At 44.5% G+C, this 72,089-nt stretch overlaps 3 protein-coding genes and 1 pseudogene across 3 annotated transcripts; 2 read left to right on the top strand and 2 right to left on the bottom strand.

The window, feature by feature from the left end:
* Nucleotides 1–29,401: 29,401 nt before the first annotated feature.
* Nucleotides 29,402–31,611, bottom strand: LOC123186245 (F-box/FBD/LRR-repeat protein At1g16930-like). The gene has a single exon (XM_044598031.1). The coding sequence runs from the start codon at nt 31,473–31,475 to the stop codon at nt 30,156–30,158; it is 1,320 nt and encodes a 439-aa protein (XP_044453966.1). The 5' UTR covers nt 31,476–31,611; the 3' UTR covers nt 29,402–30,155.
* Nucleotides 31,612–38,309: 6,698 nt separating this feature from the next.
* On the top strand, nt 38,310–41,141 carry LOC123190618 (adenosylhomocysteinase-like). Its single transcript, XM_044603290.1, has 3 exons — nt 38,310–39,103; nt 40,098–40,634; nt 40,729–41,141. Exons 1-3 carry the CDS (start codon nt 38,393–38,395, stop codon nt 40,936–40,938), a joined length of 1,458 nt encoding a protein of 485 aa, XP_044459225.1. The 5' UTR covers nt 38,310–38,392; the 3' UTR covers nt 40,939–41,141.
* Nucleotides 41,142–43,274: 2,133 nt separating this feature from the next.
* On the bottom strand, nt 43,275–46,763 carry LOC123190619 (serine carboxypeptidase-like). The gene is made up of 9 exons (XM_044603291.1): nt 46,341–46,763; nt 46,062–46,233; nt 45,829–45,948; nt 45,359–45,502; nt 45,118–45,268; nt 44,848–44,936; nt 44,512–44,770; nt 43,840–43,973; nt 43,275–43,638 (listed from the first exon to the last, which is right to left on the bottom strand). Exons 1-9 carry the CDS (start codon nt 46,700–46,702, stop codon nt 43,510–43,512), a joined length of 1,560 nt encoding a protein of 519 aa, XP_044459226.1. The 5' UTR covers nt 46,703–46,763; the 3' UTR covers nt 43,275–43,509.
* A 10,652-nt stretch (nt 46,764–57,415) lies between these two features.
* On the top strand, nt 57,416–62,025 carry LOC123190620 (receptor-like protein 15; annotated as a pseudogene).
* The last annotated feature ends 10,064 nt before the right edge of the window (nt 62,026–72,089 follow it).

The following is a 72,089-nucleotide window of genomic DNA, read 5'->3' on the forward strand; positions in this document are numbered from 1 at the left end:
ATGACTTATGGCGTTGAGAATTCCCTTGTCCGTGCAGTTATTGCAGAAGAATGAAATTGCATCTTCCTCGCGGCAGTCCTTTATCCTGTCCTTGACCAGGAGGAATCTGGCCCAGTAATGGTGTACTGTTTCTTTGGGCTCTTCCCTAATTTGGGATAGATCGCGTATGTTTGGGTGGGTGGGTGGAATTGAATCCGAATCCTCACCCAATCTAAGGCTCAGCGGCACAGGAGTTTCCGAACTCAAAAGTTTGGATTCTTGGATGTTTTCCGATAAATCTGGCCCACTGCCTGATTCTGGGTTCAGGCTTTGAGTGACGTCCTCCCCTCCGCGGGTATCCGGCTTGGAGGGATCATGAATCCGGACGTAGCTAGTCCATAAGATAGATGAAGTTTTGCAGCATTGCTCTTCCACCACTGCAACATGATGGGTGACCTGGGGAGAGTTAATTTCTCTTAGATCGGGTTTAGGCCCAATCTAATCATAGTCTGTTGCGACTCCTAGGGCGGCGATATGATCCAAGAGCTTGTTCAGGGAAGAGAACTCCATTGGATCTAACTGTTCGGCGAGTTCCGAGTTGATGTGAAGATTGCTTTTGATGACCCGAGAAGTCATCGTCGGCGCAGCGGCCGAACAGGCGGTCATAAGAAAACCACCAAGCCAGAGAGTTTGGCAGATAGCCAGGGCTCCCTCAGCGATAGTGCCGTCTTTAAAGACGAGGTGAGACATCCTTCCTTGTGGCGACGGCACAACGGAACTCTCAATGAAAGCACCAATGTCGGTGTCAAAACTGGCGGATCTCGGGTAGGGGGTCCCGAACTGTGCGTCTAGGCCGGATGGTAACAGGAGGCAAGGGACACGAAGTTTTACCCAGGTTCGGGCCCTCTTGATGGAGGTAAAACCCTACGTCATGCTTGATTAATATTGAAGATATGGGTGTTACAATAGTAGATCTACCACGAGATCAGAGAGGCTAAACCCTAAAAGCTAGCCTACGGTATGATTGTATGTTGTGATTGTTGTCCTACGGACTAAAACCCTCCGGTTTATATAGACACCGGAGAGGGTTAGGGTTACACAAGTTCGGTTACAAAGGAGGAGATATCCATATACGTATTGCCTAGCTTGCCTTCCACACCAAGTAGAGTCCCATCCGGACACAAGACGAAGTCTTCAATCTTGTATCTTCATAGTCTAACAATCCGGCCAATGGAGATAGTCCGGCTGTCCGGAGACCCCCTAATCCAGGACTCCCACAGTGGTGGTTTTATTTTATAGAAATAGATGAACTCTCATGCTTCACTTAGATTATTTTGATAGTCTTAAATAGCATGGTAATTTGCTTAAAATCCTAATATGCTAGGTATTCAAGAATAATAAAATTCTCTTATGAGTGTGTTGAATACTAAGAGAAGTTTGATGCTTGATGATTGTTTTGAGATATGGAGATGGTGATATTAGAGTCATGCTAGTTGAGTAGTTGTAAATTTGAGAAATACTTGTGTTGAAGTTTGTGATTCCCGTAGCATGCACGTATGGTTAACCGTTATGTGATGAAGTCGGAGCATGATTTATCTATTGATTGTCTTCCTTATGAGTGGCGGTCGGGGACGAGCGATGGTCTTTTCCTACCAATCTATCCCCCTAGGAGCATGCGCGTAGTACTTTGTTTTGATAACTAATAGATTTTTGCAATAAGTATATGAGTTCTTTACGACTAATGTTGAGTCCATGGATCATACGCACTCTCACCCTTCCACCTTTGCTAGCCTCTCTAGTACCGTGCACCTTTCGCCGGTATCATACACCTACCATATACCTTCCTCAAAACAGCCACCATACCTACCTATTATGGCATTTCCATAGCCATTCCGAGATATATTGCCATGCAACTTTCCACCATTCCGTTCATCATGACACATTCATCATTGTCATATTGCTTAGCATGATCATGTAGTTGACATAGTATTTGTGGCAAAGCCACTGTTTCATGATTCTTTCATACTTGTCACTCTTGATTCATTGCATATCCCGGTACACCACCGGAGGCATTCATATAGAGTCATACTTTGTTCTAGTATCTAGTTGTATCATCGAGTTGTAAATAAATAGAAGTGTGATGATCATCATTCAATAGAGCATTGTCCCAAAAAAAGAGAATGGCCCTTAAAAAAAGAAAGTCCAAATAATAATAATAATAATAATAATAAAGGCCAAATAAAAAAGGGGGGGACAATGTTACTATCCTTTTACCACACTTGTGATCTTCATGATAGAGAGTCTCTCGTTATGTCACTTTCATATACTAGTGGGAATTTTACATTATAGAACTTGGCTTGTATATTCCAATGATGGGCTTCCTCAAAACGCCCTAGGTCTTCGTGAGCAAGCGAGTTGGATGCACACCCACTAGTTTCTTTTGTTGAGCTTTCATATACTTATAGCTCTAGTGCATCCGTTGCATGGCAATCCCTACTCACTCACATTGATATCTATTGATGGGCATCTCCATAGCCCGTTGATACGCCTAGTCGATGCGAGACTATCTTCTCCCTTTTTTCCTCTCCACAACCACCATTCTATTCCACCTATAGTGCTATGTCCATGGCTCACGCTCATGTATTGCGTGAAGATTGAAAAAGTTTGAGAACATTAAAAGTATGAAACAATTGCTTGGCTTGTCATCGGGGTTGTGCATGATTTAAATATTTTGTGTGGTGAAGATGAGCATAGCCAGACTATATGATTTTGTAGGGATAGCTCTATTTGGCCATGTTATTTTGAGAAGACATGATTGCTTAGTCAGTATGCTTGAAGTATTATTGTTTTTATGTCAATATTAAACTTTTGTCTTGAATCTTATGGATCTGAATATTCATATCACAAGTAAGAAGAATTACATTGAAATTATGCCAACTAGCATTCCACATCAAAAATTATCTTTTTATCATTTACCTACTCGAGGACGAGCAGGAATTAAGCTTGGGGATGCTTGATACGCCTCCAACATATCTATAATTTTTGATTGCTCCATGCTATATTATCTACTGTTTTGGGCAATATTGGGCTTTATTATCCACTTTTATATTATTTTTGGGACTAACCTATTAACCGGAGGCCCAGCCCAGATTTGCTGTTTTATGCCTATTTCAGTGTTTCGAAGAAAAGGAATATCAAACGGAGTCGAAATGGAACGAAATCAACTGGAGAAGTTATTTTTGGAACGAAAGCCACCGGATAGACTTGGACTCCACGTCAGGAGATACGGGAGGTGCTCACGAGGGTGGGGGCGCCCCCCCTAGGGCGCGCCCCCTACCTCGTGGGGCCCTCGTGGCTCCCCTGACGTACTTCTTCCGCCTATATAACTCCACGTACCCAAAAACTTCCAGAAGCACAATAGATCGGGAGTTCCACCGCCAGAAGCCGCCGTAGCCACCGAAAACCAATCTAGACCCATTCCGGCACCCTGGCGGAGGGGGCAATCCCTCTCCGGTGGCCATCTTCATCATCCCGGTGCTCTCCATGATGAGGAGGGAGTAGTTCTCCCTCGGGGCTGAGGGTATGTACTAGTAGCTATGTGTTTGATCTCTCTCTCTCTCTCTCTCTCTCTCTCTCTCTCTCTCTCGTGTTCTTGAGGTGATACGATCTTGATGTATCGCGAGCTTTGCTATTATAGTTGGATCCTATGTTTCTCCTCCCCCTCTTCTCTGTTGTAATGAATTGAGTTTCCCCTTTGAAGTTATCTTATCAGATTGAGTCTTTAAAGATTTGAGAACACTTGATGTATGTCTTGCCGTGGATATCTGTGGTGACAATGGGATATCATGTGATTCACTTGATGTATGTTTTGGTGATCAACTTGCGGGTTCCGCCCATGAACCTATGCATAGGGGTTGGCACACGTTTTCGTCGTGATTCTCCGGTAGGAACTTTGGGGCACTCTTTGAGGTCCTTTATGTTGGTTGAATAGATGAATTTGAGATTGTGTGATGCATATCGTATAATCATACCCACGGATACTTGAGGTGACATTGGAGTATCTAGGTGACATTAGGGTTTTGGTTGATTTGTGTCTTAAGGTGTTATTCTAGTACGAACTCTAGGGCTGTTTGTGACATCTATAGGAATAGCCCAACGGATTGATTGGAAAGAATAACTTTGAGGTGGTTTCGTACCCTACCATAATCTCTTCGTTCGTTCTCCGCTATTACTGACTTTGGAGTGACTCTTTGTTGCATGTTGAGGGATAGTTTTATGATCCAATTACGTTAGTATTGTTGAGGGAACTTACACTAGCGAAAGTATGAACCCTAGGCCTTGTTTCAACGCATTGCAATACCGTTTACGCTCACTTTTATCATTAGTTACCTTGCTGTTTTTATAATTTCAGATTACAAATACCTTTATCTACTATCCATATACCACTTGTATCACCATCTCTTCGCCGAACTAGTGCACCTATACAATTTACCATTGTATTGGGTGTGTTGGGGACACAAGAGACTCTTTGTTATTTGGTTGCAGGGTTGCTTGAGAGAGACCATCTTCATCCTACGCCTCCTACGGATTGATAAACCTTAGGTCATCCACTTGAGGGAAATTTGCTACTGTCCTACAAACCTCTGCACTTGGAGGCCCAACAACGTCTACAAGAAGAAGGTTGTGTAGTAGACATCAGACACCACTAGAGGGATGACAACATACATCTCATCAAAATATCGAATGAATACCAAATTCACATGACTACTAATAGCAAGACTTCTCCCATGTCCTCAGGAACAAACATAACTACTCACAAAGCATATTCATGTTCATAATCAGAGGGGTATTAATATGCATAATGGATCTGAACATATGATCGTCCACCAAGTAAACCAACTAGCATCAACTACAAGGAGTAATCAACACTACTAGCAACCCACGGGTACCAATCTGAGGTATGGATACAAAGATTGGATACAAGAGATGAACTAGGGTTTGAGATGAGATGGTGCTGGTGAAGATGTTGATGGAGATTGACCCCCTCCTGATGAGAGGATCGTTGGTGATGATTTCCACCTCCCGAAGGGAGGTTTCCCCGGCAGAACAGCTCTGCCGGAGCCCTATATTGGTTTCGCCAAGGTTTCGCCTCGTGGCGGCGGAGTCTCGTCTCAAAGCTTGCTTATGATTTTTTTCCTCGACGAAAGACTCCATATAGCAGAAGATGGGCATCGGAGGGCCACCAGGGGGCCCATGAGGCAGGGGGCGCACCCAGGGTGGTAGGGCACCCCCCACCCTCATGGCTGGTGGGTGGCCCCCCTCTGGTACTTCTTGCGCTCGATATTTTTTATATATTCTAGAAATAACTCCCGTGAAGTTTCAGGACTTTTGGAGCTGTGAAGAATAGGTCTCTAATATTTGTTCCTTTTCCATCCCAGAATCCCAGCTGCCGGCATTGTCCCTCTTCATGTAAACCTTGTAAAATAAGAGAGAATAGGCATAAGTATTGTGACATGATGTGTAATAACAGCCCATAATGCAATAAATATCGATATAAAAGCATGATGCAAAATGGACGTATCAATGCATTACAAAACGAGTAAAGAGACTTGTCGGTAACGAGATTGAACTAGGTATTGAGATACCGATGATAGAATCTTGGGCAAGTAACATACCGATGACAAAGGGAACAACGTATGTTGTTATGTGGTTTGACCGATAAAGATCTTCGTAGAATATGTACAAGCCAATATGAGCATCCAGGTTTCGCTACTGGTTATTGACCAAAAATGAGTCTCGGTCATGTCTACATAGTTCTCCAACCCGTAGGGTCCGCACGCTTAACGTTCGGTGACGATCGGTATTATGAGTTTATGTGTTTTGATGTACCGAAAGTTGTTCGGAGTCCCGGATGAGATCAGGACATGACGAGGAGTCTCGAAATGTTCGAGACGTAAAGATCGATATATTGGAAGGCTATATTCGGACATCGGAATGGTTCTGAGTGGTTCGGGTATTTATCGGAGTACCGGAGAGTTACGGGAATTCGCTGGGGAGTATATGGGCCTTATGAAGGAAATATGCCCTAGAGGCAATAATAAAGTTATTATTTATTTCCTTATATCATGATAAATGTTTATTATTCATGCTAGAATTGTATTAACCGGAAACATAATACATGTGTGAATACATAGACAAACAGAGTGTCACTAGTATGCCTCTACTTGACTAGCTCGTTGATCAAAGATGGTTATGTTTCCTAACCATAGACATGAGTTGTCATTTGATTAATGGGATCACATCATTAGGAGAATGATGTGATTGAATTGACCCATTCCGTTAGCTTAGCACTTGATCGTTTAGTTTGTTGCTATTGCTTTCTTCATAACTTATACATGTTCCTATGACTATGATATTATGCAACTCCCGTTTACCGGAGGAACACTTTGTGTGCTACCAAACATCACAACGTAACTGGGTGATTATAAAGGTGCTCTACAGATGTCTCCGAAGGTACTTGTTGGGTTGGCGTACTTCGAGATTAGGATTTGTCACTCCGATTGTCGGAGAGGTATCTCTAGGCCCTCTCGGTAATGCACATCACTTAAGCCTTGCAAGCATTGCAACTAATGAGTTAGTTGCAGGATGATGTATTACAGAACGAGTAAAGAGACTTGCCGGTGACGAGATTGAACTAGGTATTGAGATACCGACGATCAAATCTCGGGCAAGTAACATACCGATGACAAAGGGAACAACATATGTTGTTATGCGGTCTGACCGATAAAGATCCTCGTAGAATATGTAGGAGCCAATATGAGCATCCAGGTTCCGCTATTGGTTATTGACCGAAGACGTGTCTCGGTCATGTCTACATAGTTCTCGAACCCGTAGGGTCCGCATGCTTAATGCTACGATGACATTTATATTATGAGTTTTATGTTTTGATGTACCGAAGGTTGTTCGGAGTCCCGGATGTGATCACGGACATGACGAGGAGTCTCAAAATGGTCGATACATGAAGATTGATATATTGGAAGACTATGTTTGGATATCGAAAGTGTTCCGGGTGAAATCGGGATTTTACCGGAGTACCGGGAGGTTACCGGACCCCCCCCCCAGGGGGCTTAATGGGCCTACATGGGCCTTAGTGAAAAAGGAGGGAAGCAAGGGAAGTGTGGGGCACACCCCACCCCCCGCAAGGCCCAAACCGAATTGGTTTAGGGCAAAGGGGGTCGGCCCCCCTCTTTCCTTCTTCCCCCCTCCCAAGTCCTAATCCAACTAGGAAAAGGGGGGGAGTCCTACTCCCGGTGGGAGTAGGACTCCTCCGGCGCGCGTCTCCCCTTGGCCAGCCGCACCCCCCCTTGCTCCTTTATATACAGGGGCAGGGGGGCACCTCTAGACACACAAGTTGATCAAGTTGATCGTCTCTTAGCCGTGTGCGGTGCCCCCCTCCACCATAGTCCACCTCGATAATACTGTAGCAGTGCTTAGGCGAAGCCCTGCGTCGTAGAATATCAACACCGTCACCACGTCGTCGTGCTGACGAAACTCTCCCTCAACACACGGCTGGATCGGAGTTAGAGGGACGTCATCGGGCTGAACGTGTGCTGAACTCGGAGGTGTCGTGCGTTCGGTACTTGATCGGTCGGATCGTGAAGACGTACGACTACATCAACCGCGTTGTGCTAACGCTTCCGCTTTCGGTCTATGAGGATACGTGGACAACACTCTCCCCTCTCATTGCTATGCATCACCATGATCTTGCGTGTGCGTAGGAAAATTTTGAAATTACAACGTTCCCCGACAGTGGCATCCGAGCCAGGTTTTATGCGTTGATGTTATATGCACGAGTAGAACACAAGTGAGTTGTGGACGATATAAGCCATACTTCTTACCAGCATGTCATACTTTGGTTCAGCGGTATTGTTGGATGAAGCGGCCCAGATCGACATTACACGTACGCTTACGCGAGACTGGTTCTAGCGACGTGCTTTGCACACAGGTGGCTGGCGGGTGTCAGTTTCTCCAACTTTAGTTGAACCGAGTGTGGCTACGCCCGGTCCTTGCGAAGGTTAAAACAACACCAACTTGACAAACTATCGTTGTGGTTTTGATGCGTAGGTAAGAACAGTTCTTGCTAAGCCCGTAGCAGCCACGTAAAACTTGCAACAACAAAGTAGAGGACGTCTAACTTGTTTTTGCAGGGCATGTTGTGATGTGATATGGTCAAGACGTGATGCTACATTGTATGAGATGTTCATGTTTTGTAACCAAGTTATCGGCAACTGGCAGGAGCCATATGGTTGTCGCTTTATTGTATGCAATACAATCACCCTGTAATGCTTTACTTTATCACTAAGCGGTAGCGATAGTCATGGAAGCATAAGATTGGCGAGACGACAACGATGCTACGATGGAGATCAAGGTGTCGCGCCGGTGAAGATGGTGATCATGACGGTGCTTCGGAGATGGAGATCACAAGCACAAGATGATGATGGCCATATCATATCACTTATATTGATTGCATGTGATGTTTATCTTTTATGCATCTTATCTTGCTTTGATTGACGGTAGCATTATAAGATGATCCCTCACTAAAATTATCAAAGTATAAGTGTTCTCCCTGAGTATGCACCATTGCGGAAGTTCTTCGTGCTGAGACACCACGTAATGATCGGGTGTGATAGGCTCTACGTTCAAATAAAACGTGTGCAAAACAGTTGCACACGCGGAATACTCAGGTTAAACTTGATGAGCCTAGAATATAACAGATATGGCCTCGGAACATGGAGACCGAAAGGTCGAGCGTGAATCATATAGTAGATATGATCAACATAGTGATGTTCACCATTGAAACTACTCCATCTCACGTGATGATCGGACATGGTTTAGTTGATTTGGATCACGTGATCACTTAGAGGATTAGAGGGATGTCTATCTAAGTGGGAGTTCTTAAGTAATATGATTAATTGAACTTAAATTTATCATGAACTTAGTACCTGATAGTATCTTGCTTGTCTATGTTGATTGTAGATAGATGGCCCGTGATGTTGTTCCGTTGAATTTTAATGCGTTCCTTGAGAAAGCATAGTTGAAAGATGATGGTAGCAATTACACGGAATGGGTCCGTAACTTGAGGATTATCCTCATTGCTGCACAGAAGAGTTACGTCCTGGAAGCACCGCTAGGTGTACCTCCTGCGCCAGCAACTGCAGACATTGTGAATGCCTGGCAGTTGCGTGTTGATGACTACTCGATAGTTCAGTGTGCCATGCTTTACGGATTAGAACCGGGACTTCAACGACGTTTTGAACGTCATGGAGCATATGAGATGTTCCAGGAGTTGAAGTTAATATTTCAAGCAAATTCCCGGATTGAGAGATATGAAGTCTCCAATAAGTTCTATAGCTGCAAGATGGAGGAGAATAGTTCTGTCAGTGAACATATACTCAGAATGTCTGGGTACCATAATCACTTGACTCAGCTAGGAGTTAATCTTCCGGTTGATAGTGTCATTGACAGAGTTCTTCAATCACTGCCACCAAGCTACAAGAGCTTCGTGATGAACTATAATATGCAAGGGATGAATAAAACAATTCCCGAGCTCTTCGCAATGCTAAAGGCTGCGGAGGTAGAAATCAAGAAGGAGCATCAAGTGTTGATGGTCAACAAGACCACTAGTTTCAAGAAAAAGGGCAAAGGGAAGAAGAAGGGGAACTTCAAGAAGAACAGCAAGCAAGTTGCTGCTCAAGAGAAGAAACCCAAGTCTGGACCTAAGCCTGAAACTGAGTGCTTCTACTGCAAGCAGACTGGTCACTGGAAGCGGAACTGCCCCAAGTATTTGGCGGATAAGAAGGATGGCAAGGTGAACAAAGGTATATGTGATATACATGTTATTGATGTGTACCTTACTAATGCTCGCAGTAGCACCTGGGTATTTGATACTGGTTCTGTTGCTAATATTTGCAACTCGAAACAGGGGCTACAGATTAAGCGAAGATTGGCTAAGGACGAGGTGACGATGCGCGTGGGAAATGGTTCCAAAGTCGATGTGATCGCGGTCGGCACGCTACCTCTACATCTACCTTCGGGATTAGTATTAGACCTAAATAATTGTTATTTGGTGCCAGCGTTGAGCATGAACATTATATCTGGATCTTGTTTGATGCGCGACGGTTATTCATTTAAATCAGAGAATAATGGTTGTTCCATTTATATGAGTAATATCTTTTATGGTCATGCACCCGTGAAGAGTGGTCTATTCTTATTGAATCTCGATAGTAGTGACACACATATTCATAATGTTGAAGCCAAAAGATGCAGAGTTGATAATGATAGTGCAACTTATTTGTGGCACTGTCGTTTAGGTCATATCAGTGTAAAGCGCATGAAGAAACTCCATACTGATGGACTTTTGGAACCACTTGATTATGAATCACTTGGTACTTGCGAACCGTTCCTCATGGGCAAGATGACTAAAACGCCATTCTTCGGAACTATGGAGAGAGCAATAGATTTGTTGGAAATCATACATACAGATGTATGTGGTTCGATGAATGTTGAGGCTCGTGGCGGATATCGTTATTTTCTCACTTTCACAGATGATTTAAGCAGATCTGGGTATATCTACTTAATGAAGCATAAGTCTGAAACATTTCAAAAGTTCAAAGAATTTCAGAATGAAGTTGAAAATCATCGTAACAAGAAAATAAAGTTTCTACGATCTGATCGTGGAGGAGAATATTTGAGTTACGAGTTTGGTCTACATTTGAAACAAAGCAGAATAGTTTCGCAACTCACGCCACCCGGAACACCACTGCGTAATGGTGTGTCCGAACATCATAATGGTACTTTACTAGATATGGTGCGATCTATGATGTCTCTTACAGATTTACCGCTATCGTTTTGGGGTTATGCTTTAGAGAGGGCCGCATTCACGTCAAATAGGGCACCATCGAAATCCGTTGAGACGACGCCTTATGAACTGTGGTTTGGTAAGAAACCAAAGTTGTCATTTCTGAAAGTTTGGGGCTGCGATGCTTATGTGAAAAAGATTCAACCTAATAAGCTCGAACCCAAATCGGAGAAATGTGTCTTCATAGGATACCCAAAGGAGACTGTTGGGTATACCTTCTATCACAGATCCGAAGGCAAGAATTTTGTTGCTAAATTCGGAGTTTTTCTATAGAAGGAGTTTCTCTCGAAAGAAGTGAGTGGGAGGAAACTAGAACTTGATGAGATAACTGTACCTGCTCCCTTATTGGAAAGTATTTCATCACAGAAAACGGTTTCTGCGACACCTACACCAATTAGTGAGGAAGTTAATGATGATGATCATGAAACTTTAGATCAAGTTGTTACTGAACCTCGTAGGTCAACCAGAGTAAGATCCGCACCAGAGTGGTACGGTAATTCTGTTCTGGAAGTTATGTTACTAGACCATGACGAACCTACGAACTATGACGAAGCGATGGTGAGCCCAGATTCCGCAAAATGGCTTGAGGCCATGAAATCTAAGATGGGATCCATGTATGAGAACAAAGTGTGGACTTTGGTTGACTTGCCCGTTGATAGGCAAGCAATTGAGAATAAATGGATCTTCAAGAAGAAGACTAACGCTGACGGTAATGTTACTGTCTATAAAGCTTGAATTGTTGCGAAAGGTTTTCGACAAGTTCATGGGATTGACTACGATGAGACCTTCTCACCCGTAGCGATGCTTAAGTCTGTCCGAATCATGTTAGCAATTGCCGCATTTTATGATTATGAAATATGGCAGATGGATGTCAAAACTGCATTCTTGAATAGATTTCTGGAAGAAGAGTTGTATATGATGCAACCGGAAGGTTTTGTCGATCCAAAGGGAGCCAACAAAGTGTGCAAGCTCCAGCGATCCATTTATGGACTGGTGCAAGCCTCTCGGAGTTGGAATAAACGCTTTGATAGTGTGATCAAAGCATTTGGTTTTATACAGACTTTTGGAGAAGCCTGTATTTACAAGAAAGTGAGTGGGAGCTCTGTAGCATTTCTGATATTATATGTGGATGACATATTACTGATTGGAAATGATATAGAATTTCTGGATAGCATAAAGGGGTACTTGAATAAGAGTTTTTCAATGAAAGACCTCGGTGAAGCTGCTTACATATTGGGCATTAAGATCTATAGAGATAGATCAAGACGCTTAATTGGACTTTCACAAAGCACATACCTTGACAAAGTTTTGAAGAAGTTCAAAATGGATCAAGCAAAGAAAGGGTTCTTGCCTGTATTACAAGGTGTGAATTTGAGTAAGACTCAATGCCCGACCACTTCAGAAGATAGAGAGAAAATGAAAGATGTTCCCTATGCTTCAGCCATGGGCTCTATCATGTATGCAATGCTGTGTACTAGACCTGATGTGTGCCTTGCTATAAGTCTAGCAGGGAGGTACCAAAGTAATCCAGGAGTGGATCACTGGACAGCGGTCAAGAACATCCTAAAATACCTGAAAATGACTAAGGATATGTTTCTCGTTTATGGAGGTGACAAAGAGCTCATCCTAAACGGTTATGTTGATGCAAGCTTTGACACTGATCCCGGCGATTCGAAATCGCAAACTGGATACGTGTTTACATTGAACGGTGGAGCTGTCAGTTGGTGCAGTTCTAAAGAAAGCGTCGTGGCGGATCTACATGTGAAGCGGAGTACATAGCTGCTTCGGAAGCAGCAAATGAAGGAGTCTGGATGAAGGAGTTCATATCCGATCTAGGTGTCATACCTAGTGCGTCGGGTCAAATGAAAATCTTTTGTGACAATACTGGAGAAATTGCCTTAGCAAAGGAATCCAGATTTCACAAGAGAACCAAGCACATCAAGAGACGCTTCAATTCCATCCGGGATCTAGTCCAGGTGGGAGACATAGAAATTTGCAAGATACATACGGATCTGAATGTTGCAGACCCGTTGACTAAGCCTCTTCCACGAGCAAAACATGATCAGCACCAAGGCTCCATGGGTGTTAGAATCATTACTGTGTAATCTAGATTATTGACTCTAGTGCAAGTGGGAGACTGAAGGAAATATGCCCTAGAGGCAATAATAAAGTTATTATTTATTTCCTTATATCATGATAAATGTTTATTATTCATGCTAGAATTGTATTAACCGGAAACATAATACATGTGTGAATACATAGACAAACAGAGTGTCACTAGTATGCCTCTACTTGACTAGCTCGTTGATCAAAGATGGTTATGTTTCCTAACCATAGACATGAGTTGTCATTTGATTAACAGGATCACATCATTAGGAGAATGATGTGATTGACTTGACCCATTCCGTTAGCTTAGCACTTGATCGTTTAGTTTGTTGCTATTGCTTTCTTCATGACTTATACATGTTCCTATGACTATGAGATTATGCAACTCCCGTTTACCGGAGGAACACTTTGTGTGCTACCAAACGTCACAACATAACTGGGTGATTATAAAGGTGCTCTACAGGTGTCTCCGAAGGTACTTGTTGGGTTGGCGTATTTCGATATTAGGATTTGTCACTCCGATTGTCGGAGAGGTATCTCTGGGCCCTCTCGGTAATGCACATCACTTAAGCCTTGCAAGCATTGCAACTAATGAGTTAGTTGCGGGATGATGTATTACGGAACGAGTAAAGAAACTTGCCGGTGATGAGATTGAACTAGGTATTGAGATACCGATGATCAAATCTCAGGCAAGTAACATACCGATGACAAAGGGAACAACGTATGTTGTTATGCGGTCTGACCGATAAAGATCTTCGTAGAATATGTAGGAGCCAATATGAGCATCCAGGTTCCGCTATTGGTTATTGACCGAAGACGTGTCTCGGTCATGTCTACATAGTTCTCGAACCCGTAGGGTCCGCACGCTTAACGCTACGATGATAGTTATATTATGAGTTTTATGTTTTGATGTACCAAAGGTTGTTCGGAGTCCCGGATGTGATCACGGACATGACGAGGAGTCTCGAAATGGTCAAGACATGAAGATTGGTATATTGGAAGCCTATGTTTGGATATCGGAAGTGTTCCGGGTGAAATCGGGATTTTAACGGAGTACCGGGAGGTTACCGGAACCCCCCCGGGGGCTTAATGGGCCTACATGGGCCTTAGTGAAAAAGGAGGGAAGCAAGGGAAGTGTGGGGTGCGCCCCCCAAGGCCCAAACCAAATTGGTTTAGGGCAAAGGGGGGCGGCCCCCCTCTTTCCTTCTTCCCCCCTCCCAAGTCCTAATCCAACTAGGAAAAGGGGGGAGTGGGAGTAGGACTCCTCCGGCGTGCCTCTCCCCTTGGCCGGCCGCACCCCCTTGCTCCTTTATATACAGGGGCAGGGGGGCACCTCTAGACACACAAGTTGATCAAGTTGATCGTCACTTAGCCGTGTGCGGTGCCCCCTCCACCATAGTCCACCTCGATAATACAGTAGCAGTGCTTAGGCGAAGCCCTGCGTCGGTAGAACATCAACATCGTCACCATGCCGTCGTGCTAACGAAACTCTCCCTCAACACTTGGCTGGATCGGAGTTAGAGGGACGTCATCAGGCTGAACGTGTGCTGAACTCGGAGGTGCCGTGCGTCCGGTACTTGATCGGTCGGATCGTGAAGACGTACGACTACATCAACCGCGTTTTGCTAACGCTTCCGCTTTCGGTCTACGAGGGTACATGGACAACACTCTCCCCTCTCGTTGCTATGCATCACCATGATCTTGTGTGTGCATAGGAAAAATTTGAAATTACTACGTTCCCCAACACCTTATTGGGCTTTAGGGAGAGAGAGAGGGGCTGCCTAGGGCAGGCCGCGCGCCCCCCAAGGCCTAGTCCGAATTGGACTAGGGGGCGGTGCCCCCTTTTTCCTTCTCTTCTCTCTTCCCCTTCCTTTTCTCCTACTCCTACTACTTGGAAGGGGGGAATCCTACTCCCACCAGGGCACGCCATAGCAGAGGGCCGGCCCTCCCCCTCCTCCACTCCTTTATATACGGGGGAGGGGGCACCCCATAGACACACAAGTTGATCATTGATCTTTTAGCCGTGTGCGGTGCCCCCCTCCACCATAATCCACCTCGGTTATATTGTAGCGGTGCTTAGGCGAGGCCCTGTTCCGGTAGCAACATCATCACCGTCATCACGCCGTCGTGCTGACGAAACTGTCCCTCGAAGCTCTACTGGATCGTGAGTTCGCGGGACGTCACCGAGCCGAACGTGTGTAGATTGCAGAGGTGCCGTACCTTCGGTGCTAGATCGGTCGATCGTGAAGACGTACGATTACATCAACCGTGTTGTCATAACGCTTCCGCTTACGGTCTACGAGGGTATGTAGACGATACTCTCCCCGCTCGTTGCTATGCATCACCATGATCTTGCGTGTGCGTAGGAAATTTTTTGAAATTACTACGTTCCCCAACAGTGGCATCAGAGCCAGGTTTATGTGTAGATGTTATATGCATGAGTAGAACACAAAGGAGTTGTGGGCGTGGTTATATACATATTGCTTGCCGTCACTAGTTGATTCTTGATTCAGCGGTATTGTTGGATGAAGCGGCTCAGACCGACATTACGCATACGCTTACGCGAGACTGGTTCTACCGACGTGCTTCGTGCACAAGTGGCTAGTGGGTGTCTGTTTCTCCAACTTTAGTTGAATTGGATTCAATGAACAGGGTTCTTTCTGAAGATCAAAAAGTAATCACTATACCACGTTGTGGTTATTGATGCGTAGGTAAGAATGGTTCTTGCTCAGCCCGTAGCAGCCATGTAAAACATGCAACAACAAAGTAGAGGACGTCTAACTTGTTTTTGCAGGGCTTGTTGTGATGTGATATGGTCAAGACATGATGAGATATAAGTTGTTGTATGAGATGGTCATGTTTTGTTGAAGTTATCGGCAACTGGCAGAAGCCTTATGGTTGTCTCTTTATTGCATAAGATGCAGGTGCCAAATAATTGCTTTACTTTATCGCTATGCGATAGCAATAGTTGCAAGAGCAATAGTTGGCGAGACGACCATGTGATGACACGTTGACAGAGATAAAGATGATGGAGATCATGGTGTCATGCCGGTGACGATAGAGATCATGACAGTACTTTCGAGATGGAGATCAAAGCCGCAAGATGATCATGGCTATATCATGTCACATATTTTGATTGCATGTGATGTTTATCCTTTATGCATCTTATTTTGCTTAGTTCGGCGGTAGCATTATAAGATGATCTCTCACTAAATTTCAAGGTATAAGTGTTAAGCTCTACGTTCACATACAACGGGTGCAAGCCAGTTTTGCACACGCGGAATACTCGGGTTAAACTTGACGAGCCTAGCATATGCAGATATGGCCTCGGAACACTGGAGACCGAAAGGTCGAGCGTGAATCATATAGTAGATATAATCAACATATGATGTTCACCATTGAAAACTACTCCATTTCACGTGATGATTGGACATGGTTTAGTTGATTTGGATCACGTGATCATTTAGATGACTAGAGGGATGTCTATCTAAGTGGGAGTTCTTAAGTAATATGATTAATTGAACTTTAATTTATCATGAACTTAGTCCTGATAGTATTTGCATATCTATGTTGTAGATTAATTGCTCGCGTATAGCTTCCCCGTTTTATTTATGGTATGTTCCTAGAGAAAACTATATTGAAAGATGATAGTAGCAATGATGCGGATTGGATCCGTGATCTGAAGATTATCCTCATTGCTGCACAGAAGAATTATGTCCTTGATGCACCGCTAAGGTGACGGACCTATTGCAGGAGTAGATACAAACGTTATGAACGTTGGTAAAGCTCGGTATGATGACTACTTGATAGTTTAGTGCACCATGCTTTACGGCTTAGAACCGGGACTTCAAAAATGTTTTGAACGCCACAGAGCATATAAGATGTTCTAAGAGTTGAAATTGGTATTTCATACTCATGCCCATTTCGAGAGGTAGAAGACCTCTGACAGTACTTTGCCTACAAGATGGAGGAGAATAGCTCAACTAGTGAGCATGTGCTCAGATTGTCTAGGTACTACAATTGCTTGAATCAAGTGGGAGTTAATCTTCCGGATAAAATAGTAATTGACAAAGTTCTCTAGTCACTATCAGCAAGTTACTAGAACTTCATGATGAATTATAATATGCAAGGGATGACGAAAGTAATTCCCGAGCTCTTCGCAATGCTGAAATCGGCGAAGGTAGAAATCAAGAAAGAGCATCAAGTGTTAATGGTTGACAATACCACTAGTTTCAAGAAAAGGGCAAAGGGATATAAAGGGAACTTCAATAAGAATGACAAGCAAGTTGTCACTCCCATGAAGAAGCCCAAAGCTAGACCCAATCCTGGAACTGAGTGCTTCTACTGCAAAGGAAATGGTCATTGGAAGTGGAATTACCCTAGATACTTGGCGGATAAGAAGGGTGGCAAAGTGAACAAAAGTATATTTGATATACATGTTATTGATGTGTACTTTAGTAGTGTTTATAGCAATCCCTTAGTATTTGATACCGGTTCAGTTGCTAAGAGTAGTAACTTGAAACGGGAGTTGCATAATAAACAGAGACTAGTTAAGGGCGATGTGATGATGTGTGTTGGAAGTGATTCCAAGGTTGATAAGATCATCATCGCACACTCCCTTTACCTTCAGGATTAGTGTTGAACCTAAAATAAATGTTATTTGGTGTTTGCGTTGAGCATGAATATGATTGGATTATGTTTATTGCAATACGGTTATTCATTTAAATCAAAGAATAATTATTGTTCTATTTACATGAATAAAACCTTCTATGGTCATACACTCAATATAAATGGTTTATTGAATCTTGATCGTAGTGATACGCATATTCATAATATTGAAGCCAAAAGATGCAAAGTTAATAATGATAGTACAACTTATTTTTGGCACTGCCGTTTAGGTCATATTGGTGTAAAGCACATGAAGAAACTCCATACTGATGGGCTTTTTGAATCACTTGATTATGAATCATTTGATGCTTGCGACCATGCCTCATGGGAAAGATGACTAAAACTCCGTTCTCCGGAACAATGGAGCAAGCAACTGACTTATTGGAAATAATACATACTGATGTATGCAATCCGATGAGTGTTGAGGCTCACGGCGGGTATCGTTATTTTCTGATCTTCACAGATGATTTGAGCAGATATGGGTATATCTACTTAATGAAATATAAGTCTAAAACATTTGAAAAGTTCAAAGAATTTCATAGTGAAGTGGAAAATCATCGTACAAGAAAATAAAGTTTCTGTGATCTGATCGGAGAGGAGAATATTTGAGTTACGAGTTTGGTCTTCATTTAAAACAAAGTGGAATAGTTTCGCAACTCACGCCACCTGGAACACCACAGCATAATGGTGTGTCCGAACGTTGTAATCGTACTTAATTGTATATGGTGCGATCTATGATGTCTCTTACCTATTTAACACTATCGTTTTGGGGTTATGCATTAGAGATAGCTGCATTCACATTAAATAGGGCACCGTCTAATCCGTTGAGACGACACAGTATGAACTATGGTTTGGCTAGAAACCTAAGCTGTCATTTCTTAAAGTTTGGGGTTGTGATGCTTATGTGAAAAAGTTTCAGCCTGATAAGCACAAACCTAAATCAGAAAAGTGTGTCTTCATAGGATACCCAAAAGAAACTGTTGGGTACACCTTCTATCACAGATCCGAAAGGCAATATCTTTGTTGCTAAGAATGGATCCTTTCTAGAGAAGAAGTTTCTCTCAAAAGAAGTGAGTGGGAGGAATGTAGAATGTGATGAGGTAATTGTACCTTCTTCCGAATTGGAAAGTAGTTCATCACAGAAATCAATTCTAGTGGTCTCTACACCAGTTAGTGAGGAAGCTAATGATGATGATCATGAAACTTCAGATCAAGTTACTACCGAACCTCGTAGGACAACCAGAGTATGGTCCGCACCAAAGTGGTATGGTAATCCTTTCTGGAAGTCATGTTACTAGACCATGACGAACCTACGAACTATGAGGAAGCGATGATGAGCCCAGATTCCGCGAAATGGCTTGAGGCCATGAAATCTGATATGGGATCCATATATGAGAACAAAGTATGGACTTTGATTGACTTGCCCGATGATCGGTGAGTCATTAAGAATAAATGGATCTTCAAGAGGAAGACGAACGCTGATAGTAGTGTTACTATCTACAAAGCTCGAATTGTCGCAAAATGTTTTCGACAAGTTCAAGGTGTTGACTACGATGAGATTTTCTCACTAGTATCGATGCTTAGAAGTCTATCTGAATCATGTTAGCAGTTGCCGCATTTTATGAAATCTGGCAAATGGATGTCAAAATTGTATTCCTTAATGTATTTCTTAAAGAAGAGTTGTATATGATGCAACTAGAAGGTTTTGTCAATCCTAAAGGTGCTAACAAAGTGAGCAAGCTCCAGCGATCCATCTATGGCTGGTGCAAGCATCTCGGAGTTGGAATATATGCTTTGATAAAGTGATCAAAGCATATGGTTTTATACAGACTTGCGGTGAAGCCTATATTTATAAGAAAGTGAGTGGGAGCATTACAGCATTTCTGATAAGTATGACATATTGTTGATCGGAAATAATGTAGAATTTTCTGGAAAGCATAAAGTAGTGTTTGAAAAGAGTTTTTCAAAGAAAGACCTCGATGAAGCTGCTTACACATTGAGTATCAAGATCTATAGAGATAGATCAAGACGCTTGATAAGTTTTTTCAATGAGTACATACCTTGACAAGATTTTGAAGTAGTTCAAAATGAAACAGTCAAAGAAGGAGTTCTTGCCTGTGTTGCAAGGTGTGAAGTTGAGTAAAGACTCAAAACCCGACCACAACAAAAAATAGAAAGAGAATATGAAAAGTCATTCCCTATGCCTCAGTCATAGGTTCTATAAAATATGCTATGTTGTTTACCAGTCCGATTGTATACCTTAGCATGATTCTGGCAAGGGAGTACAATAGTGATCTAGGATTAGATCACTGGACAGCGGTCAAAATTATCCTTGGAGGACTAAGGAAATATTTCTCGGTTATGGAGGTGATAAAAGAGTTCGTCGTAAAGAGTTACGTCGATGCAAGCTTTTTACATCGATCTAGATGACTCTGAGTCTCGATCTGGATACATATTGAAAGTGGGAGCAATTAGCTAGAGTAGCTCCGTGCAGAGCATTGTAGACATAGAAATTTGCAAAATACATACGGATCTGAATGTTGCAGATCCGTAGACTAAACTTCTCTCACAATCAAAACATGATCACTCTTTGGGTGTTAAAGACATAGCGATGTGAACTAGATTATTGACTCTAGTAAACCCTTTGGGTATTAGTCACATGGAGATGTGAACTAATCACATAAAGATGTGAACTAGATTATGGTGCAAATGGGAGAGTGAAGGAAATATGCCCTAGAGGCAATAATAAAGTTATTATTTATTTTCTTATATCATGACAAATGCTTATTATTCATGCTAGAATTGTATTAACACAAAACTCAGTACATGTGTGAATACATAGACAAACAGAGTATCACTAGTATGCCTCTACTTGACTAGCTCGTTGAATCAAAGATGGTTAAGTTTCCTAGCCAGAGACATGAGTTGTCATTTGATTAACGGGATCACATCATTAGAGAATGATGTGATTTACTTGACCCATTTCGTTAGCTTAGCACGATGATCGTTTAATTTGTTGCTACTGCTTTCTTCATGACTTATACATGTTCCTCTGACTATGATATTATGCAACTCCCGAATACCGGAGGAACACTTTGTGTGCTACCAAACGTCACAACGTAACTAGGTGATTATAAAGGTGCTCTACAGGTGTCTCCAATGGTACTTGTTGAGTTGGCATAGATCGAGATTACGATTTGTCACTCTGATTGCCGGAGAGGTATCTTTGGGCCCTCTCAGTAATGCACATCACTATAAGCCTTGCAAGCAATGTGACTAATGAGTTAGTTGTGGGATGATGCATTATGGAATGAGTAAAGAGACTTGCCGGTAACGAGATTGAACTAGGTATTGAGATACCGACGATCGAATCTCAGGCAAGTAACATATCGATGACAAAGGGAACAACGTATGTTGTTATGCGATTTGACCGATAAAGATCTTCGTAGAATATGTAGGAGCCAATATGAGTATCCAGGTTCCGCTATTGGTTATTGACCGGAGATGAGTCTCGATCATGTCTACATAGTTCTCGAACCCGTAGGGTCCGCACGCTTAACGTTTGGTGAAGATCGGTATTATGAGTTTATGTGTTTTTATGTACTGAACATTGTTCTGAGTCCCGGATGAGATCAGGGACATGACGAGGAGTCTCGAAATGTTCGAGAAGTAAAGATCGATATATTGGAAGGCTATATTCGGACATCGGAAAGGTTCTGAGTGGTTCGGGTATTTATTGGAGTACCGGAGAGTTACAGCAATTCGTCGGGGAGTATATGAGCCTTATTGGGCTTTGGGGGAGAGAGGGGCTGCCTAGGGCAGGCCGTGCGCCCCCTCCCCCCAAGGACTAGTCTAAATTGGACCTGGGGGAGGGGTGGCGCCCCCTCCTTCCTTCTCTTCTCTCTTCCCCTTCCTTTTCTCCTACTCCTACTACTTGGAAGGGGGAATCCTACTCCCGGTGGGAGTAGGACTCCCCAGGGCGCGCCATAGTAGAGGGCCGGCCCTCCCCCTCCTCCACTCCTTTATATAGGGGGAGGGGGCACCCCATAGACACACAAGTTGATCATTGATCTTTTAGCCGTGTGCGGTGCCCCCCTCCACCAGAATCCACCTCGGTTATATCGTAATGGTTCTTAGGCGAAGCCCTGTTCCGGTAGCAACATCATCATCGTCATCACGCCGTCGTGCTGACGAAACTCTCCCTCGAAGCTCTACTGGATCGTGAGTTCGCGGGACGTCACCGAGCCGAACTTGTGCAGATCGCGGAGGTGCCGTACCTTCGGTGCTAGATCGGACGATCGTGAAGACGTACGACTACATCAACCGCATTGTCATAACGCTTCCACTTACGGTCTACGAGGGTACGTAGATGATACTCTTCCCTCTCGTTGCTATGCATCACCATGATCTTGCGTGTGCGTAGGAATTTTTCTTGAAATTACTATGTTCCCCAACATTTATATCTCACAAGAACAATACACTCAATACATCAGAGAAAGATACTAACCATGATATTCTTGATTGTGTTAGTTGGAGTCATGACATGGACGAAAGGCACACACTGCAGGAAATTGCCCCCGAGTAGACAACGGAGGAAGTAGCAGTTCTGATGGTTGCACACCAACTTGCGCAGCAATACAGCAGAAATAGCATACTCATAGTTGGCATCGGACAGGTTTTCAAAAGCTATAGAAAAAGAAAAAACACATCAGATAAACAGTCTTGCAACTTGAACAATTAAAATATCTAACATTCATGGAAGTTTCAAACAAACATTGAGATAGCTTACCAACACAAGGCAGAGGGAGGATTCTATCACCACCACGGTAGGTTTGGATCTTCACATCAAAAGTTAGATGGTCCAGCGTAAAAACAACACGATCTCCAGCACGTAGGCCGTAGTCATGGGTGAACTGAAACCAGGAACTACCAACGAACTTGTTGTAGTTTGCTCGGTGCTTGAAAGTGGCTGGGTAAGTCCTGCTTTCAAAAGTAAGAAGTTCAGGCTCCGTCTTCTTGAACTGCAGAATCCTAGCCTCCTCTCTCTGCTCCTCAATATACTCAGCTAAATCATTTCTCACATTGCAGGGGATGTACTGCAAACACAATTAATATATAACTCAAATAATCAACTCACAAGAATAAACAAGCTACTCTAATAAAATACTAAAAACATTAACTAGTAGCCACAAACATAAAATGCAGAAAGATAACATATCAACCAAGCACTTTACAATTATAGAGCATGATGGTTTGCAAGAGAAATCAATAACCTAACAACTAGTAGACACGAAACCTTTAGCACAAAGTCAAAAACATTTGGCATAACAGTTATTCGCACCAAGCCAATTATGCTACACAATACTTCAAGGTATAAGACATGAAAACATGCACATAGCCATACATGCATCAGTTGATCATAGCATACACATAAATTAATCAAAAAGAAAAGGAATGCCTCAGTAAACACATACACATAAACTGATATATGCATAAAATAAAATAATCCTATAAATGAAAAGATAAATACTACTCACCATCCTAACCAAGCAAATCTCATCAAAACAAAACATCAAATAATTCCTAATCTAGATGGGTAACTTAAAAGAAGATAAGATACATAAAAAGAACCTCGCTAATCTTGACTAAATCTGAACAAATTGATACCATATGAAACTAAACTTGCACGAACAAATTGATACCATATGAAACTAAACTTGCAAAATTTCCTCAAAATAGCAAACTTATACATTAATGCTTCAACTATATTTGCAACTTAATAGCACAATCAACCCAACTAGAATAAAAACACAATTTACTAACCATGTGCCTAACGCAGTCCTGATCAAGAACAACATCAAAGCTGGCCACATGATGGCCACCAAGTGCACCTGGCACGCACGGAGCACCCGGGCAACGACACACAGGGCAGACCATTCGTGCAACAAACAGAATGATTTTTTTGACAGATTAGGAACAAATACAATAAAATCATACTACCACTACTTACAAGAATGCTCATAAATAATTGGATTCAACAACTTCTTAAACTAATCAAACAAAAAAACAAAGATATAAGCATTTGGGATAAAAAAGATCAAACCTTATACGCTCAACTAAAACCTACCCTACTTCATATAACTATCAATGATTGTACACACACTGTAAACAGAAAAAAGGAATCATCTTTTCATTAAAAAATCCCTTAAAACACATATGCAACAACAATATATAACTAAAAAGGCACTCCAAATCCTAAAAACTGCAGTATAGGACCTATAAGTGCATGAATCAATATCCTCCACATAACAGAGGCGGATTGGAACATGAAAGAAAGAAAGTTCAGAAAACCCTAACAAATGTAAGGCTAACAAAGTCTACCACCAAACACTACACATGCAATCTAAGAAACCCTAGCACAAGGCCTCGAAAAAGATTTGGCTATCATTCAGACAAAAGCTCAAAAATAGATGAGGCTAACATCCCACTAAGCATCAACATGCGCACAGATTGGATTCCAACGAATCAGCTATGAATTCAAGACCTCCAACGCCGCAGCCTAGAAAGCAGAAACCTTCCAAAGCATCTTTTCAAGTGGCAGTCCTTGGTAGTTTACAATCTCTCAGGCATTGGGCCACTAGACTAACGCCTATAATTGACGACGACGCCGTCGATGCTTTCTCCGACTGGACTCGAGGTAAAAGCGACAATACTTCCAGGCCCTCATCGGTGACCAAGCAGCCCTCTGGAGTCTGACACGCAGTTGACGACGATGCCGCCGCCGCCGCCGTCCTGTCTGCTGTGGCTTAGCATTTGATTCGTCATGCGAGGGAGTCCCTTCCTTTGGAGGCTCTGGACCCCGAGGTAGCAGCGACAACACTTCCAGATCCTCGGTGTTGCGAAGCAAGGCGGCGACTGACGGGGCCGCATCGTCGGTGACCAGGCAGCCCTCGAGGGTCAGCTGCCTGAGGTGGCGCAGCTCAAGTAGGACGCATGAGAGCACGCTGCCCCCCTCCACTAGAATCCACCTTGGTTATATCGTAACGGTTCTTAGGCGAAGCCCTGTTCCGGTAGCAACATCATCATCGTCATCACGCCGTCGTGCTGACGAAATTCTCCCTCGAAGCTCTACTGGATCGTGAGTTCGCGGGACGTCACCGAGCCGAACTTGTGCAGATCGCAGAGGTGTCGTACCTTCGGTGCTAGATCGGACGATCGTGAAGACGTACGACTACATCAACCGCGTTGTCATAACGCTTCCGCTTACGGTCTACGAGGGTACGTAGATGATACTCTTCCCTCTCGTTGCTATGCATCACCATGATCTTGCGTGTGCGTAGGAATTTTTCTTGAAATTACTATGTTCCCCAACATTTATATCTCACAAGAACAATACACTCAATACATCAGAGAAAGATACTAACCATGATATTCTTGATTGTGTTAGTTGGAGTCATGACATGGACGAAAGGCACACACTACAGGAAATTGCCCCCGAGTGGACAACGGAGGAAGTAGCAGTTCTGATGGTTGCACACCAACCTGCGCAGCAATACAGCAGAAATAGCATACTCATAGTTGGCATCGGACAGGTTTTCAAAAGCTACAGAAAAAGAAAAAACACATCAGATAAACAGTCTTGCAACTTGAATAATTAATTATCTAACATTCATGGAAGTTTCAAACAAACATTGAGATAGCTTACCAACACAAGGCAGAGGGAGGATTCTATCACCACCACGGTAGGTTTGGATCTTCACATCAAAAGTTAGATGGTCCAGCGTAAAAACAACACGATCTCCAGCACGTAGGCCGTAGTCATGGGTGAACTGAAACCAGGAACTACCAACGAACTTGTTGTAGTTTGCTCGGTGCTTGAAAGTGGCTGGGTAAGTCCTGCTTTCAAAAGTAAGAAGTTCAGGCTCCGTCTTCTTGAACTGCAGAATCCTAGCCTCCTCTCTCTGCTCCTCAATATACTCAGCTAAATCATTTCTCACATTGCAGGGGATGTACTGCAAACACAATTAATATATAACTCAAATAATCAACTCACAAGAATAAACAAGCTACTCTAATAAAATACTAAAAACATTAACTAGTAGCCACAAACATAAAATGCAGAAAGATAACATATCAACCAAGCACTTTACAATTGTAGAGCATGATGGTTTGCAAGAGAAATCAATAACCTAACAACTAGTAGACACGAAACCTTTAGCACAAAGTCAAAAACATTTGGCATAACAGTTATTCGCACCAAGCCAATTATGCTACACAATACTTCAAGGTATAAGACATGAAAACATGCACATAGCCATACATGCATCAGTTGATCATAGCATACACATAAATTAATCAAAAAGAAAAGGAATGCCTCAGTAAACACATACACATAAACTGATATGTGCATAAAATAAAATAATCCTATAAATGAAAAGATAAATACTACTCACCATCCTAATCAAGCAAATCTCATCAAAACACAACATCAAATAATTCCTAATCTAGATGGGTAACTTAAAAGAAGATAAGATACATAAAAAGAACCTCGCTAATCTTGACTAAATCTGAACAAATTGATACCATATGAAACTAAACTTGCACGAACAAATTGATACCATATGAAACTAAACTTGCAAAAATTCCTCAAAATAGCAAACTTATACATTAATGCTTCAACTATATTTGCAACTTAATAGCACAATCAACCCAACTAGAATAAAAACACAATTTACTAACCATGTGCCTAACGCAGTCCTGATCAAGAACAACATCAAAGCTGGCCACATGATGGCCACCAAGTGCACCTGACACGCACGGAGCACCCGGGCAACGACACACAGGGCAGACCATTCGTGCAACAAACAGAATGATTTTTTTGACAGATTAGGAACAAATACAATAAAATCATACTACCACTACTTACAAGAATGCTCATAAATAATTGGATTCAACAACTTCTTAAACTAATCCGACAAAAAAACAAAGATATAAGCATTTGGGATAAAAAAGATCAAACCTTATACGCTCAACTAAAACCTACCCTACTTCATATAACTATCAATGATTGTACACACACTGTAAACAGAAAAAAGGAATCATCTTTTCATTAAAAAATCCCTTAAAACACATATGCAACAACAATATATAACTAAAAAGGCACTCCAAATCCTAAAAACTGCAGTATAGGACCTATAAGTGCATGAATCAATATCCTCCACATAACAGAGGCGGATTGGAACATGAAAGAAAGAAAGTTTAGAAAACCCTAACAAATGTAAGGCTAACAAAGTCTACCACCAAACACTACACATGCAATCTAAGAAACCCTAGCACAAGGCCTCGAAAAAGATTTGGCTATCATTCAGACAAAAGCTCAAAAATAGATGAGGCTAACATCCCACTAAGCATCAACATGCGCACAGATTGGATTCCAACGAATCAGCTATGAATTCAAGACCTCCAACGCCGCAGCCTAGAAAGCAGAAACCTTGCAAAGCATCTTTTCAAGTGGCAGTCCTTGGTAGTTTACAATCTCTCAGGCATTCGGCCACTAGACTAACGCCTATAATTGACGACGACGCCGTCGACGCTTTCTCCGACTGGACTCGAGGTAAAAGCGACAATACTTCCAGGCCCTCATCGGTGACCAAGCAGCCCTCTGGAGTCTGACACGCAGTTGACGACGATGCCGCCGCCGCCGCCGCTGTCCTGTCTGCTGTGGCTTAGCATTTGATTCGTCATGCGAGGGAGTCCCTTCCTTTGGAGGCTCTGGACCCCGAGGTAGCAGCGACAACACTTCCAGGTCCTCGGTGTTGCGAAGCAAGGCGGCGACCGACGGGGCCGCATCGTCGGTGACCAGGCAGCCCTCGAGGGTCAGCTGCCTGAGGTGGCGCAGCTCAAGCAGGACGCATGAGAGCACGCTGCCCCCCTCCACCAGAATCCACCTCGGTTATATCGTAACGGTTCTTAGGCGAAGCCCTGTTCCGGTAGCAACATCATCATCGTCATCACGCCGTCGTGCTGACGAAACTCTCCCTCGAAGCTCTACTGGATCGTGAGTTCGCGGGACGTCACCGAGCCGAACTTGTGCAGATCGCGGAGGTGCCGTACCTTCGGTGCTAGATCGGACGATCGTGAAGACGTACGACTACATCAACCGCGTTGTCATAACGCTTCCGCTTACGGTCTACGAGGGTACGTAGATGATACTCTTCCCTCTCGTTGCTATGCATCACCATGATCTTGCGTGTGCGTAGGAATTTTTCTTGAAATTACTATGTTCCCCAACATTTATATCTCACAAGAACAATACACTCAATACATCAGAGAAAGATACTAACCATGATATTCTTGATTGTGTTAGTTGGAATCATGACATGGACGAAAGGCACACACTGCAGGAAATTGCCCCCGAGTAGACAACGGAGGAAGTAGCAGTTCTGATGGTTGCACACCAACTTGCGCAGCAATACAGCAGAAATAGCATACTCATAGTTGGCATCGGACAGGTTTTCAAAAGCTATAGAAAAAGAAAAAACACATCAGATAAACAGTCTTGCAACTTGAACAATTAAAATATCTAACATTCATGGAAGTTTCAAACAAACATTGAGATAGCTTACCAACACAAGGCAGAGGGAGGATTCTATCACCACCACGGTAGGTTTGGATCTTCACATCAAAAGTTAGATGGTCCAGCGTAAAAACAACACGATCTCCAGCACGTAGGCCGTAGTCATGGGTGAACTGAAACCAGGAACTACCAACGAACTTGTTGTAGTTTGCTCGGTGCTTGAAAGTGGCTGGGTAAGTCCTGCTTTCAAAAGTAAGAAGTTCAGGCTCCGTCTTCTTGAACTGCAGAATCCTAGCCTCCTCTCTCTGCTCCTCAATATACTCAGCTAAATCATTTCTCACATTGCAGGGGATGTACTGCAAACACAATTAATATATAACTCAAATAATAAACTCACAAGAATAAACAAGCTACTCTAATAAAATACTAAAAACATTAACTAGTAGCCACAAACATAAAATGCAGAAAGATAACATATCAACCAAGCACTTTACAATTATAGAGCATGATGGTTTGCAAGAGAAATCAATAACCTAACAACTAGTAGACACGAAACCTTTAGCACAAAGTCAAAAACATTTGGCATAACAGTTATTCGCACCAAGCCAATTATGCTACACAATACTTCAAGGTATAAGACATGAAAACATGCACATAGCCATACATGCATCAGTTGATCATAGCATACACATAAATTAATCAAAAAGAAAAGGAATGCCTCAGTAAACACATACACATAAACTGATATATGCATAAAATAAAATAATCCTATAAATGAAAAGATAAATACTACTCACCATCCTAATCAAGCAAATCTCATCAAACACAACATCAAATAATTCCTAATCTAGATGGGTAACTTAAAAGAAGATAAGATACATAAAAAGAACCTCGCTAATCTTGACTAAATCTGAACAAATTGATACCATATGAAACTAAACTTGCACGAACAAATTGATACCATATGAAACTAAACTTGCAAAAATTCCTCAAAATAGCAAACTTATACATTAATGCTTCAAATATATTTGCAACTTAATAGCACAATCAACCCAACTAGAATAAAAACACAATTTACTAACCATGTGCCTAACGCAGTCCTGATCAAGAACAACATCAAAGCTGGCCACATGATGGCCACCAAGTGCACCTGGCACGCACGGAGCACCCGGGCAACGACACACAGGGCAGACCATTCGTGCAACAAACAGAATGATTTTTTTGACAGATTAGGAACAAATACAATAAAATCATACTACCACTACTTACAAGAATGCTCATAAATAATTGGATTCAACAACTTCTTAAACTAATCAAACAAAAAAACAAAGATATAAGCATTTGGGATAAAAAAGATCAAACCTTATACGCTCAACTAAAACCTACCCTACTTCATATAACTATCAATGATTGTACACACACTGTAAACAGAAAAAAGGAATCATCTTTTCATTAAAAAATCCCTTAAAACACATATGCAACAACAATATATAACTAAAAAGGCACTCCAAATCCTAAAAACTGCAGTATAGGACCTATAAGTGCATGAATCAATATCCTCCACATAACAGAGGCGGATTGGAACATGAAAGAAAGAAAGTTCAGAAAACCCTAACAAATGTAAGGCTAACAAAGTCTACCACCAAACACTACACATGCAATCTAAGAAACCCTAGCACAAGGCCTCGAAAAAGATTTGGCTATCATTCAGACAAAAGCTCAAAAATAGATGAGGCTAACATCCCACTAAGCATCAACATGCGCACAGATTGGATTCCAACGAATCAGCTATGAATTCAAGACCTCCAACGCCGCAGCCTAGAAAGCAGAAACCTTGCAAAGCATCTTTTCAAGTGGCAGTCCTTGGTAGTTTACAATCTCTCAGGCATTGGGCCACTAGACTAACGCCTATAATTGACGACGACGCCGTCGACGCTTTCTCCGACTGGACCCGAGGTAAAAGCGACAATACTTCCAGGCCCTCATCGGTGACCAAGCAGCCCTCTGGAGTCTGACACGCAGTTGACGACGATGCCGCCGCCGCCGCCGCCGTCCTGTCTGCTGTGGCTTAGCATTTGATTCGTCATGCGAGGGAGTCCCTTCCTTTGGAGGCTCTGGACCCCGAGGTAGCAGCGACAACACTTCCAGGTCCTCGGTGTTGCGAAGCAAGGCGGCGACCGACGGGGCCGCATCGTCGGTGACCAGGCAGCCCTCGAGGGTCAGCTGCCTGAGGTGGCGCAGCTCAAGCAGGACGCATGAGAGCACGCTGCTGTAGTAGGCCACTGAAAGGCGCAGGCAGAGGTCAAGACGCGCCAGCTTTTCGCACCGGCCGATGAGGGCCATGACCGGAGCAACTTCCGGTGATTCTTCGCCGCAGTGGCCATGGCAGATTTCAATCCTCACCGCCGCGACGGCCAGGTAGTTTGCGACGACGATGAACGACGACTCGCGAGGAGGAAGGCTGCCTTTGTAGTGCAGCGACCGGAGATAGGTGGTGCGCAGCTCGACGGCGGTGGCATTGTGGCAGCAGATCATGGCGAAGCTACGCAGCCACGGGCTGGTCACCGCGATCTCCTTGACACTCGGGCACTCCTCCAGCGTCAGGTCGGCGAGGCGCGGGCAGCTCGAGAGCAGCAGCTGCAGCAGCCCATCCCGGGCCGTGACCCTGTCGAGGTGGAGCGTCTCCAGCGAGACCATGTCCACGCTGCCCGGCAGGTCGAGCGCCCAGCACGACAGGCGCAGGCGGCGGAGCGTGCGGCAGCGGAAGGTTTGGCGCGGCGTCACGGTGTACATCAAGGAATCGTCTCGGTCCGGTGATCCGCGGAACGGGCAGAGCGGGTCCAGGGCGGCCTCATCGTACCTGAGATCGATGTCGAGGTCCTCGACGCCGGAGGCGACGGCGGTGGCGATCCACTGGTCGAGCAGGTCGTACGGAACGTGGAGGACGCGGATCGGCGTCTCCACCCCCTTGCCGAGGATCGCGCACGCCACCTGGTGGTCGAAGCAGACCTTGAGGTCGCCCCGCCCGCCTGTCTTGGTGTCGACGAGGTCGACGGCGGGGACGCCCTCGTGGACGTAGCGCCACCGGCTGGAGAGCGCGCTGGTGCGCACGGCCTCGTCGGTCACGAGGTGGGAGAGGACGCGCACGAGCGCATCGTCGGGGAGAGCGCTCAGCCGGTCTCCTCCCGATGCCATCTTCGACGCCCAGATCAGATCATCGGATGCCATCTCGATGCCTGCCTATTTACGATTCTTAAGTCGGTTCCAACGGAACCCGCAGATCGACGGCTCAATTGTCAGATCGGATCCAAACCAGAACAGCCGGGCGATCGATCGAGCCATGGCATCGCCGTCGCCGGCGGCGCGCGCGCCGAGGGATCGCCTGAGCGACCTCCCGGACTTCTTGCTCGGGAACATCCTCTCCTACCTCCCCACCAAGGAGGCCGGCTGCGCGGCGGGGCTGTCCCGCCGGTGGCGCAACATCTTCTGCAACGTGCACGCCATCTCGTTCGAGGAGCGCGAGGGCGAGAGGGCCAAGGACTGGGACACCTTCTACTTCGAGGCCGAGGAGAGGAAGAGCTGGAGCGGCGTGATCCTCGACGACGTCTGCTCCGCGCTCCTCTGCCGCCGCCGCACCGCCGGCATCCACGTGCCGCTGCGCAGCTTCCGCTTCGCCTTCGACAACTGCCACCACTGGAACGCCGTGCACGTCGACCAGTGGCTCACCTACGTGCTGCGGACCAACCGCCATCACGAGCTCCACCTCGACCTCTGCTTCTGGCTCGGCCGGATCTGCCAGCGCCGCGGCGCGACGGCGGGAGAAGCGTCCGGCGGCTCATCTCGAGCTGCCCCCGCCTCGTCGACCTGACGCTGCAGTCCATCGACCGCCTCACCACCGTCTCCGTCCTCGACAAGCGCCTCCGCCGGCTCGCCATCCGCTGCTGCCACAACCTGAGGACCGTCCACATCGACGCGTCAGAGCTGAGGTCGCTGGACTACTCCGGCGCGGCGCCCGCAGAGTCGCTCCTCTCCCTGCACGGCGCAGCAGGAATACCATCCTGCACCGTCAACTTCTGCCAAGCACCGGCCTCCGAATCAGAGCGCGACAGGTTCATAATCTTCATGGAGAAGATCTCTGCCGCGAGGCACCTGCACCTTCACCACCAACACTTGCCCTACAGCTGCTTCGAGGGCTTCCCCTCCTTCTCCAGCCTGACGCGGCTGGCGCTGCAAGGTGCCCTTCTGATCCCCGGCGTGATGCGCCGGATCCTGGAGCAGGCGCCCAACCTGGAGATCCTCACGCTGCTCATGGAGTTCGCCGCGGTTCCCGAAGGGCTCGCGGCCCCCGACGAGTCGAGCTTCTCGGTGCCGTGCTTGCGGAGCCGGGTGAAGGAGATCAACATGGTCCACTACCAGGGTGATGCGCTGCAGAGGATGATGGCCAGGCTCTTGTTCCGGAACGCGCTGGTTCTTGAGAGGATGTGCGTCGTGTTCGTCAAGGGGCCGTTCGCGTTGCAGTATCGGCTCAAGAAGGAGATCGAAGGCTGGATGGTGGCCGGCCACGTCGAGAAGGTTTTCCTTTGATCGATCGGTTTAGGTTAGCTTCCATGGAATAATTGCGCTCTAGTCCCATGCCCACGTTGGAACGTACGGCGCACTCGCTGACGTGTGGATCCGGACTCACGCGTCAGTGGCCCAATGTCAGGTGGCCGTACGTCAGGGGATCCGGCTCCGCCCACGTTATGTGTTGCCGAGAAATAGCTTGTGTTTAATAAAAACAGGTTCGGTTGTGACGTGAGTTTTATCCTTTTTTTTTGAATATCTTCAAAGTTCTCATTTGGATATTAACGTGAGTTTTATCCGATACAGTATACACTAGCAAATATGCCCGTACGTGACTCAATAGCCCAATATATGAGCGTCCTCTATTTTAACACGATGGCTCATCATGTTGCCACTTATCTTTCTTCCGACCTTGTGATGATGGACGTGATGTCCACATGATTGCAATGCATTTTCGACATGATAAATCCCAAGGCAATGAACTTGCCACTGCATTACACACTTATCATTGTATAGCACAAGAGAATGTTTAAACCTGAAATCTAAAAAGTGCTTACGCGCTTTTTAGTCAAACCGAGCGGCCGGCTCCGGGCCGCTCGATCTCGCTCGCGTGTGGGGCAGGTGCCACCTGGTCGGAGGCTCGCCGCTGCGCTACCCCTGCTCCTTGCCTCCCTCCTCATGTTGATGCTGGCATTAAATGTGTTCACACTAGTCCCATCAAATAGAGAAAATAGATCCACATACTTTTATTTTGGAGTTTCAAATTCTTTTAAAGCCGTATCTTTTAAACCACACGTTGGAATTGAGTTTCCTTTTCACCGTTGGATTCATCGCGACGAGATCTTTAAAAGTAGATCCCGCATGGATATGTTTTGACGAAATTTTTTTGATGCCAACTTTGGTGCTATATGGTGCAACTAAAGTATTACATTGTGCAACTTTAGTACTACATGGTGCAACTTTTTTTAAAATCAGTTGGCTTGTCTAGTTGTACACACATTGATGTTTTAGTTGGCTTATAATGTAGTCTAATTGCACGCACATTGATGTTTAGCTGCCAGAAGGACTAGTTGCACACACACATGCTCAGTTGGCTTGTAATTTAGTCTAGTTGCACACATATTGATGTTTAGTTGGCAGGACATTAATTGCACACACATATGCGCAATTGACGCGGCAATGTAGTATAGTTGCACACACATTAATATTTAGTTGGCAGGACTATTGGCACACACATATGCTCAGTTGGCGTGGGAATGTAATCTACTTGCACACACATTGATGTTTAGTTGACAGGACTATTGGCACACACATATGCTCAGTTGGCGCGGGAATGTAGTCTAGTTGCACACACATTGATGTTTAGTTGACAAAAAGAATATTGGCACACACATATGCTCAGTTGGCGCGGCATGTAGTCTAGTTGCACACATATTGATGTTTAGTTGACAAGTAGACTAGTTCGTCAAAACATTACCCATGCGGAATCTAGTTTTGAAGAGCATGTCGTGAAGATTCCAACGGTGAAAACAGATCGCAATTCCGATGTGCGGATTAAAAGTTATGCCATTTTAAATTTCTAAAACCACAAATAAATGCATAGGAGAACAAAGTGCATGCACCGAAAAATATGGCTGTGTTGCTATTTAACTAGAACATAAAGGCGCGCGTTGCCGCGCCTGCCTATCTTAAAGATTATATTCTTGAGTCATGAGAAATTGCTTTGGGAGTAAATGAGAAAGAATTTAGGGTACAAAATACACATTGTGGAATATTCAAAAATAATAATACACATTGTGGTGCATGCATCTTGAAGCTTGAAAGCTTGAAAGATAGTGCACATACAGTCATGAATTGAGGGCCAGAAGTGCATGGAATTACAAGTTATCTCTCTGTCACGCACATAGGTTTGCACATACAGTCATGAACTGAGGCCCTGAAATACAGTCATGAATTGATACTGCACATCTTCCTAACAAAAGCAGTGGGGAAAATCTGGAAGAAAGGGGTTGCCTGTGCCGATGATCCCATTATTAGCATGACATAAACGGAAGGAATACTCAACGGACGAACTGGAAGTAGTAAAAGGGACAATCCAAACGATAATAATGCCGTCTAAAAGGCACAACAGCCGGTAGATGAGGAGATCAATTTTTTTGCGGCAAGATGAAGAGATCAACTTTTGGGGCATAAGAACATACCTGAGCATGGATGCGGACGAGAGGAACCGAAGCGGAAGGTACGCGACAGCGCTCGCTGTTGGCGCTGAGCCTATTTGCGGAATCTGCGTATCGTGGGGGACAGGGGAGATCGGCTTAAGTTTTTCTCTTTCGAGGGCATGGAGTACGCACGCAACAGGTGGAAGAATCCCTTGCGGCCGTGCCTAGGCTACATGGGCTTTTGGTTGCTGATCGGCCCGTTGAACGAGGTGACCCCTGGCTCGGTTTGTGGAGCAGCGGCCCGACTGCGTGTGCTGAAGCGTCGCGCGACGCGGTGAAAATGACCTGCAACGCTCGGTGGGACGACGGATCGATCTGGTTCGCTACTGTGTTTGATCCGACGGCTGACGACGTCAAAACACTGCGGAGGCTCGTAGGTAGCTACATCTTACTGTTTATTAATATGTCGCGGAGAAATGGATTAGATGAGAAAGATTTTTTGATTAGGAAAGGGGACAAAAAAATTCTTTAAATAACCAGCCGCTCGCTAACCATACTAGGCGGCTGGGCGCCGGCTAGACGCACCCATATTTAAAACTTTAAAAATAAATCTCATCCACCACGAACTACTCCCAATGCCTAGATATATCAAGACTTTTCAAAAACTAATCAAATCCTAAACATAAAAGATTTTTAAATGGGCGAACAGTTTTTGAATCGGCAAACATTTTTTTAAATTCACCAACATTTTCTTTGTTTAGACGAACATTTTCTGAAATACATGAATAGCTTTTGAATTCATGAACATTTTTTGACGAAGCAAACATTTTTTGAATCGATAAATTTTTTAAAGTTGAGAAAAAATTGAAATTTGCAAAATTTTTGAATTTTTTGTAGTATTTTCTAAAATTTCATGGACATTTTTTAAGATTCGCTAATATGTTTTGAATGCACGATCATTTTTTCAAAATCATGAACATGATTTTATTTCCCAACATTTTTTTCAATTGTGATCTTTTTATAATTTTTGAACAGATTTGTAAAATCACCAACATTTTTTGAAACCACTAAAATTTTATGTTTTTCAAACAGTTTTTAAATTCACAAATATTTTATGATTTCTTGGACATTTTTTTCAAAACTCACAATTTTATGAAATTTTTAAATCTCAAATTAATTTAAAGAAGAAAGAAACAAAAACAGAAATGAGAAAAGAAAAGACAAAAAAGGAAATAAAAAAAGGTGCCATGCCCCACACGCTGGCCCATGAAGAGGAGATGCATGAGAAAAAATGAGTGAGAAAACTGTGGAACCTGGGGTTCAAAATCTGGTCTTCGGGGTTGGAGAGACGGGCTATAGCCACTATGCCGCCTATGTGTCTGTGATATATATTAGGTATCATCTCTATAAAACAACTGAGCACAACGGCGACTTTGGAAAGAAAAACGGAATCATTTTCTTCACTTATGGGTGGGATAGCGGGTAATTCATAGCAACTTCGAGGTCATTTTTTGGACGAATGGTCAGAAGCACTCTTCCCTTTATTATTAGGTGTAGATTACAAAGAAAGCGGTAGTGTCGGGCCGACGGGAGCGTGGCAAGAGGATCGATCGATGAGCGAACACACGCGTGTCCTTAGCAAACCTACTAATGTCCACTGTGTCACGTTTGTCGACGAAAAAAATATTATACGCACGTCCTGGAAAATCAAATGATGACGCCTGGAAAATCAGAATTCAAAGCGCATCTCCCTCTCTTCCTCTTCTGACATCTATCTATCCTTTCTCTTTCTCCTCTGCCGAGCAATACTAGCACAAGCATTAGCAACAGCCAAAGCACGTCAAAACTGCTGGCACCATTCGCAACAACTTCTCCTTCCTTGCCGCCACTCTCCGCCCTGGCTTCTTGTCTCGTGTCTGGCTTCTCCCTAGCGCGCGTGGGAGTTGGGGTGCAAGAGAGGGCTTTGGTGGGCACGCGCCGAAGCCGTGAAAACGAGTCAGAAGTTTGCGTGGTCTTGTTATATTATCGAAGTTGTATGTCAAATTTTGTCCGATTCGGAGTCCGCTGGTTACCCGAACGTTTGAATATGAGACAATAATAGGCGATCTATATAATAAATGATTTGCTAAATAAAACTTGCAGTCGGGCCAACCACTTCCTTCTTTTCTGTAAGTCCAAGAGCCTCCTAAACCAGCCCAAAACTAGCCCAAACCCCTCCCTATCACCCCTACCTATTTAAGCAACACTCACCTTTCTAATCTAGCCTAAACCCTAAAATCCTTCTCAATTTCCGCTCCTCCCAACCCCAACTGTCACCTCACCACCCAGTTCCCTCCCTCTCAGATCTGAAAGAGAGAGATCCCAACCGAAACCCTACCCCCACCAGCCGAAAAAATATGATGGTGTCATTCCACCCCTCAAATGTAAGCTTATATATGAAAAATGTGCCAACATTTTTTCGAAAAACACCGCATGCATACCATCGGTCCTGGGGGCCTCTCGGCCCCTGATGCAAAATAGGGCTTTCTTAACCACCTCTGTTGTATATGGTTGTGTCAAAGAATTATGCATAGCTTCTGATACATGTAGTATGACTTTGTTCAGCACATCCGAATTTGGTTCAACTACTTCGATAGTGAACAGAACTGCAAATTAATCTGAGATGAAAGGATTTAAAAATGGCAAACCATCATGCCAAATGCCTTGATCATCCTTTAGGGACTCTTTGATACGTGGTATTCTAAAATCATGGGAATTGGAAAAAAAAATAGGATTGCAATGTCATGGTCATCTCAATCCTAAAAGATCTTTGATTGTTTGATTGCATTATAGGAAAAACAAAGAATTCTTTCAAAGAGGTTTGCTTGGATGCTAAACAACCTATAGAAAATAGTACAGAGAAATCCATAGAAAAAATTTCTATTCGATCAATAGTATGAATCAAACAACTAATTTGAAAAAAAAAAGATCCTAAGGATTCTAATCCGTGGAAATTCCAATGAAAATTCTTTGAATCAAAGGAGTCCTTAGTTTCTTTATCATATTTCTCTTCCTGCGTTCAACAAAGTTCTGAAAGAAATTGGTATTTTTGTCTCCAAAAAGTATTAATTCTGTAGTATTATTATAGTAATTTTGATTGTAGGTTTAACTAAGAGGGGATCAATAAACCACGGAGGGGAATAAAATGTTTCGATTCGTAATTTTGCCAGCCGCCAGGGTTGTTCTGACAAATCATCCGGTGGTTTCGTGAGGCGTGGCGCTGACCGTTGATACACAATTGAACGGCCTGGATTGGCCTAGCCCATTTCCACCGGAGCCGCTCCCCATAAAACCCTCCTCACCCCAAACCCTCTCCCATCGCCGCCTCCTCCCACCACTCCTCTCCCTCCTCGGCAGATCCAATCCACCAACCTCCTCTCCTCCATGGCGCTCTCCGTGGAGAAGACCGCGTCCGGCCGGGAGTACAAGGTCAAGGACCTCTCCCAGGCCGACTTCGGCCGCCTCGAGCTCGAGCTCGCCGAGGTCGAGATGCCGGGCCTCATGGCCTGCCGCGCCGAGTTCGGGCCCTCGCAGCCCTTCAAGGGCGCCCGGATCTCCGGCTCCCTCCACATGACCATCCAGACCGCCGTGCTCATCGAGACCCTCACCGCGCTCGGCGCCGAGGTCCGCTGGTGCTCCTGCAACATCTTCTCCACGCAGGACCACGCCGCCGCCGCCATCGCCCGCGACTCGGCCGCCGTCTTCGCCTGGAAGGGCGAGACCCTCGAGGAGTACTGGTGGTGCACCGAGCGCTGCCTCGACTGGGGCGCCGGCGGCGGCCCCGACCTCATCGTCGACGACGGCGGCGACGCCACCCTGCTCATCCACGAGGGCGTCAAGGCCGAGGAGGAGTTCGAGAGGTCCGGCAAGGTCCCCGACCCGGACTCCACCGACAACCCCGAGTTCAAGATCGTGCTCACCATCATCCGCGACGGGCTCAAGACCGACGCCCGCAAGTACCGCAAGATGAAGGAGAGGCTCGTCGGCGTCTCCGAGGAGACCACCACCGGCGTCAAGAGGCTCTACCAGATGCAGGAGTCCGGCACCCTCCTCTTCCCCGCCATCAACGTCAACGACTCCGTCACCAAGAGCAAGGTATACCTCCTTCCCTGGTTCCCATTTTCCATTTCAGATCTGATGCTCTGTGCCAGCGAGCTTCTACTTGTTTGAGCATCATGTTTATGTTGTAGATCTGATTGTTTTAGTATTTAGATCTTGTTGTTGTTGCGTAGTTTAGATGAGGCTTAATGGTGAAGCAGCGTTGGGGTATTAGACTGGATCTGTATCTTCGCCTGTGGGTTTAGCAGTGTCTGTTACGCTGATTGTCAACTAACTGACTACTCCACATGCCGGCGTCGGTCTGAATCTGATAATAACATTAGTCACATGTTTTCTGAGTCTGACGGCGATGGAGGGTCTAAGTATAAAATAATCTGCGTAACAAATTTTACTATGTGGCTGCACTCATATTAGTGTGAAGCACTGCTATGTCATGCACTGAATTATGTGATTTATTCTCTGTAGTTTGTTTAATGTACTCTTGTTTCGTTTTAATCAAAAGGTATAATGAAAGGACATGTTAACCTTGCTAACAATTTGTGTTTTAATAAAAAGTAAATTCTAATCTACGTTTCTTCTGTATATTTGTCTTTGCTTCCAGTGTTTGTTAGGCTGGTTGTTAAGTGTTAACTAACTACTAATAATAACATTAGTTGCATGTTTTCTGGATCTGACGGCCAGGGAGGGTCTGAATATAGAATATCATTTGAGCACGAGCACTACGACATACACTGAATTATGTGATGTATTCTATTTACTTGTTTGTTTAATCAATTTACTCTTGGTCTGCTTTAATCAGAAGGTAGAATGCAGTGACACGTTCACCTCGCTAACAATTACTAACCCATTTGTTGTAAAAAACACTAATCTCAGTTTACAACCTTTACGGTATGCCATGCTCGATTATGTGATTTATTCTGAGTAATTATTTGTTCAGTGTACTCTTGTTCTGTTTTAATCAGAATTTAGAATGCATGACATATTCACCTTGCTAACAAATACTAATCTGGAGTATGTTTCTCGTCGACAGTTTGACAACCTTTACGGTTGCCGCCACTCGCTCCCTGATGGTCTTATGAGGGCCACTGATGTTATGATCGCTGGCAAGGTTGCTGTGGTCTGCGGTTATGGTGATGTTGGCAAGGGCTGTGCCGCTGCACTCAAGCAGGCTGGTGCCCGTGTGATCGTGACAGAGATTGACCCCATCTGCGCCCTTCAGGCCCTGATGGAGGGCATCCAGATCCTCACTTTGGAGGACGTTGTCTCTGATGCTGACATCTTTGTGACCACCACTGGAAACAAGGACATCATCATGGTTGACCACATGAGGAAGATGAAGAACAACGCCATTGTCTGCAACATTGGTCACTTTGACAACGAGATCGACATGAACGGCCTCGAGACCTACCCTGGTGTCAAGCGCATCACCATCAAGCCTCAGACTGACCGCTGGGTCTTCCCTGAGACCAACACTGGCATCATTGTTCTTGCTGAGGGTCGTCTGATGAACCTTGGCTGTGCCACTGGCCACCCCAGCTTTGTCATGTCCTGCTCATTCACCAACCAGGTATGATCAATGTGTAGTCAACTGTTAACTAGTATTGAGTTCACAACTGATAGTACAACCATGAGTTAGCATCCAATTTTGTGCTTTGCTGCAGGTCATTGCTCAGCTGGAGTTGTGGAAGGAGAAGGCCACCGGCAAGTACGAGAAGAAGGTGTACGTGCTCCCCAAGCACCTCGACGAGAAGGTCGCCGCCCTCCACCTGGGCAAGCTGGGTGCCAGGCTTACCAAGCTCACCAAGGCCCAGTCTGAGTACATTAGCATCCCAGTCGATGGTCCCTACAAGCCGGCGGCATACCGGTACTAGTGTGTCTGTCCAGCACGACTAGCGGCTGGCCTGAGCCTGAGAGGCGCACGGCGACCTATGAACTATCCTGTTTTCCTTTGCATTATCTATCTAGATTTAGGCATGTTGTCTATTAGGTGGAGGATTTGTCATGGTTTGAGACTGGTGAGGGTGTGGTGGATTGCTATTGCCCAGAAATAATAGTGTTATTATTTTGGTTTAAATGAGGAGGTGTGTTTTGTCCTTCTGATTCTACATGTCTGATGCTCCGTCCATGGACGTGACAAATCTTTTGCCTCCGTTTCGGAAAAAGAATAGTCCGTGAGTGGTGTGATGTGAGTTACTGAGCTCCAAGGGCAGATAATATTTACATATAGCTGGGCGTTTGTTTATGTGCGCCAGTTTTCAGGCGCTCATTGTTACACAAAACAAAAAACGTCTCCTATGGCTAGAACTCAAAAGCCTTTGTGTAAAGGACAATAGAAATAGCGAGCTTTTCTATGTTGACGCTATTATTAGATCGTGTTTATGCGCCTACAGCGGGAGTGTCGGCGCTGAAGAATGGAATGGAACCGGCTGATCGCTAGGCTGCTCAAGGATTATCTTCGAGTCTGACTGTCTCGATATTCTGATATTAAGCCCATCCGGATGCTTCCAAATTGCTCCCAGGGTTTCATTTGCGCATTGTACAAGAGAGGCGACACACAGCTTAGCTAGGGTTTCATATCATCCAAATTACGTAATTTCTCTCGTTTCAAAAAAAAAAAATTACGTAATTTCTTGGGAAGACCTCCGAGTTTTCTCCTAGCTCTACTTGTTGAGATGCAACTGTTATTTGAGTTGAATGAATAAAGTGTGCCACAAGTTCAAAAGAATGGACACTTTAAACCTTTGGTTTAACAGAATGTAGCAAAGGAAAAATGGAGAAAATTTTCCTTTGGTCTCCGTTTTTTCACAAGAAAAACACAGGAATTTTACAGTCTGCTTGGACCTCCTTTCCAAATTTCTGTGCATGAATAATGAGACTGATCCTTAAATGGCATAATAACATAGTGCTACCTACACTACTCCCTCCGTCCCATAATGCAAGACATTTTTTGATTCTAGTATAGTGGCAAAAAACGTCTTACATTATGGGACAGAGGGAGTAGTATAATACGTTAGTTTAGGCTGGTCATGATGGGAAGTAACTTATACTAATGTCATGCATATGACACTAGTCTAACTTACTACCTTCATAGTGCAAAGTAACATAGTAGTAGTATCATAAATGGCTTCATTTATTAGCTTGTAAACTCATCCTTTCTCAGAAAGTGCTATGTTATATTAACATATTAGGCTATCCATAGTGGGAGTAACTTAGGTAGTAACTTAACACACCCCAAGACAATTTTGCTTATGTGGCAAGTATTTAATGAGGAGAGAGGTGTTTGGAGTAACATAATATATTACTGTAACTTAACGCTTCCCGAGATAAAATGAGTCTATAAGGCAGTAAGTGAAACAATCTATGACACTACTACTAAGATACTTTGCACTATGGAGGTAGTAACTTAAACTAGTGTCATATGCATGACACTAGTATGAGTATAAGTTACTCCCCACTATGACCAGCCTTATGTTACTCTAAACACCTCTCTTCTCATTAACTACATGCCACATAAGCAAAAGTTTCTTGAAATGCGTTATGTTACTGTCTAAGTTAGGGCCTGTTTGGTTTCAAATAAGTCACCAACTTATAAGTCGAAAAGTGAAAAAAGTGACTTATTTTGCCAAACAGACCCGACTTATAAGTCACCCCAACTTATAAGTCATAAGTTGCTCCACCCCAACTTAAAACTTATAAGTCACCCCCTTTTGCGTGGGTCCCACCACCTGCATGATGTTGATTGGTGTGGAAAGGTGTGTCAGGTGACTTATAAGTCAGGTGACAACCAAACAGGCGTGACTTATAAGTCACTAGTTTTAAGTCACCTGACTTATAAGTCGGGTGACTTATTGAAACCAAACATGCCCTTACTTCCACTATGACTAGCCTTACAAGAGGGATTACTAATTATACTCCCTCCGTTCACTTTTATAAATCATTTCAGACAACTTAAAATGGGCTGTTTTGTACATTATCTGAAATGTCTTCAAGGTCTTATAAAAGTGAATAAAAGTGAACGGAGGGAGTACCTTTTATTGTTTGACTTTGTTTATCAGGATTCCTGTGTTTTTCAAATTCCTATGAACCAAACACCCAACTTTGCAAAATTTCTGCGTTTTTCTAACCCTCTATTTTACACATGCATTCCTATCAATTTTCTAGTATGTTCTTTTCTAGAATCTTGTGAACCAAAGGAGGCATAAGGGAATGCATAAAGTAGTCCACATGTCACTCATTGGCGATAATCTTCGTGATACATTCGGCATTCGCATTGCCCCAGCAATCCTCTGAAAGCCTTTTATTACACGCTCATCAACCTCGAGCACCGTACAAGGGAAATAGCATATGCACGGTCGCCGACGAGCTTCCCATCACCTAAGATCATCCCAAGGCATGTGCGTGCACACCAGATACATTACACTAGTAGCCAGCGCAAGGATGGATTATATGGCGAAGTCGAACCTCTGAGAGCTCGAGGAGGCGTCTGAAAGGTTTCCTGACATCCACCTCTTGAGCATCTCCAAGGCGGCCTTCGGTTGATCCATGGGTACCATGTGACCAGAATCGTGGACCTGATCATAGTGCCAAAAACATCTCTAGTTAGTTTCACAGTAAAATCCAAACTGATGTAGCGCGGCACAATACGCAACAGGCATTTGCCCTTATAACACTCTGCTCTACTGTATTGACAGATAATCTCTTGAGTAAAGGCCTGGTTATTGTTTGTTCCAGAACTGACTGTTGGTAAGGGGGTCAGCTTTGCGTTTGCGTACCTTCAAAAAACTCAAAGGGCCGTGGCTTTTTAGAATGCCGGCTTCTTTTCCATCAACCGTGAAGGGTTTCTCCACCGAGGACACGAAGGCTTTCTTTCCAGACCATTCCATAGAGTCTACCCATCTTGAGTTTCCTGCCCAAGTCACCAGTAGATTATATATGTATGTCATCAGGAAAACAAAGCCAGAATCAAGAAAACCAATAGCGGAGCATATTTATTTTGAACCGTATATTGTCCTACTTATTTCATGCACTTGTTATACAGTTTGCCGTTATGTACAACACAGCATGAAAAGCATTGAAGGTAGATTTTATCCTTTTCTGTGATTTGACAAGTATAGATGACCTCTACTAGGTCAATTATGCCTTGCGTTATTCAAATGTGTGACAACATATATTTCTAAACCGTGCTTCCAATACGATTTCCATACTACAGAACCGATCAAGATTCAAGCTATATGAATGCATATTAAAGCCCATTAAATTCTTAATGGATCTCTTGCACGAATCACAATTGTAAGGAAGCATAGCACAAGTATCACATGACAAAAGTGTGGCAATGTGATTCTCAGAGTGAAGAATCTCAGATGATATGTGGTATGGACAAAACAGAAGCAAATTATAGCATACAATTTTCAAGAGTTTTCTGTTGCAAGTTGTAAGACACTCACCTAGCCAGTTGCATATGAGATCATACTCTCCAGCATAAATCAGCACTTTGATGTCGTTCTCAAGGAGTTCAGGTATCCCAACTTCAAGGTTCCTCATCCAATCTAAGAGCATAGCCTGATAGACGGTCGGGCTGCAGGAAACAAACTCTATGTCTCCAACGCCTAGGCTCTGTCTGACAGATTTCAGATTGAGAAACTTCTCCAAGTTAGAAAAATCATAGCATAGGCTCCCCACGCATGGCTTCCTGACGTCATAATACTGCAAAGATGAGGTGATCAATCAGAAAACTTCAAAAAATGAGGAAAAACCAAATAAACTTTTGTATTCCACCCTACATTTTTGTTCCCGAGTATCAACCTGATGGAACTGAATATTGTATTGCAAACAAAATAGGCAGCAAAGCAAGATACAGTGCCAGAGGTACCTGAAACAAAAGACAAAATCAAGTGAGGTATATCAGAGTTGGGCTTATGCCTTTTCTTACTTCCATGAACAAATTGGTACAACAAAGCAATGATGTTAATGAAGACAGTCTCCAAGAGACCAATTGACGAATGGTACAGATTTATTACACACAAGCAAACGATGAGTCCAGGAATAATTACCGCACAGCTTGACAGCAAATTCACAAGCAGGAACTATTTTATTAATCTTGGTAAATTCTGACTGTGTGATTAAACCCATATCCAATGCATAATCGGTGTATGCCTTGTACTGTATCGCTGGATCTGTAAGTCCGTTACCAATTGCAAAACCCTGAAAAATTAACAGCAAGGGTGGATTCAAGCGACAAAAACCTTTATAACACAGAACAATATGGATAGATCCAGAAAGAGATGACTAAACCTTCAGATTGATGTGAATGCCCTCATTGTTCTTGTTCCCCTTGTACACCCGAGTTGCAAAGGCAGGAATGTAGTGCCCAGCATATGACTCCCCAGTTATATAGAAATCGTTTTCAACATACTCCGGGTGCTCCTTGAAGAAGGCCTATCAAAATCGCATGCAGAGAGATGCAAGGAACTTATGAGGAAAAACACAGAAGGTCATTTTTGCATCTTGATTGCAACTCACAAATAAGGGCAATCACTCTGGTTCACCTCAACTCTTGCATAACTAACCTTGTCGCCACAATAGGAAGCACCCACAATAGCGGTAGTGATTTAATAATACATATGATGCATGTGTTCCTACTATGTACATATGCTCACCGACCAGGAATGCATACCGTAATATTTCGAGTCCGTAAGAATGAACTAGGGCTTATCTTCATTTCATTTATGCATCCTATCACAATAGAGACAAGAATTAATTACCTGCAGGAAGTCATATAGGTCGTTGCTGACGGTCGCTTCGTTATGGCGGGTATCCCGCGAATCAGAGCTGTAGCTGAACCCAGTCCCAGTTGGCTGATCAACATAGATAAGATTGGACTCCTGCAGCAGCCAATATCCAAACAGATTGAAGGTTATACAAGGTTCTAAGCAATCTCTAAGAAAAATACCACACAGATTGATTAGTACACAAACTGTCTGTATATATATTATACCTGATCCCAGCCAAACTCATTCCAGAGTAGCGACATGTTGTCTGCTATGTTGAAGGGGCCATTCTCGTAGAAGAGGGCTAGCTCGCTGCTGCAGCCGGGCCCTCCCGTCAGCCAGATCACCACGGGGTCCTCCTTCTTGTGCTGCCTGGATTCGAAGAAGAAGTAGAAGAGCCTACACGGTGCGCAAAAGTGGCAGATGTCAAGACACGGGAACTGGATCCTCACGTGAGACGCGGCATGAACGAAGAGGAGGAGACGGGAGGAGTGAGCTCCGCTCACCTGGCGTCGTGAGTGGTGGGGAGGCGGTAGTACCCGGCGTGGTGCCCGAGGTTGCTCACCGACGTGCCGTCGTCTCCGGCCACCAGAGACGCGAGGCGGATCGGCCTCTCGACGAGGGTTCCGGCCGGGAGAGCATCGCTGCCGCCGACGCCGACGCCGCCGGGGCGGCGGGGGAAGGCGTCGCGAGGGTGGAGGTTGAGGGCGCGGATGAGGTCGGCGCCGGCGGAGCGGGGGGTCTTCGGGGCGAGGGAGCGCGCCGAGGAGGGGAGGCGGAGCAAGGATTCGTGCTCCGGCGCGGCGGCGGCGGCGGCGGCGGCGAGGAGCAGAAGCAAGAGGGTGCGACACTGACCTGTGGGTCCCATGGCTACCGGTGGTGGTGCGGTGCGGTGACCTGAACTGACGGAAATGTGGGAGTGATACTGCTACTAGATCCTTTTGGCCAGTTTTCGACGAGTCTAGACTTCCAGTCATCTCACAGTGTGTTCCCAACTCTGCCCCTGCGAAATTATGAGGTGGATTGGTTTGCTACCAACATTTGGCATTGTCAATATTTAGCAAGCCAACATTTGGCAAAATCAAAAGTTATCAATATTTGGTAAATTTATGTGAAATTGGTATGCAACAATCTGTTGCCAACATTTGGCAGTTGCCAAAATTTAGCATGCCAACTTTTGACAACAAACTAATTAGGCTCATAGTTTTTTCTTTCCAGCGTTCCGCTAAGCTACCGGTGAATCTCTAGCCAACGAGCTTCTGCCACCTTCTTGAGTGGTATCTCACTTTCATTTGGTTTTCTCATTACTGGTATTCGATTCCTTTGCTGTTTTTCTTTGGCGTCGGTATTTCTTTGCCCGGACGTGTGTTAAGATCTTTTCCTCCTCGCAACGTGATTAGGCCAACGTCTTCATCCTCCCGATTTTTGCCGGGGAGCCCGCAACGTGATTAGGCCAAAGCCTTTCTCCTCTAGATTTTCGCATACGAATCCGTGGATTCGCTTCCCCTTTGCCTGCCATTCCAACGGACGATGATAGACCTAGAGCCAGGGATCCGTCTTCCCTTTCTCCTTCAAGAAAGAAAGTTAGGGTTCGTGTTTCTCGCCGGCAGATTTATCTTTGGTGGATTTGCTCGAATCTCGTCGTTGTTCGTCTACGTTCGTGTGTCTTCGATTTGGATCCTTTCGATCTACATTATTTTTCATCGGCGGCGGTTGCTGTTCTGGGGTGCTGGTCCTATGGGGCCTTAGCACGACGACTTTCCGACTGTCTACTACAACAAGTTGTGCCCAGCTCTGGCGATGGAGAGGTGATGACGGTGGTGCGCCTTCGACTCGCTTCGTTGCTTGTAGTCGTCGCTAGGTGGTTTACGGATCTGGATGTAATTTTTATTTCTGGCGTTTGTTGTACTGTCATGATTGAAGATGAATAGATTGAAAGTTTTTTCGCAAAAAAAAGGTTAGGGTTTTTAGTTCTCGTATAAGGGCGACGCTTCTCCTTCGAGTCAGTCTTTCGGTCAGGTTCCAAGCCTCCTCAAGTCCACCTGTCGGGAAGAGGATTAGACGAAGCTTTGACATACATTCCTGCCATCTCATCGGGGTCACCGATGCTAGGATTTTTCGTCGTGCGTATGCGATAATGTGATTTGATGTCAAGATCTACAGATAATATTGACAAATGCAACTCTAGGGCACTGGTTCTTAAGGGAGTCCCAGCTGTCATTGACAAGGTCAGGCCGGCTTCGGTATAAGAGCGGCACGACGGTGGCTCGTTCTGGTGGGGATAATGATCGTTTAGTGATTCAAGGACCTCAATGTAATCCATATTATTTTTTTGGTGCTTTGTACTTCTGGTGAACTTTTATAATAGATTTGAGTCTCTTTTTTTGCAAAAAAATAGTTATTTCTCTTCCCGAGGCACACAAGGCCACAATTTGTTTTTTGGTATGAGACCCATCATGCTCTCATCTCATGAAGATTTTTCTCATCCCACTATCTTTTATCCAAGAAGTGACTTTGATTATTTTTCTTAATTCAAAATAGTAGTTTTGACTATTCTATTATTTCAAAATATTGGCTTAACCTATTTCAATTATATTAGAAACATACCATGTTTCAAAAAGTGATAACAACTACTTCTAAAATAAATTTCATATTTCATTACTTCAAAACATGATGGTTTCACTTATTCCCAAATAATTATTTCAATTATCTCATTCAAAGTGGTTGCATATTTCACAAAACCGGTGTTTCAATTATTTTCAAAGATCGGTTTCAATTATTTCAAAAGACCAATTTCAACTGTTTCAAAAATATCGGTTTCAATTATTTCAAAAGACCAATTTCAACTATTTCAAAAATATCGGTTTCAATTATTTGAAAGAACTCATTTATATTTAAAAAATGGTTCATATTATTTTCAAAATAACCATTCAACTTATCAAACCCATTTCATTGTGTTTGAAGATTGATTTTGATTAGTTCAAAATATCAATTTTGGTTTCTAAGAAGACTCATTTCAATTTTTCAAACAACCAACTTCATTTATTTTCAATCAATTAAAAAAATGATTTCAGCTTCAGTAACACCCTTATCAACACTATCATATTCACGCATTTCAATAACCCATTTCATTTTTTTAAATAGATGATTTCAATTATTTCAAAAGATCGATTTCAGTTTTTCACATGAATAATTGCAATTTATTAAAAAACATGATTTCAGATTCACTAACATTTTTGTCGACACTTTCATTTCTACACATTTCAACAACACAAATTGAATAAGCCATTTAGAGTGAACATGCATTTCAGAAAAAAAAAATTGAAAAGGCATTTAGAGTGAAAAACATATATTTCAGAAGCACAAATTGAAGAAACATTCCAATTTCAATCACACATATTTCCCATTTTCTGTAAAACATTTTTAGTTACACGTATTGAAATGCTTATGTAACTAATTAATAGCACATATTAGTATTTCATTTATGTTCTAGCCAATACTTCAAGTAACATAAATTTCACTATTTCACATGTATGTTTTCTTGTTTATGAGAAGCAAGCAGTTTGGCCATGATATGCACGCAACACACACTTCAACTTCATTTCAATACATATGTCTTCACTAACTTCACATATACCACATATCACAATTTTTTGCATGTTTCCTTAACATTTTTATTTCAAAGGAAAAAAACAAAATTCACAATCCGTAGTTTGAATATTGAAACATGCTTTCACACAAAAATATGATTAGAGAATATTGAAATAAATGTTCAGGCTGGACTAAATCTGAAAAATTTCTGATTATTGAAGCGAAGTCCAATTCCAACTATTCTGCCACAAATTTATGATACCATATACATAAAAAACTACTAAAACTAAAACAAATATAAGAAAAATTTCCAAAATTTTTTGCACATGCATATGCAAATTACGTGAAATAATTCGAAAAGTACAAATAAATCCCACTAAAGTTCTTGGCACGGAACTTAAAAAAATCACCATGAGTGTCCGACACAAATATTGAATTAAAAAAACAATCCAGAGAGAGTTTAGCGGAGGTGGGTTTTTATCGTCACCAGAGTGGTACTGGCGGCTGTTGCGTGCAGGTGGCGACACTCCCAGTGGTGGATCAGATAGGTTGCAATGATGTGGTTCCTGGTTTGCCATGGATCAGACATCGGGCGGCGTGGGAGCTAGGGTGTCTGCCTAATTCAACCTCACTCCTCATCAATGTCATCGACTAGTATCATTGCCAGTCGGTCATTTTCGGATCTCATGAGAAAGAGAGAAAGGGGTGAGAGAAAGGATGACAAATATTGGGGTGAAGTTGTGGGCGGTATGAGATGCAGAGGTATTTAGTTGGTTATGGGTCCCGCGGTCATATTGGGTTTGGTATCCGCTACGACATGAATAAGTGAATCCTACATGGCTTTACTTACCAATGTTGATGAAAGGGTGGATGTTGGGTTCCTCACCGTTACGCAGCCTCGCCATTAGAAACCACTTTGCATTGCCCCTATCCTTCTGCTCCCGCGTTGTTAGCTATAACAAGACACCGATAGATTTGCACCCACAAGCTCTTTCTTCTACCCACGTCCGTCCCCTTGGTCAGTATGTTGCAGGGCGGCGTGACCTCCGATCATGTCAATGTGCCAAGCTCCTGGTCGATTCTCAGTGGTGGCGATCGTCAAGGCGGAGGACGATACTCGGAAGTGGAAGGGCGGACGACTTATAGTTGTTGATAGATTGACCACCTACAACATGTTATGGATTGACCACACGGTCCATGGCTTCTTCATTTTTTCTTGGATGGGCAGGGATGGAGCTCTCGCCATCTTCATTTTCGTGCTTCGTTTTGGCATTAGTAAGATGAGTTAGATAATGATGATATATCAACCGGTCATAAGAATGGTGATTTACGAGGGAATGATAATGATAATGTTGCTGCGCACACTTCTGCGTATGGATTGGCCATTTTCCAGACTCTTTAGTGCTGACACTGTTTAATACGGAGTATAACTTAAAAAAAAAACAGGGGACGCAGCTGCGGGGGTTCCAGCTGGTTCCGCCATTACTGGCACTCCAAGCGCACCCTCCCCTGCTCCCGCCATCCCATCGGTGGTCTCCTCGGGCCGTGGCACCGGGCCGGCCTACCCCTCCGGCCTGACGGCGAACTCCTCCTCCGCGCCCAAGCCCTCCGGCCTCTCGACCGTGTCGCGGCGTCCGCCCTCCCGCTTCCGAGCGCGGTTCTCCGCCGTGAGCATCGCCACCGCTTCGCTGAGATCCCCTCCACGCCCCCTCCGCCTTCCTTCCGCGGCTGCGCCTACGCGCCGACGTGACGCGACCTGCCTCTGCTTATCCGTCTCTGGGCCGGCGGGTGCCTGCTACATGTTCGACCAAATGGTTCAGTGCCCGTTTCTCCTTTCTCTTACTAGTTTTACAACTTCCAGAAAATCGTGATCCTGCGCTACCAAGCCTTATGGCAGTTCCATCTGAACCCGCCACTGCCATCACCGCGAACCGGGACTTTGGAAATTCGACTGGGTTTGATCATTCTGTACCAAGTCTGCTTGCATTTGACCTATTGCCGGGCTAGCTTCATCACTCAAATAAAGGTACCTCATCATTTGACCTGCGACCTTATTAACGACACATTTAATACTGAATTTTTAAGAATGTTAGTTTTCCAAACCATTTTTAAATGAATGCTTAGTCCCCACGGCACGTTTGTTTCTGCCAGCCCTGTTTTCCAAGTGAGAATGCTGCAGCCTTCAGACTGCAGGGGCCATTGAGGGGTTTGCCGCTTCTTTTATCACTGTTCTCAATTTTTTCTAAACATAATGGGTCGCATTGCATTCATGTGGCTTAGGGACAAAGAAACCAAAATGGTTAATTCTGTTATGTGCCTGATTCTAAAGAAAGAATTCATAAATATCTTTATATTCTAGTGTATTTCTGACCATTTGGCGCCCAAATTCAGACCTGATACAACACCAGTTTTCCATATGCTACAGGCTTGCTCTTACGTATTTAAGGAAAAAGCTAATGATTTGTAATCCATTTAATTTGGCTTGGATGATGAGTGATTGTTGATTTGCAGTGTGAATCTTGTGCTGTTCTGTCATACAATTACCTTATCCACTCTAACTCGGTTCCTTTTGGTTTGCAGGGTCATGGTTCATCTTTACTTCGAGATCTAACTCTCCATAGCAATAAATTCTACAAATATGACCAGCTTCAATCTGCTTCGAAATTATGGTACTTATCTATCGTTCTGGGATAATTATCTACTATTTTATTGTGCTGGCCTATTTTCATGAGCATTCCTTTCTATGCCTGAAACCACTTTTCAGTCTTGACATGGGATACTGAGTATTCATGCCCTCCTACACCTTCCTACATGGTGTAGGTGAGAGCACTGCATTGTTGGGGGATTTATCCTGATATCAGTAGTAATAACTCAATATGTCAGCTAATTTTGCATGCTGTATTCATCAGATCCTGTTCACATGCCTAATAATTGAGTAGCTTGTGTTTCTCATAGAGCATTAAACGGTATTGCATCTCAAATTCTCAATATAGTGGAACTTTTCAAGCAGCTTAATCTTGAGGCTGTTCTGTTCTTTGTGCATGGAACTTCTTAATGAACTGTAGGTAATGTGTTGTCTGCCTAATAAGTAGTCTATTCTTCCAACTCAGCTTAATAATACATAGACCTTTGTTATGACCATTGCAACTCATGTCGAACTACTGTTGCTTGGGAAATAAAAATGTTGATAACCTTTTCCGATGCAATCTATCAGCGTGTCATGTTAGAATTTTCTGCCTTCTGCAACTAAGGAGTTAGGACCATGCTGTATTGCTGTGTGCTTATCAGGTCGTATACGTTCAACTACAGCGCCACTTAGCTGGATTCCCATATTACTAAAAAAAGGAAACTAAATTTAACGTAGACATATTCAAGCGTGTAACTAAAGCAAATAGCACTAATTTCTCCATTTAATTTAGTTTTTACAAGTGCAATGACAACTTTTGCTGCCTTCAATTTACTGTTCCTCTTGTATGGCGGGTATATCGCCAGGATCTTAGCAGCCATGCCATCTGATGCTTTAATTGGGAACTTTAAACTGGTGAGGTAACCGAGAATTCCTCCAAAGTCTTACCACTTTGGTTTAGAGGAATTTCATATGAATTCTAGAGGATAGGATTCTTATAGGATTTTTTCCTTTAGAGCCCTTTGGTTCATAGGAATGGATTCCTATTCCTACATAGGATTGGTTCCTATCCTCCACATTTCATAGGAAAATAAAAAAGAGCCTAGACTCAATGGAAAAATTCCTTTGGTGTCAACCAAATGACATCTTGTTTCCTATTCCTACTCATAGGATTTGAGATACATATCATCTCATTTCCTACAAGATTCCTATTCCTATGATAATCCTATCCTATGAACCAAAAGAAGCCTAAGCAGAAAATTTGCAAGCATTCTTTCGAGTTGCCGTCCTTTATAATTTACAATGTTGATTCTGCTAAGTTTATGGCTCGAGCATCTGAGGTACAACTGCCACAAACTATCGGTCACATGGCTACTACAGTCGACCTCATCGCCACTGTCATCTTCAGTCTCGGTACCCGATTCGCCATGGGCATACAGCAGTACACTTCCTTCTTTTGAGGCTGTCCCAGAGGAAACATCGACAATACTTCCAGGTTCTTGGTTTCACGAAGCAAGACGGCGACAGACCGGACGGCATGGCCCTCGCGCAGGCAGCCTTTGAGGCCCAACTGCCTAAGAGGTAGCCCCCGAACAGCATCTGCGAGCAAACTGCTGTGGTAAGCCATTGATGGGCGCAAGGAAAGGTGGAGATATGCCAGCTCGATGCACTGGCTGATGAGCCCTGTCACCGGAGCAACCTCAACCGATTTCCTTTTGGAGAGGTCTTCACAGATTTCAATCGTCAGCGCCATGACTCCTTTTTAGTTTGCAACATCGAAGAGCGACTCAAGGGGAATGCCGCCTTTGTAGTGCAGCAACGGCAGGCGCGAGCTGTCCAGCTTGACGAGGCTGGCATGGTGGTAGCAGATCATGGCGAACCTCCGCAGGTGGGCGCTCTCCACCGAGATCTTGCTGGCGCTCGGGAGCTCCTGCAGTGTCAGTTCGGCGAGGCGCGGGCAGCTTGAGAGCAGCAGCAGCAGTATCCCTTTTGGGTCCATGATTTTGGCGAGGCAGAGCGTCTCCAGCGACGAGACGATCACACCCTGGGGCTGGGGCAGGTTGAGCGTCCAGTTCGCGAGCCTCAAGCGGTGGAGCGTGTTGCACCGAAGAGATGGTGCCGTGTCTTGACGTTTCTGCTCCACTGGTGGACGTCGAAGACTGTTGAGGCCTTCTCCGACGAGCCTGGCGTCCGAGGTCGTGCCAGTACCTGAGCTTGATGTCGATCTCTTCAACGCGGAAGGTCACAACGGAGACTACCCACTAGTCCAGCAGGTCGGAAGGTGGGTACAAGGCGTCGAGACGGATGGTGTGGATGGGCGTTTCGGGGGGCTTTCCAAGGATCGCGATCGTCACCATCTGGTCGAAGCAGACCGGGAGGTGCTTGTTCAAACATCATCCCCGTTTGCCTTTCTTGGGGCCAGCGAGGGCGATGACGGGGACATCCGCTTAGACGCCGCTCCATCGGCGAGCGGCGGGACCACACACTGGTGTGCACGGCCTTGTCGGACGTGAGGTGGAAGAGCACGAGCTGGAGCGCCCTTCAGGGAGGGCACTCAGCTGGTCCTCCTGCCTCCCCCCCTCGTCTCCACCCTATATTTGTCCACGAACGCGTTCGGACGTGGCCGCGGACAGTGATACGGGAGCATCCAACTCTGTCCGCATACATATCAAACTGGATTTGAACAAACCGGCCAAATTTAATGCAAATAAGTCGATTTTCATTAAAACCAGACCAAATTCATTACATTTTCGACATATTTCATTAAACAAAAGCGGTCGGACCCTAACCGAGTCTAAATCTTGCCGGCACCCGTCCTCCAAGTCCTTGTTGTTCCCATTCGTGTCCATGTTCGACGACCGTGAGCCCCATGAAATGAAGGTGCGGTCACCGATGAGGAAGAGTAGGACATGAGACACGGACCGACCCATGTTGAGATATGGCCAAGTATATCCGGGAGGGTTTAGCGGGTGGCTGGGGTGGTTAGCGACGACGTCAGCGAGGGAGGAAGTGGATGCAGTGAAAGAAGGAAGAATGAAGACGCAGGATGGGAGCGGAGTTTTGGATGGGTCGGGTTATTGGAGTCCTACTTGGTGGCCGATTGGACTACCGCAAAGCCCCTAGTTTGCTTTCGGTTTACGAGAAAATGGACGTCCGGATCAGCACGCGGATTGGTGTTGGATGACAAAATACATCCAGACCGCTCAGTTTGGACGGCTGTGGACGCTTTGAGGGTCAGCGTTGGAGATGTGCTTATGCACCAAACCTTTTTTTTTTTTGCAAAAGTTGGATATATACTCCCTCCAGTCCTTTTTACTCTGCATATTAGAATTCTCTAAAGTCAAACTTCACAAAATTTGATTATATTTATATGAAAAAAATATCAACATCTGCCATGCTAAAGTTATATAATATGAAACTTTAAATCATGACACATCCAGTGGTATTGATTTCTGATTGTGAATGTTGGCACGTTTTTCTATAAAGTTGGTCAAATTTTACTAGGCTTGACTTCAGTCAAATCTTATATGCGAACTAAAAAAGATCGGAGAAAGTACAACGCATTTGTTCGCGTAGTCGTTGCCATAGATGGCGACTAGCGCAGTGGAGCGAGTAACTAGTTGCTATGAGACCCGCAAAAAAAAAAACTAGTTGCTATGAGATTTCAGATCCTTGACTAAGTGTCAACCCTCTTGCCCAGATTTCAGATCCTTGACTAAGTGTCAACCCTCTTGCCCCTGCCATCACTCAACCGCTGGACGTGCTAATCGGCACAGTTAAAACAGATCGAGAAAGTATCCACCAAAGATTTTTTTTTGGGAAGGTCGCATATATACACCGTAGTCGTTGCTACAGATGGTGACTAGCTCACTTGAGTGAGTCAGCTGTTGCTGTGAGATTTTCTTTATCTGTGACTAGCTCGGAGCACCTCCACTCCACAACTCCACTTCTAAAATTGGTGAAGTTAGAGCAACTCCAACGGGCCGACCCAAACGGACGGCATATTTATTCGTTTTTTGTTCGTTTGGGTCGGCCGCCCACCCGGCGTCCGTCCAGTTTTGCATTTAGATCGGCAGTGCGTCCAACGCGCCGACTCATATGTGCTGGCGTGGCCGGCTAGCTGCCCAATAGTACATTGATCTGCATTTAACATATTATCAAATTAAAATGTTTAGTCTGGCCGCCCAAATAAATAATATAGTTTTACAAGCCAAATACAAATAAAAATGTTTCACATAGTTTTGCAAACGAATAAAAGAAGATACATCTATTGGTTGCCAACATGAGCCTACATATGCTCAAACAAATCATTTTGCAGTTACATGTGAGTTTCCTAATCACGCATGTCTTCATGAAATTGAGTGAACTGCTCAAATGTTGCCGCTACTCCATGCTCAGGCACAACATTCTCACCCTGAAACTAAAAGCCTTGATCGTACATATGTTCCGGGCGCTCGTCTTCTACGATCATATTGTGCATGATCACACAAGCAATCATCACATCCCACAGTTTCTGCGTGTTCCAAGTATTAGCAGGATACCGAACGATGCCCCATCGAGATTGCAAAACACCAAAGGCACGCTCGACATCCTTTCTAGCACTCTCTTGCTCTTGGGCAAATCTTTTCCTTTTCTCTCCGACAAGGTTGGGTATTGTCTTGACAATAGTGGTCCACTGAGGATAGATACCGTCACCCAGATAGTACCCTTTGTCGTAGTTGTGGCCATTGACAGTAAAGTTCACCGGTGGGCTGTTGCCTTCGGCAAGCCTAGCCAACACCGTTGAGTGCTGAAGCACGTGGATATCATTGTGTGATCCAGCCATGCCAAAGAAAGAGTGCCAGATCCAGAGATCTTGAGACACCACGGTCTCTAGTATGACAGTGCAAGCCCTGACATGTCCCTTATACTGCCCTTGCCAAGCAGAAGGGCTGTTCTTCCACTCCCAGTGCATGCAGTCTATGCTGCCAAGCATCCCCGGGAAGCCCATGCTGGCATTTATCGCCAAAAAACGGGCTGTATCTTCAGTTGTCGGCTCTCTCAGGTACTCAGGGCCAAACACAGCAATAACAGCCTTGCAGAACTTATACAGGGACTCTAGGCATGTAGACTCGCTCATACTGACGTACTCGTCAATGAGATCACCGGGCACTTCGTATGCAAGCATTCGGATGGCGGCAGTGCATTTCTGATAAGAGGAGAAACCAATCTTGCCGACGGCATCCTCTTTGCACTCGAAGTAGTCATCATAGCCGACCACTCCCTCCGGAACCAGCGGCGGAATTTGTGATGTTTGAACAACGGGTTTGTTGTATCAAAGTAGTCCTTCCAGAGAAGGAAATGCCCGCTCTCTCGGTTGCGATGCAACGCCGGAAGGTGGCCTGGAATGGAGCCACGGAACAACGGCCGCTGGCTGTTGAGGTGGTGATGGACCAACACGGCAGCTAATATCTCCTCGTCGTCGTCGGACGACGAATCGTCGGAGTCGCAAAGAAAATTGTGGAAAAAGAACTCGTCGGCGGAGTCCATTTCGTACCTTGGCAAACTGTCGAACAGCTTGCGGGCGTCGACGAAGGAGGCGTCCGACGAGTGTGCCGGTCAGATGTGGCAGGAGCGGCGAGGCGGCTTCTTGGTCGCGGGCGGCTGTGTGGTGGGGGAAGCAGCGGTGTGAAGCAGTTTGCTCCCCGGCGGCAAAACGGCGGCGGAGGGCGACGGGGGAAGGGGCGGCGGTGCTGGGCAGATGTGGAGGCGGCGGCAGCTGGAAGAGTCGTCGGAAAAAATGGGCGGCGGCGTCGGCGACGGAGGAGGCGGGTGTTGGCCGGGGGGTGAGACGAGAGACCAATGTGCCATAGATCAGTGGGCCCGGGGACAGGAGTAGGCGAGCGCGCACGCATCCGTCGCGTGTCCGCGCCGACGCAAATCCGGCTCAAAAATGAGCCGGGAATGGGTCGCTCGCGGACGAAAAACGGACGCGTGTCCATTTGGGTCGACGCGTCGGGCCGTCTTTTGTGTCCGCGCCGACCCAAACGGACGGCCGCGAACGAAATATGTCGCCTAGAGTTGCTCTTGCAGTTGAAAATTGCGAAGCAACTCCTGGAATTTTGTGGAGATGGTGAAATTCCGAACAGGCTCTAGGTGTCAACGTTTTTGTCTCTGCTGTCACGCATGTACGTATATATGCATGTAACTGTCAATTGGACTAAGTGTTGACTGGAGTGAGCAAGCTGTTGACTGAGAATCTGTATGTGTATATATTATGTGCTCGTCACTCCAGTACCATCCGTCGTCTCCAAACCTTCTCAGGTGAACCTCAATCAATCATGTTGCGCCCCACACCACCTATGCAGCTGGCAATGGCTCTGCTCTGCCTCCTGAGCATCTCCGGCGAGCTTTTGACGCCCGTGTGAGGGGTGTGTGCAGGCCGATAAGAGAGCGCTTCTGGACATCTACAGCCAGCTCTCCACGCTGCCGCACATCGACTGGGACAGGTCGGACTGGGGCTGGGGTGACGGTGACGGACATTGCTGCCAGTGGGAGGGGGTGACCTGCAGCAACTCCCGCCCCGCCCGTGTGACAGGCCTCGATCTTGGTGCAAACGTTCCTTCCCCGTGGCTCCTCAACGCTACTATGTTCCTTCCCTTCCAAGAACTGCAGACCCTGTCCCTGTATCTAAATATAAAGGGATGCATACCTGGTGCAGGTATTCTCTATTCAGATGCATTAGTATTTTAACTATTTATTATAACCAGTCTCTAGCTTTTCTCAAGCTCTTTTGAAATACCAGTCTTTTTTTTGGCAACACATCCAAATTATATTGTCAATTTCTTTTGCGAATCAACTATGTTGCCATGGCTATCCTAGTTTCTTTAGTTCTACCGCAGACTGTTTTGTCTTGCCATCTCTTCTGTTGCTTCAACACTTCAGATTTTGAATTGTTCACTGAATTGAATTGTTGCTCCTTTTGCAGGTTTTGATGTGTGGTCAAAATTGCGAAAATTAAGAAGCCTTGATCTATTTGGAAATAACTTAAGTGACTACAGCATCCCATCCTTAGTTGCAGTTTCGTCACTACGGCGCCTGTCCATCAGTTTTAATAACTTGACCTCCCCTGTGTCGATCCAACGTGAGCTTCGTAGTTCTTCACTCTTTATTCCTGAAGACTTCTTTCTTCTTTTTGTGTGTGTCAAGAGCATCTTGGAGACCAGCAATTTAAATGCTTTAACTTGCTTTTCTTGTACAGATTTGAGTACAATGAAGCTGGATACTCTTGATCTAAGCGGTAATGCATTCAACGGCACCTTACCAACAGGTGACTAATTGTTTTTCGTACTATTAATTGTATACAGTACCTCGGTGGCCTACATATAGATCCTTCTATTTCTAAATAAAAAATGCCTCTTGAAGTTAGAACTCCACTTACTACTCCTTTTTTAACAACTCCTACTTGTATGATGACTACTCTCTCCGTACAAAAATATAAAATGTTTTGGATATTTCAACGTGTACTACATACAGACTGAAATGAGTGAACAAACACACTAAAATGTGTTTATATACATGTGATTCAAAAAAAAGTTAGAACATCTTATATTTACGAAGAGCACTATTTTATTTCTCTTTCAACAATTATAAAAATATAATTAAAGCATGTTCACTACTTCACTTTCAGGTATTTGCGACATGCAAAATCTTGAAGAATTATATCTTGGTGGAAGTACGTTGTTTGGAGAGCTTCCATCGTGCATAGGGAATCTTACTTCTCTCAGAATCCTGGATCTGTCGAATAATCTATTTACGATAAAGTTTCCCTCTCTTAGCTTTGCCCATTTGACTTCATTGGTGGAACTTTCCCTATCCAATAACAATCTTGAAGGAGTTCTCTTCCTAGGTTCCTTGTCAAACAGTAGCCAATTGACACATCTGGATCTTTCAAGCAGTGGTAACCATTTTCAAGTGGAAACTGTGACTCCAACAATTAGCCTGTCAGCTCAGCTCCAGGTTATGGTACTGCCAAACTGTAACCTTAATGGCAATTCTGCTGTTATATTAAGTTTCTTATCGCATCAACATGCATTAGAAGCTGTTGATATATCTAATAATAACCTAAGCGGCCACTTCCCTTCATGGTTGATAGAGAAAAATGTGAACCTGTCACATCTAAATCTGCAAGGCAACTCCTTTAGTGGAAGTCTTCTTCTTCCATCCAAAGTACACAACAGTCTGTACTGGCTTGATGCATCTCATAATAGACTAAGCAAATTACCTACGGGCATCAACATCACATTCCCAAATCTGTACTATGTAAACCTGTCTAGGAATTCCTTCCAGGGCATCTTTCCTTCGGGGCTTCACTATATAGACAGCCTGACATTTTTGGACTTGTCTAACAACAATTTCTCCGATAACATAGTGTCTGCCTTTAATGGAAGCAAGTCCAATATCCGTTCTTTGTTCCTGTCTGGCAACAATTTCTATGGTTCATTCCCTCAAGGCATACTATTAGGTTCCACCTACCATCTACTACTCAACGATAACCAAATCACCGGGGAAATCCCCGATAATATATGTCTTGGTCAGCAGCTTACTTTGCTTGATGTTAGCAGTAACAAGTTGACTGGCTCTCTCCCTACTTGCATACATGCACTCGAAAATATTGCCATCTTGAATCTAAGAGGCAATTCATTGGGTGGATCGATTCCGCTGAAATTATGCCACCTTAAAAATCTTGTGTTCCTCGATATGTCAAAAAACAACCTTTCCGGTCCAGTGCAATGTTTACCCAGTTTGCAGTATCTTCACCTGAGTGAAAATCGACTAAATGGAACGTTCCCTTTCCCGTTGTCCTCGGGAACTGATACATACACAATGGATCTACGGCAGAACCAATTCAGTGGAATCCTTCCAGAATTGATGCACAAGTCCTTTCCAAAGCTAAAAATATTGTTGCTCGAAGGAAATATGTTTGAAGGACTGATTCCAAATGATATATGTCACTTAAGGTATTTGCGTCTACTAGATCTGTCTCATAATAAGCTGCTGCCTTGTGACCATGAGGTCACGGGTTCAAGTCCTGGAAACAGCCTCTTGCAGAAATGTAGGGAAAGGCTGCGTACAATAGACCCAAAGTGGTCGGACCCTTCCCCAGACCCTGCGCAAGCGGGAGCTACATGCACTGGGGCTGCCCTTTTTTTAGATCTGTCTCATAATAAGCTCTCTGGACAGCTACCTTCATGCCTGAGCAATATGGGGTTTGATGGTGATTTGTATAACTTCCTATACAATGACTCAGATACTTCAGTAGTAATGAATCACACCAATGGCTATGATATTGGGAGCGTAGTAGGTACTTCTCCCGTGCCTGAATTTTTCATAGGACCAGACCAAGAAGAATTCATGACCAAGAGCAGGCAAGACAAATACAAGGGAAACATCCTCAGTTACATGTCTGGACTTGACTTCTCTTCAAACCAGTTGGAAGGATACATTCCTAAAAGTATAGGTGACATGAAATGGTTACGGGCACTGAATTTTTCCAACAACTGCTTTCATGGACCAATACCAGATTCTTTGTCACATTTAAGTAATCTCGAGAGCTTGGATCTGTCGCACAACAACTTGACAGGTCAAATACCACAAGAGTTGGTAGAACTACATTCTTTGGAGGTATTCACTGTGGCGTACAATAACTTGTCCGGCCCTACATTGGGTAGAAACGGCCAATTCATCACATTTGATGAGAGCAGCTATGCAGGCAATCCATATCTCTGCGGACCACCACTGCTGAAGAGTTGCTTTGATGCACCGTCGATTCCTCAGCCTGAAGAACATGAAGATGATAGTAAACTTGCCAATCTGGCACTATTCAGTTTTTCAGTGTTGTGCTACCTGATTGGTTTCTGGACCTCCTTGGTTGTGCTTTATTTCAAGAGAAGCTGGCGCTGGTCATGGTTTTCAGCAGTGGACAGGCTTGGTGACATTCTGATGGTTAGGTCAGCTTTATGCATGAGAAGGTTTAACCGCACCGACTGACCCTTCTTGAGTGTCGTGGAATTCATCGTTTAATAACTACTAGCAAAAATGCCCGTGCGTTGCAACAGAAGAAAAAAAATGCATATTCCTAAACATGATACAAGATCCTCACATATCTATAACCTCTATGTCAACACGACGCCCCACTGTGTTGGTTCCACCGCTTATCCTCCTTTCCGTCCTCACAAGAGCCGAGACTAATGGTTGTATTCGCGGACACCAGCTTGTCGAACAAGGACGGTTTCAGCCCGGCGGCGTCGATGTCAAGTGCTAACTTGTCAACACATATTGTGGGCTGATGGTCTTCGCTAAATCAAGTACTAATAATAACACTTAATTGGACCAATAACATAACTTATGTTACATAGCCCAGAAAAATATTATTGCAAAAAGGTACGGATTGAAAAAATTGGTTCACAATCATTTACTGGAAAATATATTATGACAATGTTTGTCGTATATATGGACGCAGGGGATCAATATTTTGCTTTAAAGTTCTATGAAGTGTTTGTGGCTCATGCCACATTACAATTAGAAGAAGAAAATCTTGTCATCTGTAGGTGGGGGCTAGCACTTTGGGGAAGTTATACCCTCGAGATTCACTCTCAAATAAAATTCAAAAGTGCAAAAACAGATCTAACAGTAGTCACAGTACAACTTGGCAGCCTCCTCGTTTATTAACTTGCCGTTGTTCTGATGTAGATTAGGCACCAGCCTCTCTAGCTATGAAAACTCAAAGTACGTACTAAATGAAATCCTTCTCAACTGTGTTTCTGCTTCCACAATAATCAAAAACTTTTTGTAGCAACATCAACAGTCAATACATTTTATTTGTGCAGACAGAAATGCATATCACAATATTGTTACTCCACCCTCTCGAGCAAATACATCATTGTGAATTAGTGGGTTGCACATAATTAGTGTCACATAATGGATTTAAGTCGGGTGGAATTTAACATCGTGTAAACTCGAGTGTAGTACACCCAAGAGTAGAAATCCACTCATTTCTCATCTAAATCCACCTTGTATCTTTGGTACTGCAGAAACAGATCACGTCAATTTATAAGCAACAAATTATCTAAATTTATAAGCAGCAACATTATCTATGCTCTCGTATCTTTAGATGTGCAATAATCAACAAGTCCCGTCATGAACAAATTCACCGCAACCTCACCTCTCTGTACAACCACGTGAGGCTTGATCTTGCTGGAGAGCAAGTTTACTGCAGCCTCAAAATCTTCACATAATCTTGTTGGATAACACATGCACGTACACTTTCTTACTGAAAAGAAATTTGGTACTGCAACCCTTGTGATTTAGGCAAGTAACAGTAACATAGTGCTGAGAAGTAATATCCTCACTCTAATATAATAACAGTGTCAACATTATTTCTGAGAAGTGAGGGGAAAACTAAACTGAAGATCAAACCCCATTACTTGTGATTTTCAATACAAATGAAAGGTGCAATATAATAACAGTATAAAACTTCGATAGGAGTGATGGGAGACTGAATGGCATTTTCAGATTAACCTGCATATGAATGAGCATAATCCATAGTGATAGAACAAATAATTCCTTGTCACTATTAAGAATATCTTCTGCTTAAATTGTGAATCCATCTGCATCAGACATCTGAACCCGAGCTTGCTTGATATGCTGGATAGCCATGGTGCAGTTGTGCAATTTCTTTTTATGTGTACCTGATGGAGCAATCACTTTCTGAAATAAAGTATAGTGTCATAGTAATAGCAATAAGCATCAGGATAATGTGGGAGCTGAACAACTCTACATAGAGTTATGGCATCATGGAGACGTTGAAATAAATTTCCTATAGTGAAAACATACTGTGACAGCACAACCCATAAGGAAAGCTTAATTGGATTATTCACCAAAGATTCAAAAGAAACTTATAACCAAAACATAAGATGTCAAGAGTTCAGAACTATGTGGGATAGTTATTGTTCTTTTGAGATCATTATTGCATAGTTGTAGAGCACGGCAACGCCGGCTATCACAATAATCTTGCTGATAATTCAGTTTGTAGCCCATGGCTGATAGATGCGTCAAGAGATCACCTTCTGCATGAAAGATTCTTCAATTGATGAACAAGTAAAAGAAGACACAACCAGTTGAATAAAATACATGCAGGTTTGCAAATAAAATTAAGCATGCATGCCAAAAATTAAATCCGTACATAAGCAGAACATGTACCATGAAATCAAATGATAAAAACGCCTACCAAAACTTTGCACAAAGGGCCGCCAAATAAAGAAGATAATTAACCACACTCTGATGGGTACATGTACGCGTGTGATGGTATTGCACGATCAAAATTCACCATTGTACTTTAGAAGTATTATCGTGGACATCAGACTACATACCTCATGATGATGTATATCCTGATTTGACTGCCTATTGAACTGGAGGAAGCAGCTGGTTGTGCCCTCACCACTGTCGTCGACTCTGTCGGGCATGTATTAGATCACTGATAGTACTGAAACCGTACAATTTCTGACATGCAAGTAGTAGTTTCGTTGTAAGAAAATTAGTTCCAATAACTATAGTGAAAATATATTCAACATGTAAAGCAGTGGGTACTAAATACTGCATGCACGGTCCAGTAGACGCAAACTCCCTAGTAGCTTCACACATATGCACATAAAATTCCAATCACACACATATGCAGATCTTCAATTGTAATTAGCATCCATGATGCTGGGGTCAGTCGAGAAGCATCGCTATCACATACTGCCTGAGTAGTCATTAGAGTAAATCAGTAAATCTCTTTGATTGAAATGCATACATGCTTTTGAGTAACTCTGAACAAAGAAAAAAGAATTGCTCGCTGTCATGCGTGGGATGGTTAAAAGTAAGAGGGGTCAATGGAACCATTGGAGTCATAGGCTCCTAGTCACGCCGACTCGCCGAGGCTGCCATCTAGCCGGCAACGCAGTCGGCGCCTTCTCTGCAGATGGACGAAGGTTTTGCATGAAGTTTGAAGTGGGAGGACGGAGGTCCAGCGACTCTAGACGTGTGGAGATCGGCATCTAGCCTGCCTAGCGGATCCATACGTGTGTGCACGAGAAGCAACAGGACAACATCTAATAGCAAACTTTGTACGTTGCAACTTCAAGCTAACATTCTTCTCAAAATCCATCAACCTACTTGTTTCAGTTGTGCATGGACCGATTGATCCAGGCCGGGAACAGGTCGCAAATGGGGTTGACCGCGCAGGTCTCCCAATGAGAGAGCTGCGTCTCCAAGCCGTCGGGCGGTAGACTGGGAGATCTCCCATGAGCTCCCGCTAGCACCAACCAGACCGAAGCATGCAGAGCCTGATTCACCTGCAAGATTACTGTCTCATCATCAACTAATCAGTGGCAAATCACAAAGTACATGTTCAGAACGATCAAAAGCAGGCAGCAATAGCAACATCGAGATGCAGGCGAGGGCGACGACGTCACCATGAACGCAGGGAGGTGCAGCTAGGCGGAGGAGGTGTGCGGGGTAGGGAGAGTGACGGCTGGGCAACCCCTATCGGGCAGCGGGAAGGAGAGGAATCCAGAAATCAAACCTGGAACTGCCGACAGGAGCCGCCGCCGGACCAGCAGCAGGAAGCCGCGCCGTCCCTACTCTGCCTTGTCTTATTTCCATCTCATCTTCTCTCTCTCCCTGTCACACCCCAGAGGAGATCGAGGCGGATTTCTACAGAAGGATCACATATCTCATGAAGGAGAAAGGGGAAAGTAGGGACGAACTAGGGTTTGTATTGATATAAGATGTATGTTTGAGTAATGAAATGGTTCTCCCAATGATTGATTCCTTACAAGTCGACGGGTGCAAGCTTTATAGCTCAGCTGGCACGCAGTGACGGTAACAGTGCAGTAAACGAAACGCTACAGGGAACGGTTGAAACGGTACAGTGAGTCGGCGAGCAATGTGAGCCGTCCGATCAGCAGCACAGCGTAGATCTTGGCCGTTCGTTAACTAAAGAAGAACGACACTTGTTAACTGAAGAAGCAGGCCTGACAATGCCCCCGGGCGAAAACGAACTTGTCCTCAAGAAGGTGATCTGTTGAACCAACGATCAATGGTTGCTTTGAAGAATGCAGGGAAGGTCTTCTTCATGAATGATTGGTCTTCCCATGATGCTTCATCAGGTGGTAGGTTTTCCCATTGGACTAGCCATCGAACCACCGACAGATTGTTGCGTGGCACCTGGCGAGTCTCCAATACCAGAACAGGTTCAGTAAGTATCAACCCATCTGCTCGATCCAGAGGAAGATCGGCACAGGGAACGGCCGAGTGTCCAACATGTTTTTTCAACTGGCTGACATGGAATACTGGGTGGATGCTCGTGTTGTCAGGTAGGAGGAGCTTGTAAGCGACGCGCCCAACTTTGGCTATGACCCGGAAAGGCCCATAGTACTTGCTCTATAGTTTGATGTGAGAGCGTGCGCCAAAGGCATTCAAACGGTAGGGTTGCATCTTAAGATATACCATATCCCCAACTTCGAGTACTCGCTTAGTTCGTTTGCGATCTGCATATTTCTTCATGCGGGCCTGTGCAGCTGTTAAATTGGTTTTCAGGTGCTGGAGAAGTGCATCTCTGTCAGAGTAAAACTGCTGAGCTTCTGTTGACATGTTGTCAGGTAAAATGTTCTCGCAAATGTTGGGAGGTGGATATCCATAAGCTGCTTCAAATGGTGTTTTCTGGAGGGAAGAGTGGTATGATGTGTTATACCAGTACTCGGCCATGGACATGTGATGTGCCCACTTCTTGGGCTGAGTAGATGTCAGGCAGCGAAGATAGTTCTCAATGCATTGGTTCACACGCTCCGTTTGGCCGTCGGACTACGGGTGGTATGCAGAATTGTATCGCAGTTCAGTGCCCATACCTTTGAAGATTTCTTGCCAGAGCTGACTAGTGAAAATGCAATCTCTGTCAGAGACAATGGCGACTGGAGGGCCATAGTTTCAGTACATTATCTATGAATGCAGTGGCAACTGTGTGAACACTGTATGGATGAGAGAGAGGGATGAAGTGAGCAAACTTGGATAGTCTGTCAACCACCACAAAGATTACTTCATTTCCTTGTGATTTAGGTAGGCCCTCAATAAAATCCATACTGATATGTGTCCAGACCATATCAGGGAGTTGGAGAGGGTCCAAATATCATGGATAAGGGCAGTTCTCTCCTTTGTTTTTCTGACAGACAGGACATGCAGATACAAAGTTGTCCACCTCTTGCTTGAGACCAGGCCAGTAGAAGATTTGCTTGATCCTGTGATAGGTAGCTTTCCTGCCTGAGTGGCCTCCCAAAGCAGAAGCATGTAGGGCAGACAGTAGTTTCTTCCTCAGAGCTAAATCCTTGCCCACATATATTCTTCCTTTGTGCCTGATAATTCCAGAGTGTAATCTTTCTGGTTTACTGAATGATCAGGGGACAGTAGTAGCTTTTCCAGAAGAGACTGGCAAGTGCTGTCATTGGCATAGGACTCCTCTACTGCAGAAATCCATTGAGGAGTGACCAGTGATATAGCCATGATTGTGTTTTTTCTTGAAAGGGCATCAGCCACTGTGTTTTCCTTGCCCTTTTTGTACTGCAGAGTAAAGTTAAACTCTAGGAGCTTCAACATCAGCTTGTGTTGTATGCTAGTGTTGATCTTTTGGTCTGTCATAAACTGTAGACTCTGGTGGTCTGTTTTTATGATGAGATTATTGCCCAGGAAATAATGTCTCCATTTTTTTAATGCAGCTAGAATTGCTAGGGCTTCCTTTTCATAAGTGGACAGGGCAGCATTCTTTGGACAGAGGGTGGAGCTGTAGTAGGCTATGGGCTTTCCTTGCTGCATCATGACTGCTCCTATCCCAGTACCTGAAGCATCTGTTTCTAGGACAAAGGGCTCATTGAAGTTTGGTAGGGCCAGCACTGGGGCATTTGTCATAGCTTGTTTCAGTTGTTGAAAAGCACTGGTTTGTTTATCTGTCCAGGAGAAACTATCTTTCTTGAGCAGGTCATGCAGAGGTCTTGCAATAGTGCCTAAATTTCTGACGAATCTTCTATAGTAGCCACAGAGGCCCAAGAATCCTCTGAGTTGTTTAGGAGTGGTGGGGGTTGGCCATTCAGCTACTACTGCTACTTTAGAGGGGTCAGTAGAAACTCCTTCTGCATTTATAACATGGCCCAAGTAATCGACTTGTGTCACTGCAAAAACACACTTAGAGAATTTGGCATACAGTTCGTGTTCTTTCAGTAACTGTAATACTATTTGCAGGTGTTCCAAGTGTTCTGACCAGGATTTACTAAAGATGAGGATATCATCAAAGAAAACCAGCACAAACTTCCTTAAATATGGGCCAAAGATGCCGTTCATGAGGGCTTGAAATGTTCCAGGTGCATTTGCAAGTCCAAAAGGCATAACTAAGAACTCATAGTGCCCAAAGTAGGTTCTAAATGCAGTTTTGGGTATATCATTTTCATCCATTCTCACTTGATGATACCCAGATCCGAGGTCCAACTTGGTGAAGTAAGATGCTCCATGTAATTCATCTAGCAAATCTTCAATTACTGGAATTGGGAACTTGTTCTTTATTGTTGCTTCATTCAATTTTCTGTAGTCTATGCACATCCTCCAAGTACCATCCTTTTTCATTACTAGAATTGCTGGAGAGGAGTAGGGACTCTCACTAGCCCTGATGATTTTATCCCTGAGCATTGCATCAATTTGCCTTTCCAATTCATTTTTCTGCATGTGAGGTACTCTGTAGGGCCTGGAGTTAGGAGGGATTGCTTTTTCTTTCAGTGGTATTTTGTGATCATGTGATCTTTTAGGGGGCAAACCCTTTGGTTCTTGGAATACTTCAGAGAATTTCTGCAGAACGTCTTCCACAGGCTGAGGAACTATGTGTTTCTCTGGTTTAGTCATGGTAGTGTCTCTGATGAGTTGTAGTACATAGCCTGGAGCTCCTGAGGAAAGAAGTTTGTTCACTTCTGCAGCCTCAATATGAGTAGCTTCAGATAAAGTGTCACAGGCCTTAATTGTAATAGGAGTGTCCTTGTTCTGCATCACTGTGATCTGTCTGGGGTTATAGTGAAAAGCAACAGAGCTATGCTTGGACATCCAGTCACTGCCTAGAACCATGTCATGTCTAGGGAGATCTAGCACTCTGAATTGCTGTTGGAACTTGGTACTGCCAGCAGTGAATGTGGTTGTGGGTATATATGAACCTGACCACAATGTTCCTCCCCCAGCAACAGTGATAGCTCTACTAGTGTCTTTAAGAATAGTGCAAGAAGTGGTCAGGGCAAACTTGAGGCTGATAAAGGTAGAGTTACTTCCAGAGTCTACTAGAGCAATGCCCTGTTTGCCCCCGATTTGCACTAGTATGGATATTGTGTTGACATTATCTGATTGCATTGCCTGTGCAGATATTGTCATGCAATGTTCTTCTGTTTGTGGTTGTTCTTCTACATCTTGTTCCTCTATTTCTTCCTGTTCTCTTTGTTGATCAGTAGGTTCCTCACCTGTCAGGACATTCAGAGCAGGGGCCAATTTGCACTTATGTCCATGAAACCAAGCATCTCCACATCTCCAGCATTTGCCAGGTTCTCTGGCTCTTTGGTTCACTATAGTTGGTTTGGGATCTGCCCCTTTTTCTGTTGCTGGGCCATAGGTTTTGTGAAAACCAGTATAGCTTTTGCTTGTGCTTGTGTGGGCTTGAAAAGCTTTCTTTTCTGTTGTCCCCTTCTCCATATCGACTGCCAACCAGTAAGCTTCTGTGAGGGATTTAGGTCTCAGTGATCTAAGTTGAAACTTGATCTGTGAGCGTAGCCCATTAACATAGCATTTGACAAACCACTGTTCATCCATTATTGGGTTGTCAGGTTGGATTTCTGCCGTCGGTTCTTCGAATTGGTCAGTGTAGTCTGACACGTTCAAGGTGTTTTGCTTCAGGTTGTTGAATCATTCAGTAAGTTCATAAGAGCTGGCAGATGAGAAACGGCGCATGATTTCTTCAGTGAACTGTGCCCAAGTTGGTTGCTTCTTGAGGATGCCCGAACGACGTAGTCACACATCGGCTCTGCCCACGACATATAATTGTGCCAAATTGACTCTGTATTCAACAGGGGCACCAGCCATTTGGAAGTACTTTTCACACTGCCGTATCCAACCGGCTGGGTTGTCACCATCGAAACGAGGGAAATCCATTCGAGGTCCTTTTGTGATGCTTTTGAGGAACTGTGTACACATGTCTTGATCATACTGCTTCTGAAAGTCGTCCCAACTCTGACGAACACCGGGTGGCTGGAAGCCATGAAATCCAGGAGTACGCGCAATTTTGTATGCTGCGGTTGGTGTTCCATTGGCCGAGTGGATCTCGAAAACTGAGTTGTTTCCGAACCCTGGGGGAGCTGAGTGTCTGGGCACTTGGATGGGTGCCAGGTGGGGAGGGATTTGAGATGCAACTTGTCTAATTTTCTCTTGTTCCAAGGCCAGTCGTTTTCTTAGTTCTTCTGTCAGTTGCCTGTCATCTGGTGCAACGGTTTCCTTGTTCGCTTGTTGATGTTCAGGAACTGGTTGGTCCGGAGGTGACGATGTCGAAGCCCCAGGAGCGGTTAATTCTTTCAGTACATCTGTCATGTTTGCGAGCTGAGTGTTTAATGAGGATACCGCCTTCTGAACCCCGCCCATCACTGAGACCATTGTGTCCTGCTTGAGGTCGATGGCGTGCACATCCTTGCGAAGATCATCGACTTCGCCGCGCAACTCAGCGGTTTCTTCGCGGTGTTAGAGAAATTTGCCCTTCATGGCCAGGAGTTCGGCGAATTCTGACTCGTCGAGACTAGCCTTGGCTCGCCCCATCTTGGCTGAGTAGTGCAGAGAGGAATTTTACCCGCGGAACTAGCCCGGGAACCGGATCTGAAAACTCAGCTCTGCCGCCGCCGCTGTAGATCGCCCCCAAGAACAGCACCACACGCGGCCGACCTGGGATTTTACCGAGTGAGCGATTTGCTCACACAACCAGTCAAGCTCGACGCGCTGCCGATGAATGGGTCTACCGCCACCAGCGCCACCTACACCGCCGCCAACGCCACCGAAATCGTCATCGTCGACGAAAGAGGGAGGGAAGGGTGGGAGATCACCATCGCAGCTCCGATCTGCTGTGTCGCCGAGGATAACCTATGCTCATGATACCAATTGTCACACCCCAGAGGAGATCGAGGCGGATTTCTACAGAAGGATCACAGATCTCATGAAGGAGAAAGGGGAAAGTAGGGACGAACTAGGGTTTGTATTGATATAAGATGTATGTTTGAGTAATGAAATGGTTCTCCCAATGATTGATTCCTTACAAGTCGAGGGGTGCAAGCTTTATAGCTCAGCTGGCACGCGGTGACGGTAACAGTGCAGTAAACGAAACGCTACAGGGAACGGTTGAAACGGTACAGTGAGACGGCGAGCAATGTGAGCCGTCCGATCAGCAGCGCAGCGTAGATCTTGGCCGTTCATTAACTGAAGAAGAACGACACTTGTTAACTGAAGAAGCAGGCCTGACACTCCCTCGTCTCTTCTTCCTGGGAGACTGAGCCGCCATAGCCATGGAGCGTCGCCGCCACAGGCCCCCTCACCGCCGCACTGGATCCTAACCTGATCCGCCACTTCCCCGCCGTTCCCCGCCTCCCAGAGCCCTGCCACCGCCATCGTCCTGCATCTCGATCGGATCTAGAGCGCCGCCGCTCGATCTAAACGTGAACATAGGGTTGACAAAAAAAATATGAACCGTTTTTTCTTCACTTACCAAGAACTGCGGGTTAAATTAGCGAAAATACGGGGACCTTTTCATAAAAAAGGTCGTGACGGTGAACCCGGAGACTCAATCCAATATGAACCGTTTTTTCTTCACTTACCAAGAACTGCGGGTTAAATTAGCAAAAATACGGGGACCTTTTCATAAAAAAGGTCATGACGGTGAACCCGGAGACTCAATCCGTGCTTTATTATT

This window comes from Triticum aestivum, chromosome 2A, assembly GCF_018294505.1.
Source record: "Triticum aestivum cultivar Chinese Spring chromosome 2A, IWGSC CS RefSeq v2.1, whole genome shotgun sequence".
Taxonomy (NCBI): domain Eukaryota; kingdom Viridiplantae; phylum Streptophyta; class Magnoliopsida; order Poales; family Poaceae; genus Triticum; species Triticum aestivum.

Coding starts and splice junctions, on each gene's coding strand:
- LOC123186245 (XM_044598031.1), bottom strand. CDS start 31,475: ATGGCATCCGATGATCTGATCTGGGCGTCGAAGATGGCATCGGGAGGA.
- LOC123190618 (XM_044603290.1), top strand. CDS start 38,393: ATGGCGCTCTCCGTGGAGAAGACCGCGTCCGGCCGGGAGTACAAGGTC. Junction 39,104..40,097: donor ACTCCGTCACCAAGAGCAAG/GTATACCTCCTT, acceptor TCTCGTCGACAG/TTTGACAACCTTTACGGTTG. Junction 40,635..40,728: donor CCTGCTCATTCACCAACCAG/GTATGATCAATG, acceptor GCTTTGCTGCAG/GTCATTGCTCAGCTGGAGTT.
- LOC123190619 (XM_044603291.1), bottom strand. CDS start 46,702: ATGGGACCCACAGGTCAGTGTCGCACCCTCTTGCTTCTGCTCCTCGCC. Junction 46,234..46,340: donor CCCACCACTCACGACGCCAG/GTGAGCGGAGCT, acceptor CGCACCGTGTAG/GCTCTTCTACTTCTTCTTCG. Junction 45,949..46,061: donor ATGAGTTTGGCTGGGATCAG/GTATAATATATA, acceptor TGGCTGCTGCAG/GAGTCCAATCTTATCTATGT.